This window comes from Prionailurus viverrinus, chromosome B2 (genome assembly GCF_022837055.1).
Source record: "Prionailurus viverrinus isolate Anna chromosome B2, UM_Priviv_1.0, whole genome shotgun sequence".
In the NCBI taxonomy this organism is placed as follows: Eukaryota; Metazoa; Chordata; class Mammalia; order Carnivora; family Felidae; genus Prionailurus; species Prionailurus viverrinus.
In genome coordinates, this window is record NC_062565.1 from 42,108,786 (window position 1) to 42,177,798 (window position 69,013).

Below are 69,013 nucleotides of genomic sequence, written 5' to 3' on the forward strand. Positions count from 1 at the left end.
AGTTCGAGCCCCACATCGGGCTCTGTGCTGATGGCTCGGAGCCTGGAGCCTGCTTCGGATTCTGTGTCTCCCTCTCTCTCTGCCCCTCCCCTGCTCTTGCTCTGTCTCTGTCTCAAAAATAAATGAACATTAAAAAAAATATTTTTTTTAATTCAATTTAGGGGTGCATGGGTGGCTCAGTCAGGTAAGTATCCAACTCTTGATTTCAACTCAGGTCATGAGCCCATGGTTTGTGAGTTTGAGCCCCACACCTGGCTCTGTGCTACCAGTGTTGAGCCTGCTTGGGATTCTCTCCCTCTCTCTCTGTGCCCCTCCCCTGCTCACCTGCTCTCTCTCTCAAAATAAGTAAACTTTTAAAAAAATTCAACTTTAGTAAGAAGCTCATTTACTCAATATCTTCCTGGGTGGGGACGGTGGAGGAACCAAGATGGAAGAAGGTGGAAAAGCTCTGTCAACAAGAAGCAACTAACAGCCTAGGCACTTAATGCTGAAACCAACTTCTGGTGGCACATTGTCACTCTGTCACATGCATCTCTTCCTTTCTTTTCCATTCTCTTTCTGTCCCCTAAGACTGAGGACTGCTGACTGCTTCCAAGGACATCATTTAAATCCGATGAACTTGAGGCAAAGGTTGAGCTATGTATGTTCATCTCACTCCTTCCATCCATCCCATAGACATTTGTCCAGCCTGAAGGGACTGCTGTCCTCTGAACCCTTGTACAAACAACTACCTCACAAGCCACCTTGTAACTCTCTTAATTGTTGCCTAAACATTTGAAGGTTACTAAAATTTTTGTATGAATGAAACCAAGTTTAGGAGGGGGGACGGTATTTTATTGTTTGGGAAAAAAAGAAAGCAAGTTCCAGTAAAGAGTTTCCTTTTTCATCCTGGCTAGTCCTGGAAAGAGGTATCAGAGGTATGGCCAGAAGCCCCACTCATCATGGGTTCTCTCGAAGAAAGCACATATTGATGGTTTGGACATGAACGTGAACTCCGGTGTCGCAGGGTTACCAGCATGGGCAGACATCCTATGAGCTGGAAACCCTGGGCATCCACTGTGTGGATGAAGTCCATGGGTAAGGATCTGCACGGAGACGTGCGACACTGTCCAGCACTCGTCCTTGGAAATACTCCGTAAATGTCTCAATTTTTGCCCATTCCTACACTAACCATCTAAACACAGACTCCTAAATTGAGAATCCAGATTTTAACCTTTGAGCTGTCAATACTCTTGTGTACCTACTGAGCACCCGGGAGACAGCAGAGAACAGGATGGACACTCCTGAGTAATTGGGCCTGCCCAATTACAAAGTGGTCTGAAAAGTGCCATGCTGAGGGGTACGAAGCACAGCGGAGGCCCCACAGATCATAAAAGGAACACTGGGCCCAACTCCCACTGCGTACTCAGTCAGTTTTCTATCTATGAAATAAAGACCTAGCACCCAGAGTTGTCACCGAGGCCGCAGTCACAGAGCGCAAGGCTGGGAGACGCTGTTGCAGTGGGTGCGAGGGAAGACCACTGAGAGGAGAGCTCCCCAGAGGCAGGGGTTTGCCAGTGGCGGTGTCCACAAACCAAGCGGACCCCTGGGAGGAAGTGCCCTGCTACTCAGGGGAAGGAAGAAAAGGCAGAGAGGTGGGTTCTGAAGCGCTGGGACCCCGGGGGCGGACGCAGGGTCCAGGGGAAAGGCTTCAGCCCACGGCAGTGAGAGCGCCCTGCCTCCTCCCCAACCAGCCCCACGGCACCCCCGCCCCACCCATCCCGGTCACCCCACACGCCTAGGAGTCTCCCAGCTCCTCACACCAATACTGCTTTCTGCCCCAACAGGCTGGGTGGGTGTGTGGCCCCTTCCAAAAATGGTTTTCAGAAAGTTCACCTATTTCTAAGCTCAGTGGTGACAGTGCTCAGTGATACTGTGAGGTGCAGCGAAAAGAACTGGACTGAGAACCAGAAAATCCTAGTTCTCATGCTGGAACTGCTTCTTTTGTGTGTGAAATGCTAGACGAACAGTACTTAGGAAGCACAAAATTCTCCTTTCCTTTTTTTTTTTTTTTAATGTTTATCTATTTTTGAGACAGAGAGAGAGAGAGAGAGAGAGAGAGAGGCATGAGCAGAGGAGGGACAGAGAGGGGGGGGGGGGACAGAGGATCCAAAGTGGGCTCTGCGCTGACAGCAGTGAGCCTGATGCAGGGCTCAAACTCACCAACTGTGAGATCATGACATGAGCTGAAGTCGGACACTCGACCAACTGAGCCACCCAGGTGCCCAAAGTTCTCCTTTCTTCTTTAAAAAAAAATTTTTTTTTTTAACATTTACTTATTTTTGACAGACAGAGCAAGACAGAGCACGAGTGTGGTAGGGGCAGAGCGAGGGGGGTACACAGAATCCAAAGCAGGCTCCAGGCTCTGAGCTGTCAGCACAGAGCCTGATGCGGGGCTCGAGCTCACGGACCGTGAGATTGTGACCTGAGCCGAAGTCAGCCGCCCAACCGACTGAGCCCCCCCAGGTGCCCCTCTCCTTTCTTTTTAAACGCTCACCACAAACTTGAACAGACGTGATTTATGAATCCAACACTTACTGCATGTCTACTGTGTGCCAGATGTTAGAACAGAGTTACAAACACTACAGCCACATTCCTGAACTGGAGGAAGGAAAGAATACAAACCAAGCCCAGGCCGTGGGGCCAGGGGAGGGACAGTGAGAAAGGCACAGCCAGAAGCAGGAGCGTGGGCAGCAGCGAGCAGACTGAACAGCTTCAGCTCCTGCCATCTGAACCGTCCGGTCCCCAGCCAGCTCAGAGCCACAGGCTCAGGGGACCCACAGTCTGGGCACTGACTAATGGGAGCACATTTCAAACACAGGTTTGATTTTATCATTAGAATTTTTTTTTTAAAAAGCAATAATTCCTTTTTCTTTTATCCCTATCATTATTTTGAAAATGTCAAACCTAAAATAAATTGAAAGAATAGTATAATCCCCATATACTCCTTTTAGATTCACCAATTGATAATTTTCTGCAGATATCAAGACACTTAGTTCCTAAGTACTTCAGCATCTGGCTTTTTAAAAACATAAATACATGACCTTCCAAAAAACAGAAATGGGAGGAAAACTCCCAAACTCATTCTATGAAGCCAGCATTACCTTGACTCCACAACCAGACAAAGACCCCACTAAAAAGGAGAACTACAGACCAATTTCTCTGATGAACATGGATGCAAAAATTCTGAACAAGATACCAGCCAACTGGATCCAACAATACATTAAAAAAATATTCACCACGAGCAAGTAGGATTTATACCTGGGGTACAGGACTGGTTCAGTATCTGCAAAACAATCCATGTGATACATCACATCAATAAAAGAAAGGACAAGAACCACATGATCCTCTCAATAGATGCAGAGAAAGCATTTGACAAAATACAACATCCTTTCTTGATAAAAACCCTCGAGAAGGTAGGGACAGAAGGATCATACCTCGAGATCATAAAAGCCATATACGAAAAACAAACTGCTAATATCATCCTCAATGGGGAAAAACTGAGAGCTTTCCCCCTAAGGTCAGGAACACAACAGGGATGTCTACTCTCACCACTGTTATTCAACATAGTATTGGAAGTCCTAGCCTCAGCAATCAGACAACACAAAGGAATAAAAGGTATCCAAATTGGCAAGGAGGAAGTCAAACTTTCACTCTTCACAGACATGATACTCTATGTGGAAAACCCAAAAGATTCCACCAAAAAAACTGATAGAACTGATCCACGAATTCAGCAAAGTCTCAGGATATAAAATCAATGCACAGAAATTGGTTGCATTTCTATACACCAACAATGAAGCAACAGAAAGAGAAATCAAGGAATCAATCCCATTTACAATTGCACCAATAACCATAATATACCTAGAAATAAATCTAACCAAAGAGGTGAAACATCTATACACTGAAAATAATAGAAAGCTTATGAAGAAAACTGAAGACATGAAAAAAGGAAAAATATTCCAGGCTTATGGATTGGAAGAACAAATATTCTTAAAGTATCGATACTACCCAAAGCAATCTACAAACTTAATGCAATCCCTATCAAAATAACACCAGCATTCTTCACAGAGCTAAAACAAACAATCCTAAAATTTGTATGGAACCAGAAAAGACCCTGAATAGCCAAAGAGATCTTGAAAAAGAAAACCAAAGCTGGAGGCATCACAATCCCGGACTTCAAGCTGTATTACAAAGCTGTAATCATCAAAACAGTATGGTACTGGCACAAAAACAGACACTCAGATCAATGGAACAGAGTAGAGAACCCAGAAATGGACCCACAAACGTATGGCCAACTAATCTTTGACTAAGCAGGAACGAATATCCAATGGAATAAAGGCAGTCTCTTCAGCAAATGGTGTTGGGAAAACTGGAGAGTGACATGCAGAAGAATGAACCTGGACCACTTTCTTACACCATACACAAAAATAAACACAAGATGGATGAAAGACCTAAATGTAAGACAGGAAGCCATCAAAATCCTAGAGGAGAAAGCAGGCAAAAACCTCTTTGACCTCGGCTGCAGCACCTTCTTTACTCAACATGTCTCCGGAGGCAAGGGAAACAAAAGCAAAACTGAACTATTGGGATGTCATCAAGATAAGAAGCTTCTGCACTGCAAAGGAAACAATCAGCAAAATTAAAAGGCAACCGACAGAAGGGGAGAAGATACTTGCAAATGACATATCAGATAAAGGGTTAGTATACAAAATCTATAAAAAAAAACTTATCAAATTCAACACCCAAAAAACAAATAATCCAGTGAAGAAATGGGCAAAAGACATGAATAGACACTTTTCCAAAGAAGACATCCAGATGGCCAACCGACACATTTTTCGAAAAAATGCTCAACACCACTCATCATCAGGGAAATACAAACTAAAAACACAATGAGATGCCACATCGCTCCAGTCAGAATGGCTAAAATTAACAACTCAGGAAACAACAGATGTTGGCGAGGATGCGGAGAAAGAGGATCTCTTTTGCACTGCTGGTAGGAATGCAAACCGGTGCAGCCACTCTGGAAAACAATATGGAGGTTCCTCAAAAAATTAAAAATAGAACTACCCTACGACCCAGCAATTGCACTACTAGGTATTTATCCAAGGGATACAGGTGTGCTGTTTCGAAGGGGCACATGCACCCCAACGTTTATAGCAGCGCTATCAACAATAGCCAAAATATAGAAAGAGCCCAAATGTCCATCGATGGATGAATGGATAAAGAAGATGTGGTATGTATTTACAAAGGATTGTTACTTGGCAATCAAAAAGAACGAAATCTTGCCATTTGCAACTACGTGAATGGAACTAGAGGGTATTATGCTAAGCGAAATAAGTCAGTCAGAGAAAGACAGATATCATATGACTTCACTTGTATGTGGAATTTAAGATACAAAACAGATGAACATAAGGGAAGGGAAACAAAAATAATATAAAAACAGGAAAGGAAAAAAATAGGGAGGGGGACAAAATATAAGAGACTCTTAAATATACAGAACAAACTGAGGGTTGTTGGAGGGGTTGTGGGTGGCGGGGATGGGCTAAATGGGTAAGGGGCATTAAGGAAGACACTTGTTGGGATGAACATTGGGTGTTATACATGGGGGATGAATCACTGGAATCTACTCCTGAAATCATTATCGTACTATATGCTAACTAACTTGGGTGTAAATTAAAAACTAATTTAAAAAAAAGAAAATAAAAACAAATACATGATCTTACAAATAAAAGGAGTAAAAAGTAAAGACTAAAATTAACTTTTATATGGAAAAGGGAGAAAAAAAAAAAGTGTATATATGGACTCTCTCTGCAAAAAGTCACCTACCAAAAATCAACTTAATTAAGTTCAAAGGGAAGCCTATGGGACAGGAGATCTGCGGCAAAGTCTCTTCCAAATACATGGAAAACTATGTAACTAATTCTCAATGTTTTGCATATTTTGGGGACAAACCAGGAGAAACAAAATCCACAGACAACCCTAAAACTTCATTTCAAGCAAGGCTTTCATTCTCCTTCACCAGCAAACCTTTAACCAGAGCTGGCAGCAAATCAGTACGTTCAGGTAGTTGGTTAAGGACAGGGACAACGAGGTCCACGGACTAAGGGAAGCTCCACCCCCTGGCCCTGTGTGCCAACCAGGAAGGGCACTGGCTTAGTCTGTGGGCATGGGGTGGCACAGCCACCTCCAGCCCGTGACATCCAGTACAGGCCAGGAGCAGCATCCCTTGAAAAAGCCAGCATGTGAGAGAGGCCTCTTTCTCTCTTCTTGCACTGGCACTGTGCCCTCCTGCCTTCCGGAGTGGTACAAATCAACAGGGAGCACAGAGCATGGAGTGGGGACCTGGGAGGGTGGCTCTGATCCCACATTGGATCATCAGTCCCGATTGACCAACAGTTGCCTCTATTTGGCAGGTAAACATTTGGCCTAAAAGCAATTTCAAAGGAAGGTTTCAAACTATCCAAGGGTATCCCGATTATTCAAGAGTTCTTGTGAAATTCCCAAAATGTTTAAGTTCACTTCCATTAAAAAAAAATAAAAACAAAAACAAAACCAGCTTATAGTATGTCTTGAGATAGTCTGTCATAATATCAAGCAAATGACAAGAGGCATTACTGTTCCTGAATCTGGCTGGAAACCACTGGTGTTAAAAAATCATAAAGGCAAAAAAAAAAATCATAAAGACACTAGCTTGATGCTGAAAACTGAGAAGCAAACTCATGACCACTGTGAACCTGGGAACTCCCAACAATTTGGAAAATGACTAATATTTGGGAAAACAATTCAGCAAATGTCCAAAATGCCAAGGGGTACTGAACTGTGATCTCTATCCATCCTCCAGGTGGGAAAGAATAAAACAAAATCCTGAAACTTTTTGTTAAAGATTGAATTACAAAATCAGAGGAAGGAAGAAATGCAGCTGCCAGGACAGATTTGAATTTCAGTTAATCATTTGATTCCAGTATCATGCAATTTTCATCAAAAACAAGAATTCTCAGCAGCTGAGAAAGAACCAGAGAGAACATGAGGAAGAGGCCAAGAAAGGCAATGAGGGGAGGGAGCAGGAAAGCTAAGGAGGCTGTGCCCAGGAGAGGCCAGAGCCTGTGGGCTCCAGAGGAGGCAGGCCCTGGGGCTTGCTACCCTGCTGAGGGAGGGGTTCCTCTCCTCCCATGAGTCCTGCCTCACAATGGTCTCTCTCTCTCTCTCTCTCTCTCTCTCTCTCTCTCTCTCTCTCTCACAGCCCGCCCTCGCTAAAGCAAGGCTGGGCTTAAGTCTCAAGAGGGAACTGCCCTTCACCCAGGAAGAGGCCACCCTGCCAGAGGTGCCTGGCTTCTGTTTGCCAGGAATGTTGGTGGCGACAGGATGATCTCTGCACATTCTTTGACCAGGTCCCTACCTGCAGCCAAAGACATACCCTTCAAAGTGGCTGGGGCAAGGGCTGCAGCCAGAAGCATGTCTGGACTACTCCAGAGGCACCCCACTGGCTGGGTCCCCTGAGCACCAGGCCCCTGTGCAACTCCGAGGCTGTGGCTTGCCCAAAGTCACAAAACTAGGAAGTAGCATAGGCCCAAGTGGAGTGCAGTTCTCCCAACCTACAGCCCTTCCATCACATTTCTTTGGTGGCGCTGTAGCAGAGGGAGTAAAACCACAGGTAGAGCCAAACACTGCAGGAGGCAGAGTGATGAAGCCTATGAACCAAGAGACATGAGGCTCTTTGACCTGTCAGGGGCAGCTTCTTAAGGGCGTGGAAGGGAAAAAAACAAAAGCAAGCTTATACTCATAGGGAAACATAATCTGTGATTATAAATATTTCATGAGCGAAGAAAGTGGTACTGGCTGAGAGACTGGGGCGGGGAGGGTGGACAGCAAATTAGATCCCAGTTTGCAAAGTGATAGGGCAGCTGGAAAAGCAGCAAAGCTGAGGCTATTCTGGGCTGTGCGCTGGGAAGGCCTGCGTCACAGGCGGAGAGCAGGGTCCGGCCACTCGGCTTTGTGGAAACCACAGCCTTCCAGTGGTCAGCACAGAACACCTTGGGGAAGAGTGAAGAGCAGAGGAAGGGACAGCGAGGACAGTCATTTGAATGACTTGGGTAGGCCCCAGCGGCAGAGGGAATGCGGCAGAGCGGCAGGACCCTGCAAACTCGTGAAAGGATCCACACCACAAGCTGGCTGCTGACTAAGGGCACAGGAAGGAGTGAGTCTGACCCCAGAAGGCAAGTGACCTGTGAAGAGAAAGGGCAGCTCAGGAAAGAGCAAAGGCCCAGCCCCCGAGCAGGTGGTACCCGGCTGAGAAGAACAGTTCTGCTTTTCCTTTGCCTCAGGACAGGGGTCTCTTTTCCCCCAAAGCCTTTGGGAAGCAGCAGCCCAGAAAGCAGAGAAATTAAGAGCTTGCTGAGTACCAGCTGCTACAGTAGGAGACACTCAACACTGACAAAGCAGGACCCAGGCTGCGTGTGATCCCTCCTCCTTGGCCACGGTCAGCCACTGCAGCAGAGCATGTCAGCCACAGACTCTATCAGTCCTTCCACAGGGCCAGATGGAAAAGGACGTTAGCTCCTCAAGTACCCAGGGGGACCCTGAATCAAGCTTTGTCGGAGGGGCCCTGGGGAGCGGTGCACGCCTCAACCAAGTAGACGGAAAACTACGAGCCCTCACCTCACTGCAGTCAAGACATAGCAGGCAACAGGCTCCAAGGTGTACCCACTGACTTCAGGAAACGCAAATTATCCTCTAGGCTCACAGCTAGAGAATCCATTCAAGGTGGGGAGGACTCATCAACCACAAAATTAAGACCCCATAATGCTGTGGGAAGACTCCACAGTTACAAGTCCCAGGATCTGACCTCCAGACCAGCTTTACTACCTAGGAGTTTTAAGACCCTGTGAAATCAAGTTACCTCTGAAACTCAGTGTCCTCATCTAAACCATGGACCAGTGCCTGCCAAACCTAAGGACTGTGAGGAATCCAAGGACAGACATACATATACTTTCAAAACAGATACTAAGTGCCATTCCAATTTAAGAGATCATTTATATCCAGCTACCTACCTGATATCTCTTGGATGTCTCAAAGGCATCCCCTTCCAGATGCCCCTAATTGCTCCCTCCCTGCTACCCAGACCTCTCCTAGGGTACTGCCCCCTCACACCATCCAGGCATGGAAGCCAGAAACCCATGACCCATTCTTGGCCATCCCCACCATCTTAATGCACCACCAAGCCTAGTCAACTGTACTTCCTAAAGGCTTCTCCTTCCCTCCTTTACTACCCTCCTCACCCAACACATCATCATTTTCACAGGGCCTGCTGCAGAGCCTATGCTACCCATTTTGGCTTCCCTCAGCCTCTGTCCACAGAGCAAATCTAAGCACATCTCCTCTCCCACCACCCCTACCCCACATGCTAAATACCCCACAACAGTACCCTCAACGTAAGCTGGAAAGGCAAGGAAAGCTGCCTGGGGCCTATGAGGCCTCGCACAGCCTGGCCCTGCTCTTCTCCTACTCTCAGCCAACACCACACTCCGTCTCTGCTGCTCTGCTCTGGCCACACCGGCTTTTTCAAGTCCCTGGTACTTATACCATTCACTCCTGCCACAGGGCTTTTGCACATGCTCTTCCCCCTGCCCGGAACATTTTTCCCTCCTCTCTAGCCTAACTAATGCCTACTCATTGATTTTTGCTAAGGTATAATAAAGCACATGATGTGCATAACTCAATAATTATTTATAGATCTATACCCATAATTCCTGCCTAGATAGGTTTCCCTCTTCCCCTTTCCTGTCCACACTCCTCCCCACCCCCATCACTATCCTGACTTCTATTCATTTCTGAGAAAGCAGCTGATGCAACCCTTTCTCAGAGAAGCTGCCTCCAATCCCTCAGAAAAGTCTAACCCCTCTATCACACGCTCTTTCACACCTGAGAATTTGCATTTGAATTATGTGATCTGTGTTGATTTCCCAAGGGACACCGTAGGCTCCATGAGGGCAAGGACCATCCCTACTTGCACTCACTGCTGTTTCTCAGTGCTGGCACATGCATAGAAATGACAACAAAAAACAGCTAGTACCTACTGAATGCTCATTATTGCCAGGTACTCAGAGGTACTACCTCACTGAACTCTCACATCAATCCTACCAAGTAGGTGCCATTGTTATATCCCCATTTTACAGGTGAAGAAACTGAGGACCAGAGAAGTTAAACAACTTGCCCAAAGTCATTAGGTGGTAAGTGGCGGAGTCAGGATTCAAACTCAGGCAGTCTGGCTACAGAGCCTGTGTTCTTTATTTTATTTGTATTTTAAATGTTTATATTGAGATAGAGCAAGCGCACCTGTGCCCACAAGCACAGGGAGGGGCAGAGAGAGGGAGAGAGAGAACCCCAAGCGGGCTTTGCACTCTCAGCACAGAGCCCAACACTGGGCTCAATCTCACAAACCGTGAGATCACGACCTGAAATCAAGAGTCGGACGTTTAATCGACTGAGCCACCCCGGCGCCCTGGAGCCTGTGTTCTTGATCATTGGGCTACTCTGCCTCTCAGAGGCCACTGGAATATACTACAAGCATGTGCTCAGGATAACTTGAGTGAACGGACTTACAAACGAGTTGATGAGATTTCGTTAAGGGAACTAAGGGAGTCCCCCCCAAATCTCCCTGAGAAGATCAACAAACAAATGGGACCCACCTACATGGGCCCAAGATTAGGTCATCTGCAAAACGTAAGGGCTCGTCCATTCCCCCCGGCAGTCAAGGGCAGAAGCTTTCTACTGAACACAGAGGAGTGCTTCTGCTCCCTAGCAGAGGGTACTCCATAGCAGAGAGAGGATTACCGTCTGGGTTCCATCGAAGCCTGAAGGCAATATTCCACTAGATTAAACAAGTCCCTCTGCTCTTTTTCATGCTAACCCTGTTATCTCCATAACCATTTAACATCTCAACCCCTCTGACACACAAAAAAATTGCTAGCTGGCAAAAAAATAAAACAAAATAAGATCTTGCCTGGTTAGAAAGTGACAGAGTCCAAGTACACGTATGAATTGGCATTTGGTTTGTACATCCATTCTCCAGAGCTTGACAATCCTGGATGGGCTCATAGGCTACTTCCTGCAAAGACCGCCATCTTGTGTGGCCAGACAAGGGTTGGCCACCTTTTAACTGCTTTGGTGCCATTTACCTCATGACTACATCCCAGAAAGCTCAGGAAGGAACACACAGGAAAAGGTTTATTTTTTCACAGGACACTGTTCCCTGGCATGAGGCCCCGAGTTCCCTCCCATGAGTCTCAGTGCAGCCAGTGGCCTGGCCACTGCTCACACAAAGTTCTGAGCAATGGCCAGCACTTTGGAAAATTCACCTTCCCTCTGGCGCAGGCTGGTGGGGATGGGTGTCTTAATTCGGGTCCCCACAGGGTTCCCGTTGTCCTCAATGAGGACCACATTGTTAGAGTCAAACCTGGGTGTCATCCGAGGACCAGGCATGCGATGCCCCACAATGAGTGCCTTTTTCTTCTGTCCCTTGATGGCCAGCAGTATCCGGTCACCCACCTTGCCCACCCCACTCTTGTTATAGACGTGGATGCAACGAGGAGGGCGATGGTATGGGGTGTTCCCCAGGGCACTGTTGTCCACCACACGTACGCGAGTCATCTTCTGAATTGCATCGAGGCTCCCAGTGGTGCTAGGGAAAGAGAAAAAATGTCTGAAGTCTATATCTTTCCTGGTCAGGGTGCAGAGGCCTCAGAGGGCAAGGCCTGGGAGAGATTAAACGTTAGCAACAACATGCTGAACAGAGCAAAACCCAGGGCCCTGACGGAAAGTCGGGTTCTTGTGAAGACTTCTCTGTGACCAAGACAGTTTCCTCACAGTCAAAAGCTTCTGCTGCCAGTTCAACATCTCAACTTGGAGGGGTTTTAAGGAGAACCCGATTCTCTGTTACAACGATCTTCATGGCAACCTAACTGAAAGCCTTTAGTATTCAAAAGAACTCTGAGGATTAAGGGAATATTTTACGGGCCAGGCCTCACCCATTACCTAGCCTGCAAAACCTGCTCCCCCACAATACACCGATTCCCAAACTTCCCATCTGTGTGTTGCTGGGAACTAGACAACATGACTAGGTTTGCTAAGGGGCTCCCCTGACATAATATAGGAGAAACCAGAAATAAGTCAAGGTAACAATCTTTTGTCTCAATGCATTTGCCCCACTAGACTGGAATTTGTTTTACAGAATACCTATTAAAGGCAGACAAACTATTATTAAGCAGTCTGATAACAGGTGAATTTCTATTTTCCTGAAGTGCTGGCATTGTCCCGGGTAATCCTAGGCTCTCCCCTCCAATTCCACATGCTTGCTCCAGGTAATCTCATTGGTTCCCTCTGCTTCCAACTAGTAAATTTCATCTCCAGCCCCACTTCTCGCCTGTACTCTAGCCCTGCATTCACTCCAAGCTCCCCGCAACGTGTCCTACTGATACTGCAGGCTCAATAGGTTCCACAATGACCTCATCGTCTCCCCTTGCAAACCTCCCCCTGCTGCCATATTTTCTTTCTAGAAAATGGCTTCTCCAGCCCCCAAGCCATAAACCTCTCTCTCCATCAACACCCTGGCTGCCAAGTCCTATTGCCACTACCTGCAAAGCCCCTCTGTCCCTTCCCTCCAACCCCACCAACACTCTGTCAGTTCCACAGCTTTCTCTCTTGCGCCAAGACTGTTACATTAGTGCCCCAAGTGGTTCTGTGTGCCTCACATTGCAGACCAAGGGCTCTCATCAGAACATTAAACTGAGGCCAACCCCCCCACCCCCACCCCCACTTAAAACTGTACAGTGGTCCACCACTGTCTACACTGTCGACAGTCTGGCCCCCCCTTACCTGCTGAGGTCCACAACCTCTTCCCATTGACCAGAGTGACCTGTGCCCTCCGGGCACACCATGCCTTTTAGCCCGCTCTGGAGGCCTGGACGGGCCTGCTCCCACTTCCCTTGTGGGAAGGCTGCCTCCGCTCTCCCTTCCCCCTCCTCGTCCATTAGCAGCTCCTCCTGTCTCAAGCCATCCAAAGCACCGTACAAACCTCTATTATTATACTGGTCACATTTCCTCAGTGATTTGTTTCCAAGTTTGCTCCTGTGGCCAACTGTGAAGACTCTTTCAGGACAGGAAGCAATTCTTATTCATCTATGACCAACCCTAGGCACAGTGCTCAGTAAACGCCAGGGAGTGAGTGCACGAATGGGGCCAGAAGGCACGTTTGCCAACAGGAACACACCCGGTGCTCTGCGTCCTGGCTTAGCTTCTATAAGGAGGGGAGGCTGTCATACTTCCACCGTGCCTGAGTTTTGGTAGTAAGCATGTAACTTTTTAAAAAGAGATTCCAGGGGCGCCTGGGTGGCTTGGTCGGTTAAGTGTCCAACTTCGGCTCAGGTCATGATCTCACAGTCCATGAGTTTGAGCCCCGCGTCGGGCTCTGTGCTGACCGCTCAGAGCCTGGAGTCTGTTTCAGATTCTGTGTCTCCCTCTCTCTCTGCCCCTCCCCTGTTCATGCTCTGTCTCTCTCTGTCTCAAAAATAAATAAACATTAAAAATAAAAATTAAAAAAATAAAAATAAAAATAAAAAGAGATTCCATTTTTAAAAGAAAAGGTTTTCATGCACTGGGGGAATGACAAGGTCAAGAAATGTCAGAGTCCAGCAAGGACCCAAGTTACATCTACCGTAGGCCACTCCCTACCCTACCTCCAACAGCAAAGTCACCTCCTTACCAATCCTCTTACCTGACCTGACCAAACCCCAGCCGCTCTGGCCCCTTAAGCTTTCCCAGATGCCAAGCCTACCTCTCTGGGTTCCCACTCCCTTTCGAGTCATGTGATGCCCAGCCCTGATGGGAGGTTTACTCAAAGACGCAGCTTTAAGAACCGAATGGGAAAGTTACCTGAAACTGCGCTGGCTGAGGGCTCTGCCTGCACGGGTGAAGGGGCACCAGAGCCCAGCAAAGAAAGCCATGGCAAATCCTGCAGGAAAAGAGGGGGAAAGGGGTTATTTCTAAGTCAGTGTCCTTACTCAGAGCCAACCTGCTGGGGACTCGTGTGGGAGGTGGTACTTCTAGCATAAGATCATTAGTCACTAAATATAAATCTTAGTGGTTAAAAGATACACGGATGATTAGGTGGAACTCTAGCTCCAGTTTTGCTGATTCATATTCTCACTGGGGTCAGAGAGCTGGCACGGCCCACAGCAGTTCTTGCTATAATACAATAGCACAGAGGATGCCTTCCTGGTTACAGACTTCCATCGGCAGGAAGAAAGCAGGAATCCTCTGGTACACAACCAGCCAGTGACCCCTTCCCAAGTCCTCCACAGAGGAGAGCCTATACACCAGTGCCTCTGACACTCCTCTGTCTCCTGAAACCAGAACTTTTACTCCCTGAAAGCAGACTACCTGACCAACTGCCAGCTTGTCTTGTCACCATATCACCTTTCCCCAGATATAAAAGCCAGAACACCTGGATAGCTCCAGGCTAGTCAAGTAGAGCCAAAGGATGCCCTCACCACGTCACCGACCAAAGCCTCTATCTGGGTCAGTCTCCCAAACAACAATATAACACAGAAAAATTACCTGCCCCACTCTACAGCTGAAAGCCGTGTTTGGGACAACAAGGTGGAGACAGAAGAACAAACACCAACCCCAAACCGACCTCTCCAACTTGCAGAACCCCAACCCCACAGCTCCCTAGCCCCAACAAATATGGCAGCCCCAGCTGCCTGCAAGACCTGGGCATCAGTTAGGGGTACGTTTAAGAAAATCCTATAGCCAGCCAGCAATTCTAGCTGCAAAACATGACTGTTCTTCTATCCAAATATTTGGCTACAGAAGGCCTCATCGAGAACTTTCTGCTGAGAAAGGCCTCTACCACTGGAGTATTTACACACAGCCTTCCCTCCTGTAACTTCAAAGCACCTCAGATAAGATTTTATTTAACAAGGGTGGGAGCGGGAGCCACTATTTACTTCCACAGAAACATCTAGACACTCCAGAAATGCTTATTAACTACAATTTAGCCTCAAATTACAAGCTTATTCTCCAGTGTTTTCCTTAAGACAACCCAGGAAGCATTGGCCAAAATGTAGTTATGACCAGAAAATTAAATGCAAAGAAAGGCAGCTAACTTCTAGAACTACTAACGTCTGACATACCGAATCAAAGACAATCAGAAGAGGCCAGCTTTACCTTTATAGCTAGGTGACCCTGGACAAGGAACTATGAGCTTCAATTTCCCCATCTGGAACACCTACACACAGCTGGTCATGAGATAAGCCATGCAAAGGACAGAGCATGGGGGAGCCTGGGTGGCTCAGCTGGTTAAGTGTTCCGATTCTTGACTCCGGCTCAAGTCACGACCTCACAGTTTGTGGGTTTGAGCCGCGCATCAGGCTCTTTACTGATGGCACGGGGCCTGCTTGGGATTCTCTATCTCCCTCTCTCTTTTCCCCTTCCCCACTTGTACTCTCTCAAAAATAAGCAAACATTAAAAAAAAAAAAAAGATGAAAACAACAAAGGACAGGGTGCCTGGGTGGCTCAGTTGGTTAAGCATCCAACTTCGGCTCAGGTCATGATCTCACAGTTCATGGGTTTGAGCCCCGTGTCGGGCTCTGTGCTGACAGCTCAGAGTCTGGAGCTTGCTTCGGATTCTGTGTGTGTGTGTGTGCGTGTGTGTGTGTGTGTGTCTCTCTCTCTCTCTCTCTCTCTCTCTCTCTCTCTCTGAAGCCCCACAGCTGGCCATGGGCAGAACCAGAACCAGAACCAGGCCCAGCTTCAGCCCAAGGGTCTTCCCACACACTGTACAGCTTCACTCTGCCATGCAAAGCTCACTTCTCAAAAGGGAGCTTAGGGCAAGAGCAGTTTTAAGGGTCATCTGGTCTTTCTCGGTTTTCTTTCTTTATGAAAATTTACCTAATAGTTATAAAGCATCAGGCGCTAGACTAAGTGCTTTACATTATCATCTTCTTTAAGCCTCACAAAACTATAAAATAGGTATTAGTATCAGCCTCATTTTACACATGAAGGAATGAGGCCCTGCGAGGTTAGATAATTTGCCCAAGGTCACACGGCCAGGAGAGACAAAATTGAAATCTGAACCCATGCTCTTACTCAACAGTTAACGTGGTTTAACTTTAATTTTACTATTAGTATTTTTCCAACTGTTAAATCCTCCCCATTCCATCACTGGTATCACATACACATTTTACTCATCCCCAACCCAATGCTTGCTGAAACAACCGAACTATATAAGCACCAGGTGAAAATTATTCACTTTAATCCAATTTAAGTTTTTGAGGACAATGTGTAGTGTAGGTGGCAAGAAGAGTTCCACACTCTGAGCAATAACTAAAAATTGGCCTAAAAAAAAAAAAAAAGGCTCTGAAAAGCAGTCCGTCTGGTCCAGGCGGCGGCTACCTCCGATCTCAGCCAAGCTTTCCCATCTGACGCTGGCGGGCCCTTGTTCTCACTCCCAGGGAGGAAAGAGGCTCCTCAGCTCCTCCACAGAACCCTCAAGATTAGCCCAGCACCACCCACCCACATTCCCTCTCCCGAGAACTGCAACACCCTGCCTCTTCACACCGCACCTCTTCCTCAGTGACACTTACGTTAGTCCCAGGGCTGCCGAAGTGCTGGGGGCTTCCCAGAACTTTCCCGACTTGGGTACAACAAACCCACGACTCAAGGCACCTCTCTAAAATCCGCAGGGCAGCCTGGGCACAAACCCAAAGCCAGACCTCCTCTCCGTGCCTTGCTCACAAGCCGCCCCCACAACCTATGCCCAGCTCTGCCCAGCTAAATCTGCCCTAGTGCCAATCGCATCTCCCCCAGGCAGCCTTGTGTAAAACCACAGCATCACTTGCTACCCCTCCTGCACACCGAGGACATCTGGGGATCCTGTGCCAGAGGAACTCTCACAGCGCCAACGTTCACTATCCAAACTCAGTCACCGCATAAATTTAGATACTTTTTTGAGATAAGGCTGATAACCCTTAACATTCCAGTCCTTGCTACTCTCCAAAACTCAGAGACTCTGCAGAGATCTTGATAACGTGGCATCTGAACTCACTACAGGAATTCAGGGGTCATATAGTCACGAGGATTATATGTACTGCCCTCAGACACAGGAGTAATACATTGACATCTCCAGCAGGTACTTCCATTTTCACAAGAAAAGGTCCAATTCAAAGACTTTTCACTAGCCCTTCAGTGGATCTGATAGTGACCTCCACACCCAAAGGACTTAAGACATCAAATGGACAGCAGTAAGCATTCCCATGAACTTGAAAGCACACGAGAACCAAATATATTCACTTACTGTACACGTGTCCCTTATTTCTCAAAAAAAAAAAAAAAAAAAAAAAATCTGTGGTCCCCTCTACTCCCACCCCAGCAGGTCTTGATAGAATAGGAGTGCAATGAATACCTGTTGAATAAAATAAATGAGGTGGCCAGGGCACCTGGGTGACTCAGTCAGTTAAACGTCTGACTTTGGCTCAGGTCATGATCTCGAAGTCCCTGAGTTCAAGCCCTGCATCCAGCTCTGTGCTAACAGTTCAAAACCTGGAGCCTGCTTCGGATTCTGTGTCTTCCCCTCTCTCTGCCCTTCCCCCGAGGGCAAATTTTTTAAAAATTTTAAAATGAGGTAGCCAACAGAAAGAGAGACTCCCCTCACCCACGGCTCCACACAGAAGGAAATCCAGACCCTATAAAGCTGTTATCTGTGTATCAGGAACCAGGACATCACATGCAAACATGCTTTGGGAGAACCATGGTGCTAGTCATGGGAGGATTAGCCCGTGCCATGTATACCAGCCCCTGGAATCATCTCCTGGGCCTAGTGCCTACAGTGCCCACTGTGGAAAGGTCCCTCATCCCACCACTAGATAACTGGTTCGGATCAGGCAAGAGTAATAATGGAAGCAGCAATTTACTTCAAAGCAACTCCAACTGACCCTGATGTTATTTCCTAGCATAAATCCATCATGCAGACACAGCCCTGATTCACTTCAGAGCGGTCTATATATAATGCTTTGTTTCACAAGCAATGTCACTCTGAGTCTTGTGTGCATGGGAAACTAACCCCAATGATATTTCCTCCTCTACAACACTCTCACTCAGAGGCCAGCTATTCGGAAGACTCCAGTGCCAGAGATGGCTTTTCATGCCACTTCCTGGTCAGCACCAAGTATTGCCCTCCAGGTTTAGAGTATGAATCACAACCTCTCCAGGGAGAGGGGGATGGGGGAGCAAGAGAAGGAGGGAGGGGAGGAATGAAAGAAAGAGAGAGATTACTTAACAAAATCCAAGAATTGTGCTCACTTTCCATCCTGGTTTAGCTTTAAGATCTCCCTTCGGTTTTGGAGGCCAGAGAGGGCCAAGCAGGTGAGTATTTTACTTAGCACGGTCCTATAGGTCCCATCAGAAAGACACTCAGTGAGGGCAGGGACCTGCACACTCAGAGGGCTCAGCACAATGTATCCAAATGGAGTTCGCTAAGTATCTGTTAAATGAATACAATTAATGTACAATTGCAATTCATTCGTGCTCCAGTCCCAGAGAGGCCCCATGCTGGGTGGGGGGGGGGGGGGGGGTCTTTCTTGTGCCCTTCACTCTGGCTCCTAGTGACTTGGGGAAGCCTCCCAGACACAATGAACATGTTTAGCTAATTGTAACACATAGAGACTAAGCTGGAAAAGCAGACAGAAAGAGCCTATACCTCTGGTGCTTTGTGGAAAGCAGGAATGTACCATTCCTTGAGCAAGGAGTAGCAAAATGGTATACTTAGTGTCACAGATACATGTTAAATATACATATATATTTATTTATTCATTGTTTCCACCTGAACAATTTCCATCTTTAAGTGCCTGGCATGTTAGGTACCATATAAAGCCGTCTAAAGAGGAACGGACTCTTAAGAAAAGAGACAAAAATTTAAAGTTCAGCACAATCACATAGGCATGTTCAAAGGACATGTCAGTAAATGAAAAGAAACACTATACAAATGCAAGGCCCAGCCATAAAAAGGAAATACACCTACCGTAAGGATAGAAATGTCCTTCTTAATTAAAGCAGGAAAAAGCAGAAGCTTGTCGGCTTCCAGGAATCGAAAAAAGGACTCCCTGACCTATCATACAGGAGTCCCTCCTATCTCCTGCAGATCTCACCCCAATCTTTCTGTACCAATAAGTACTCCTACTTGTTGCTTTAAAACTCATTACTGTTTTGTTGCCCAATTATTCTCTTTTAGGAAATTTTGTGGGTTTTTTTTTTAACTTCACACAAGTATAACATGCTACAATTCTCAAAGTACTTTCATAGATCATTTTGTTGGGTGGTTACTTTTTTTTTCTTTTGAGATTTTATTTTTAAGTAATCTCTACACCCAACATGGGGGGCTCAAATTTACAACCCCAAGATCAAGAGTTGCGTGCTCTACCGACTGAGCCAGCCAGGAGCCCCTGGATGATTCCCTTCTTGAGCACCGAACAGAAACATACAGACAAATGATAAAGAGCAACAGTCTGTAAGGGGTTGACTCTGTTAAGGGTTTTGAATAGTTCTGGGGGCTCAGTAAAGTACCATTTTGCAGATGAAGAAATGAAGTCCAAAATGCTAAGCAACTTGTCGACTGTCCAAGGTCAGAAAGCTGTTCCCACTGTACCCTACACAGCTAAGATGCTGCTTTAACCATTAATAAACTTCACAGAAACAAGCATGCCACACAGAGGGCAAGCGCTCTTTCTCCTCTGTCAAATCTTTTAAAACTCGGAAATTAAAAAGCTGTCTCTTCATAGGCACCTGGGTGGCTAAGTCAGTTAATGGTCTGACTCTTGATTTTGGCTCAGGTCATGATCTCACAGTTGTGAGATTGAGCCCTGTGTTGGGCTCCACGCTGCGCTAGGAGCCTGCCTAAGACTCTCTCTCTCTCTTTCCCTCTGCCCCCTCCCTACTTGTGCTCTCTAAAAAATAATAACATAACATAACATAACATAACATAACATAACATGAAATAATAAATAAAATAAAATAAAATAAAATAAAATAAAATAAAATAAAATAAAGCTGTCTTTTCAATAAATATCTACCCTACACCCAGCCCAGATTAGGACCGAAGCTGAGCTGATCTGATTCACCGGCCAAAGTGTCAGTTTTCCCAGCATCACTATCAATAAACAAAGCATCCCTCCAAGGCACAGTGGGCTGTTTCTACAAAGGCTAACAGTGAGGACCCCATTTCTCAATGTGATTCACAAAGATAAAATGTTTCCAGGGTCCTTGACCTAGGCTTGTTTATTTATTTACCTTATGTTCCACCCTGTTACAAAAGTATTTAAATAGTGGTTCTTGGGGCGCCTGGATGGCTCCGTAGTGGCTCAGTCCATTCAGCTTCCGACTCTTGATTTTGGTTCAGGTCAATTCACTGGATGGAGCCCCCTTGTCCTGCATCAGGCTCTGCGCTGACAGCACAGGCTCTCTCTCTGCCCCTCCCTCTTGTGTGTGCAGGAGCACACTCTCTCTCTCTCTCTCAAAATAAACACTAAAAAAAATAAAATAGTGGTTCTTTAATGTATATGACAATTCTCAATTATTCAAGTTGGTTTTTCAATATGTGGATTTTACCTACTCTAGACTTGCTCCCCCTCCTTCCTGACCTCACAGGTGTGCAAACACCTATAGTTCCAGAAGTAAGTTTGGAACAATCTTGGTTTGGTCAAAACTCAGAAAAACTGTAGAAGGCAAAGTTAAGTCCTACTTAATCAGTTACATACTTCCTTCCCATTAGTACCTCTACTGGGCCAGTGGCAAGGAGCCAGGTTTATGGAACTGTCAGTTGGGCAGGTGGGCAGTAGAGAAAAAGAAAAGCCTAGGGGAGCCCCTGGACTCAAAGAGAGGATGCTGCTGACAGAAAACATATCTCTTCCACCCTCACCCTCCCCTGGAATCAACCTCTCCAGGCCTCAGCAACTCTCTGTCAAGCAGGGGTCATAGTGAAGAGCGAAGAGGCATGGAAATGAAAATGCTTTAGCGGGCCTCATGAAGAGGGTCATCTTAAGCGGGGAATCCCTCTCTGGATTAACCAGTAAGGACCAGGTCTGCACTGTAAGCAGTTTGTTTCCCAGATGCTGACCAGGGAGAAGAGCCTTGCTCCCTGATTCTCAAGGCAGCACTATGGGTATGTCTTTTAATTAATTAATTGATTAACTTTAATGTTTATTTATTTTGAGAGAGAGAGACAGAGCACAAGCAGGGGAGGGGCAGAGAGAAGGAGAGAAAGAATCCCAAGCAGGTTCCACGCTGCCAGTGCAGAGCCTGATATGGGGCAAGAACCCACCAACCACGAGATCATGAGCTTAGCTGAAACCAAGATCTGGACACTCAATTGACTGAGCCACCCAGGTGCCCCTAAATTTTTTAACGTTTGTTTATTTTGAGAGAGAGAGAAAGAGAGACAACACAAGTAGGGGAGGAGCAGAAAGAGAGTGAGAGAGAAAATCCCAAGCAGGCTTCTCACTGTTAGCGCACAGCCAGACATGAGGCTTGATCTCACAAACAGAGATCATAACCTGACCCAAAATCAAGAGTTAGACCCTTAACCAACTGAGCCATCCAGGTGCCCCCCACTATGGGTCACTCACTCCTAAAAGTGTTTTTCAGCTAAAAGTAAACATGGAAAAGTGCTCCTTCCCTTTTCTAAAGACATAAATGATTTTTAGAAAGTTTTTGACAGGGGGACTTTCCCAGTCTGAGTTGTGTTTCAGGAATAAATAATGAGCTAACTGATGTGTTAATAAGAAAGCATATTACCAGGGCGCCAGGGTGGCTCAGTCGGTTGAGCGTCCAACTTCGGCTCAGGTCATGATCTCACAGCTCGTGAGTTTGAGCCCCACGTCAGGCTCTGTGCTGACAGTTCCGAGCCTGGAGCCTGCTTCAGATTCTGTACCTCCCTCTCTCTCTGCCTCAACCCACTCACATTCTGTCTCTGTCTCTCTCAAAAATAAATAAACATTAAAAAAAATAATAATTAAAAAAAAAAAAGAAAGCATATTACCTCACCCAGAGCAACATTTCTGGAATTCGAATCAGTTGTCTCTCCCAACCTGGTTGTCATTGCTAATACACATGTAAAATCGCACAACGGTGAGGTACAACCCAAAGAAAACCATCAGCCTCTAAAATGAGGGCTAACTCATAACCTCTAAAAGGAAGGCTAACTTGTAACCTGATTTTTGAGACCTTCAAAAAGAGACCTTTGGGGGCCCCAAGGCCCCCCGCCACACAGCCATAACTATCCAAGTAACAAAAACAAAAAGGAAAATCCATTTTCCCCAACACAAAACTGGGACAAAATAGGTTTTAAAGGACTTTTACATCATCTAAGATTCTAAATGTCGAGGAGAGCCTAAATAATCACGTCTAGTGCCCAACAGAGTACCACCCGAAAATGGACTCCATGCAAGGTTTTTATCCCTGACATTCAGGAGCAATAATAAAATGTTTTGGCCACCATTTCTTCATGGATTCCACAGCACATTTGATTCAATTATCATTTCAGGCTTTTTGAAAAGTTCCTTCTTCTCTCCAGTAATATGTGGTTTAAAAACCTTAATTAGGCACAGGCAGAAATAGACCGGGAATCCCCCACATGTTCAGATTAAGAAATAGTAATACATAGGGGTGTCTGGGTGGTTCAGTTGGTTAAGCATCCAATTCTTGGTTTCGGCTCAGGTCGTGATCTCACAGTTCATGGTATTGAGACCGGCATCAGGCTGTGCGCTGACAGCCCCAGGCCTGCTTGGGATTCTCTCTCCCTGTCTCTCTGCCCCCTTCCCCACTCATGCACACACACTCTCTCTCCCTCAAAATAAAGAACTAAACTTACAAAAAATAGTAATACATAAGAAACACCTTGTAGTGATCCTCAGAGATCCACTTCCATGACAAGTGCTATTTGGCAATGGATCACACCAGCTTTACAACCATAAAATCAACATCATATGCAAAAATGTCCATAGGAAACATACACCCAAGAAGCTCTAAGCGTTAAATGAACAACTCCATCCACGGAAAAACAAAAACCAGAGCAGACCCCTTTTCATCTAAACTCCTTGCTCCCTCTCAAAACAACTCCCGGAATCCAAACTTACAAAGACCACCAGGGAGTGTACCAAAGACAGGTTCATCCTCCTTTCTATCCTTCCTAAGTAAACCAACGTACTTCCTACTCCAACAAAATGCTTGTTCTTCAACTGCGTGTATCTCCGCGAGTGAAGAGTAAATTGTCCTTCTTCTTGGGCAGTACCTCTCTAAAGAGACACACTCTGCTCTTTACTGTACGTTCCCAGTGGGCTGAGTCCTTGTGTACATTTTCAAATGACTGAACAGTCAGGCTGAGGAAGGAAAGGCAGCCAACAGGAAGATAAGGGAGACCAATCCGTTTCGAAGTTTTCTGTGACACACGAGGAAACACATGGTATTAACACTTGACACATTCACATATGTATGAATGTATGTGTACCTGAAGCAACTGTCAAGAAACAATAACTTGGTCTTACTAAGTAAAATGCGCTCTGATGGCTTCTACCTTTTTTTTTTTTAATGATGGCTGTGATCCACTAAACTGGATTTCAACTAACCAATGGAACTCAGTTTGAATGGGAGTTCAGTTTGAAATGCAATCAATCAAACCTTACTGTTGCATTCCACAAGCTTTTAATGATCCCTTTAAAAAGCCAGCAGACAGCAGAGACAATGACCAATCACAAGAACCGGACACAACCAGGTAAGCAGTGCCCCTTCCTCTGTCCAGCAGCCCCGGTTTAAATATCTCCCAATCTCCCAGCTTTTCCCAGGTAACCCAACATGATGACCCCATCATATGCCCTTTTGTTACCCCGTTTATAAATTCAGTCCATTCAATCTCCCAGGATGGCAAAGTTTATTTACTGCCCAGTATGGAATGCAAAACTTCCTTTTTGTTCCCAAACCTCCCTCTTCAAGCCTGAAGGGAAGACAGAGCCTTCCAGGAACCCAAAACTCAATGAAAAAGTTGGTACTCTGCGTGCCTTTGTGATCTATTTGTGTAGGTGCTATAAAAGAGGATACACACGGCCTGTCTGTTCCCCCCTCTCTCCCCCTCTCTTCATCTTTCCAGTCTTAATCCCTGGCTGATGCAGCCTCTGGTGAAATGAGAAACCAGGGAACCCCCTGGAACAGGGGGGAGCCACTCATCGGCATGACAGTGAAGGCAGTGGACTCACTCTCCACACCACAGAAGCGCCTGGCAAACGAGTCACAAAGTCATCTCAAGACCCAAGCTGGAAAAGGGAAGGGAAGACAAGAGAAGCAGACAAACTCAAGGAGCCGGGGCTGGGTAACGGGCCGGAGGCCAACTCGCCAAGGCTGGACCGCAGCCCGCCCCTCACCAAGCCAGCCCCACATCCCTGGGAAGGGCAGGTGAGCGCAAGCGGGGGTCGCGGGGTGCAGAGACCCCGGGAGCCCCCGCGGCCCTCGGGGACCGGGGTCAGAGGCCTCCCCTCCCCACTCTGACCCCTCCCACTGGCCCTCTGCCCCCAAGGGGGCCCACTAACCTCCCACTCCGGCTTTTCCCCGTCCACCCCGGGGAGTGCGCCTTCCCTAGTGCAGGGGAGAAAGGAAGCGGGGAAGGAGGAGCGTGACGCCCATTCCCCCCGTCACAGGGTCGTACCGCTCTCGCCGCCCCGGAATATCCCGCGGCGGGCCCCTCTGGCCCAGCGCCGCCTTCCTCCCCCACGCGGCCTCTCCACTGCGCCTGCGCGCCCGACCCAGCCAGGCGAGCGCCGATCTGAGAGTGCGCGCGCGCCTTGCGTGTTCTGGCGTGGGGGGTGGGACCTGTGCGGCCCCGCCCCCTCCTCATCCCCCTCCCTCCTCCCGCTCCCCCTCCCCCAGACACTGCCGCGGCCGCCGCAGGAGCCCGGAGCTCGAGCCGCCCAGCGACTCCCCCTCCCCCTCCCCCAGCCCCGCCCCGCCCCAACCCGGGGCTCCAAGCCGGAGCCGAGTCTGCGCCTGGGGGTAAGTACGCGACCCTTCCCCAACCCCTTCTCTTTTCTTTGAGGCTCCTACCACCACCCAAAGAAAACCCCAGACTCAGCTACGTGTCCCCTCCCTTCAACCTCCTGCGGGACCCAGAGGTGCCCGGGCCCGCGGGACCCAGTGGTGCCGCGCGCTGCCCCCAACCTCGTACCATCCTGAGCCAAATGCGAGTCCTCTGACCCCTGCCGCGGGTCCAGATGTGCACCGCCGTCTGTCCCCACCCCTAGGGAGATCCCGAGGGGTGGGACCCCCGCCCCCGGCCCCCAAGCGCCACTCTTCTCCCACCTGCCGGGTCCAGGTGCGCGTCCCCCCGCATGCCCCTCCAGGGTTCCAGCTGCGCCCCCATCAGCTCGCCGCCGCTGTGGGGAACCTGCCGCCCCCGCCCCCGAGTTTTGGATTCCAGGGTCGCCAAGTCCAATGTCCTCGGTCTCATTTATCTTTTCTCCTGTTCCCGGGGCCGAGAACCACCCACCCCCCCAAGCCTGCCCGGGGCAGGGGTTCGGGCTCGGACAAGGGCAGGCAGGGTTCGCGGGTGCTGGCTGGAGGCCGGCCGCTGCCCCCAGCCCGTCTGGGGACTGGTCTCGGGCTGAAGAGGCGACTGGCCCCGGGAGCGTGTCCTCTCCTTGCGCCCCGCACAGTGCAGTTCATTCATGAGCCGCCCGGGCCTGCGTTGGAGGGTGCGGTGGGGAAAGGCTTCAGAGGCGGAACAAGGAGTGGGGCAAAGGCCCTGTTGGGGGGAGGGGGCGCGCTTTGTCCCTCCTGGCCTTCTTGACCGTCTAGCGAGGACAGTCCCAAAGATTTGGCGCCTTGCTCCTCAGAAGAGAAGGTCGCTTGGGAAGTGGAGAGGAGAGGTCAGAGGGGCCAGCTGCCCTTGGGGCTCTGTGCTGCCACCTGCCTGGGTCCCCTGGGGGGAGCTCTGGCCGCTCAGCACTCCACTTCCCTGCGGGGCAGGAGGGTCTGGGCTTCTGTACCCAATACCACTCTCTACCCTTTCCCTGGGTCTGCCCAGGAAAAATGAGGCTGTGCTCAACCCCTCTTGAGTAGGAACCCCCAGTCTTGCTTCCCAGGCCGTGAGAGGAGAGGAGTGGGAGTGTCTACCAGGCTTCCAGCCCTGGTTGTGCTGGCAGCGTGACTGTCCTCCAGGGCACCAGAGGGTCCAGGCCCTGGCTTGCTCCAGGTGGCACAAGCTGGGGCCTGCTGTTGGCTCATCCAACTCAGTCTTGGCCTCTGGTTGGGTGGTGGGTGGGGATGTGGCAAGGCAGAAGGCAGGTGGTGAGTAGCTAAAGGTAGTTAGGGAAGCTAACCCCCTTTTGGGCATCCTACAAGTTCCCTCCGATTATAACAGAGTCTTGGAGAGCTCAGTTCAAATTCCAGATCTGCCATTCTTTAGCTGTGTGACCTTGACAAGTTACTTAACCTGTCTGAACCTTGGTTTTAATTAAAAAGTGCATTTACTACCACCTCCTTACGAGATTTATCATGAGGATCAACTAGATAACACAGGGAAAGAGCCTGGCACCCTGCCTCGTTGTTGATCAATAATGGGTTCTCTTCTCTAAACTTCTGACCCATCTTGGCATAACATCACCCTCCTGGGCTCCCACCTTTCTGGTCTGCTACAGATGGATTGGATATGTTTGAAGAGTCTGGGAACACTCCCTGCCACTCAGCGGCAGAGTCCTGAAGGCCATATAAACCCTTTAGTCTAAACAAGAAGCCCATCCTGACTGAGGGGCTCTGTCACGTTAAAGTCTGTTTTCCTTTATTTTGATTTTTACCAGTTTTCCTTCACTAAACCAACCCCTTTTATGCCAACACTTTATTAATAACAGTACCTAATATTTTTAGAATCCGTCATGTGCCTTGAACTGTATTAAGAGCTTTACATAAGTCATCTTGTTTAGTTCTCAAAACAACCACACAACTGAATTATGATTCCCATTTACTGATGAGGGAACTGAGGCCCAGGGTGGTGAAGTAATTTGCCCAGGTCAGTAGCCAGATCTGTCTCATCCTAGATAGAGCCTGAAATCACAGTCCCACGGTCTGAGTGGGAGGGTCTGGCAGCCACAGGCAAGAAGGAGGGCAAACAGGTAGAAATAGGGTGTGGCATTTTTCCAGAGCTGGAGCTGGCAGCCCCCACCCCCACCAGGTCCCTGATGGAAGCTTCTCCTCCGGCCAGGGCAGCAGCATGCGGCAGTCAAGACCACACACTTAAGCCAGACTGCCTGGGTCCATATCTGGATCTGTGACAGACTGACTGTGTGACATGGGGCAAGTTCTGCACCCTCCCTGTACCTCAGTGTCTTCTCAGGGTTGTGATGGCTAGTAAATGAGCTAACATGTGTAAAGCACTTAGAACAGTGCCTGGCACAGAAGAAGAGGGAAATCAATATTTGATAAATGCATTCTTCCTACTACTTTTTTAAAAAATTTTTTAATGTTTATTTATTTTTGAGAGAGAGAGAGACAGAGCACGAGTGGGGGAGGGGCAGAGAGAGGGGGAAACAGAATCCGAAGCAGGCTCCAGGCTCTGAGCTGTCAGCACAGAGCCCGACTCCGGCTCCAACTCCGGAACGGTGAGATCATGACCTGAACTGAAGTCGGAAGCATAAGGGACTGAGCCTTCTGACATCCCTTTACCTGCTACTATTTATCCTCTTTTGCAGATACTTTTTAAAAAAAATTTTTTTTTTTAACATTTATTTATTTTTGAGACAGGGAGAGACAGCCTGAATAGGGGAGGGTCAGAGAGAGAGGGAGACACAGAATCTGAAACAGGCTCCAGGCTCTGAGCTGTCAGTACAGAGCCTGACGCAGGGCTCAAACTCACGGACCGTGAGATCATGACCTGAGCCGAAGTCGGATGCACAACCGACTGAGCCACCCAGGCGCCCCTGCAGATACTTTTTTTGCCCATCCCTGTGAAGCTTGGAGGGGTGGAGCAAGGATATTAATACCTCTTTGCTACAGTTTGGAAGACTGAGGCCCAGGTTACATAGTAGCAGAGCTGGCCTACATCATCATCCTCTCCCTTCAGAATACACAGCCTTCCTGATCCCAAGCCCTAAATGAAATCTTCCCAAGTAACTCTGGAAGAAAAAGCTTTTACCTTCTAACTCCCTCACCCTCACCATGCACACGCTTTTTAATGGTAACATAACAACCTTTATAGCTAGAACTAAAATCCTCCGCCATTTTTAGGGCGCCTGGGTGGCTCAGTCGGTTGAGCGTCCGACTTCGGCTCAGGTCAAGATCTCACGGTTCATGAGTTCGAGCCCCGCCTTGGGCTCTGTGCAGCCAGCTCAGGGCCTGGAGCCTGCCTCGGATCTGTGTCTCCCTCTCTCTCTGCTTCTCCCCTGCTCACACTCTGTCTCTCTCTCAAAAATAAATAAATATATTTTTTTAATTTAAATAAATAAATAAAATCCTCCTCCACTTTCTACATACTGCCAGCTAAAGTCTCAGTGTCAGACTAGAGAAATTCCAGGATACACCTGGCCCAGGGGATGAACTGCCCCCTCACTTAGTCCTCCCCCCAAATATTCTGCCTCAGTTTCTTCCACCCTCCCAGCTGCTCTCCCTAAAAGCTTTGAGCAGCTGCCCTAGGTGAAGTTCAGCCCCCCCGCAACCCGGCCTCCCACAATTAGGAGCACCAAGGACACCAGTGAGCCTGAAGAGCCACTGGCCCTGGCTCCACCCTTTACCTGCCCTGTGACCTCATGTGAGTCCTTCTCCTTCTCTCTCCCTGGGCCCCTGCTTCCTCCCCTGTAAAGAGGGGATAGTGATCTGATCCAGCAAGTACCTTGCCTTCCTTGGGGGTCAGGGGTAAGATCAATGCAGTTGTTGGGGGAGAGGGGGAGTGCTTTGTGACTGTAAAGAGGGAAGCAGCAGATAGACACCATAATTTCAGTTACTAAGCATCTACCTGGACTTTCACCCACCCTATGGGGCCCCCTTACTGCAGAAGCTCGCAGAACGTTCCACCTTCTTTCATTGTGGACAGGACTGGGGCGGGGGGGGGGGGTGCGTGATACTCCAGGGGTTTGTACCCATTGCATTCTGGTCTGATGGAGCCTTGGAGTTGGGGAGAGAGACAGGCAAAAACTAGGAATGGGCTGTCTTGATTGCTGGAGTATACTGGAGCGGGGGGCGGGGGCCACTAATTCAGAGGGCCGCCAACCATCACAGACCCAAGATCCAAGATACCTATACCTACCTTTAACCTCCACTTTAACCCTGGTACTGCAGGGTTCTACACACCTCACGTTTACATATCCAAGCTTCTAGGCACACCCACACACCCCCCAACTTACACACCAGGGCCTGGAGCCTGCCTCGGATTCTCCTACCTACCCCCCAACACACACACAGACACATCAACACATGTCTGCACACCTAAACATACACATTCCCACAATGCTCTGGTATTCTCTAGCTGGAGAATGAGCATTTATGAAACTTCTGTGTTGTGCGGAGTCCTGTTCTAAGGCACATCAGAAAAGCATGGTGCCCTGAACAGTGTTCTAGCTTTAGAAGGAAGTTGACCTAGGTATGAACTCCATCATTTTATGAGCAGTGTGACTTAGGGAAAGTTATTTAACCTCTCTGAGCCCCTGTGCCCTCATCTTAAAATGGCAATAAGATCCAACTCAGGATTGTCGAGGATTAAATGAAATTGTGTATGTATTATTCTTGAAACAGTGGGTACTAGATAAGTGACGCCTGTTGTAATTACTAAATTCATGGGGTTTTGGGTTTTTTTTAAGGCAATTTGGGCTGGAAGGGAAGAGGGAGGCATAAACACTGGGCAGTTACCACTTTAGCCTTCTTAATACAGGCTTTTCCGAGACTCCCTGGGACCAAGTATAACATATAAACAACCACAGCTTCCCCCTCCACTTGAGAGCTGGTGCCTCTTCCCCTGCAATTGAAGTGTCAGGAAGGGGAAAACCAGGGATCGGTGGGCAGGAGAAACCCTCTGAGTCCCCCCAAGGGGCTAGGGGATGCTTGCTGCCAGAGTTACAGTCACTGATTCTCGGTTTGTTGTTCTCTCTCTTTGTCTGGTTTCCTCTCTTCCCTGGGGACCTCCACCCCCACCCCAGGCAGAGTTTCAGTGTTGTCAGCAGAAGGGGCCCCCAGGGGCCCCCAGTAGGACGGGGTGGAGCAGCGTGCCTCGGCCACACTTCTCCACCGTAGGAGCCTCCCCAGAGCCCTGCTAGGTTCCGTCCCCAGACACTCCCAGAACCCAGGTATCCGGGCTGGCTGCCCCTTCCCTCCTCCTCCCTGCCCCACCCACCCAGCCCAAAGAGGGCCGGGCAGCCCGGCAGTGGGCAGTGGCGGGGAACCGGGCTGGAGGGCAGTACCCTGGCTGCCGGGGACTTGGGCAGGCTAAGAGGCCCCTGCCCACTCTCTCTTCCTTTGCCAATGGAAAAGCTCGCTGGAGGGCACAGCATTCCCAGCCTGCCCTACTCCGGAGGCAGGAACAGGGCACTCTGGGAGTTGTAGTTCTCACACCACTCAGGTGACCCCTGTGCTGAGATCGTTGGAGAGGTTGAGGAAGCTGGAGGGGAGGAGCTGCTTCCAAGGCAGGGAAAAAGGAATGAGGGTAAGCAGGAGTGACTGGGACCAGGCAGATAACACAAACCCAGAAGTCCTAACTTTTTAACTGACTTCCCACTCTGACCCCATCCTCGGGTCCCTACTCTGAGGACAGAGAGCCAGCTCTGAAGCTGAACGTCTTTTTTTTCTTTGTTGTTGTTTTTTTTAATGTTTTTATTTATTTTGGGGACAGAGAGAGAGCATGAGCAGGGGAGGGGCAGAGAGAGAGGGAGACACAGAATCCAAAGCAGGCTCCAGGCTCCCAGCTGTCGGCACAGAGCCCGACACGGGCTCGAACTCAGACTGTAAGATCATGACCTGAGCCAAAGCTGGACGCTCAACCGACTGAGCCACCCAGGCACCCCCCTTTTTTTCCTTTGTTTTGAAGCCAGTTATATCGAGAAAGTGATTAACAGTGCCGAAATCTCTAAGCAGATGAAATCATGCCATTTTTCTAATAGAGGTAGAAAGAGAAGATCAGGGTGAGGTAGCTGGTTCCTGACTCATCTTCCCCTGGCCTCCTGACCCCACCTTTTAGCCTTGAACCCTCAGACCTAAGACCTCTCCCCATCTTCCCTCATGTCTCTGCCTGAGACAGAGAGAGAGGGAGAGAGAGGGAGAAAGAGAAAGCAAGCATGAAAGTGAGTGTGTGTGTGTGTGTGTGTGTGTGTGTGTGTGTGTGTGTTTGGAAAGTGTGTGTGTGTGTGTGTGTGTGTGTGTGTGTGTGTGTGTGTATGGAGGTGGTGGGAGGTAGGCAGCAGAGACTCACAACTCCCAACTTAGAAAAACCAGTCTCCCCAGTGCAGATCTGGGCCAAGTTCCCCAGACCCTGGGTGGGGTCTCGGCCTCAGAGCCAATGAAGGTAAATCCATGTGACTCAACCCTCCCCTCCCCAGGCCCTTATCTCTGGAAGCCAGTGCTTCCCCCCACCCAGGCAGCCGGTGATCTGCCCTCACTCCCTCTCCCCGTGCTCATGCTGGGAGCCATGAGGGGGACAGGGGATGAGCCCAGCTGACCATGGTGCTCTCTGCTCAGGAGGACCATGCGGCAGTAGCAGCCATGCTGCCCTTCCTTCTGGCCACCCTGGGCACCACGGCCCTCAACAACAGCAACCCCAAGGACTACTGCTACAGTGCCCGAATCCGCAGCACCGTCCTGCAGGGCCTGCCCTTTGGGGGTGTCCCCACCGTGCTGGCTCTTGACTTCATGTGCTTCCTTGTGAGTGCCCACACATGCCCCCCCCCCGCCCCCCATGCCTGGCATCCACACCCTGTACCTAGCTAGCTAACACCTGCAGCTCTAACCACTCTTCCACCTGACCCTGACTCCCCAGGCTTAACTATGGGAGGGATCCGTATCACGCAGCCCAAGCCTAGCCTCTGACCATTCACCCAAGCCAGGGTCAGCCCTTTCTAAGGCCAGATCCCAGCCCCTCTGCCCCTGCCCTCCAGGCTAGTCCCGTGGGTGGACGGTCTCTCTACCTGCCAACCATTCCCTCTGCCCACAGGCACTGCTGTTTTTGTTCTCCATTCTCCGGAAGGTGGCTTGGGACTATGGGCGGCTGGCCTTGGTGACAGATGCAGACAGGTAAGGCTTGGGGACTCTCCCTCACTCCTGCACACATACACATGCACACTCACTGTCACTCACTCAACACACACCCATCACTCCTCGGGGATAGGAAAGAGCCAGCCCTCTCTCATCCCCCTTTGTCAGGGGGATGAAGAGGGACCAGTCCCAGAACAGCCATGGGGGACGTGAAGGCCTACAGTTGGATCTGTGTCCTTTGTCAGTCCCCCAGGACCCTCCCCCGCCTCCCCTGTTAACCCTGTCTGTTCTCTGTCCCCAGGCTTCGGCGGCGGCAGGAGAGGGAGCGAGTGGAACAGGAATAGTATGTGGGGCACCTGCCCCCTCATCCCCACTAAACCAGCTTTCTCTTTTCTTCTCTCATGCTTCTTTTCTCTTCCTGCCTCGTTACTGGTTTCTCTTTGCAGTTTTCTCCTCTGCAGGCTCATGTTTCGGACTAACGCAGGCGGTGCGCTTTGCAGAGCAGGGGACTCCCAACTTGTCTCTGCCTCGCTCCCCCATCTCTCCCTCTGGCTATCTGCCTGGGAAAAGCCCCTCCCCATATGTCTGGCTCTCTCCATGGTGGCCGGTGGCCAGGCTGGAGGGGCTGTCCTCCCGGAAACTTAGAGGATGCTCACCTGTTGGTCCCAGAGACAAGACTGGGTGTCCCCAGTGGCTTGCCATCCCCTAACAACTAGTTCTTCATATTTCAGGGTTCCCTGCTCACCCCTTCTGGAGGCCTGGGAGGGGGGCCTCCCACGGAGCCCCGAGTCTGGGCTTTTGTGTCACGTCATTGTCTCTGTCTATAGGACTGGCGTTGGAGTTGCAGCAGCTGCTGGGGTCAGGGAAGAGGGAGGGTAGGGTCCCACCTGGGAGGCATCCCCCAGCCCCTGATCCCTCCAGCCCTTCTGGGGCTCTCCTAGTCCCTCCTTTCCTTCAGCTCCCCATTGCCCTGTGCATAATACTGGCTCTGTCACCCCCCTATCCCGTCCCCTGCTGGTCAGCCCCAGAAATGCAGGGCCTCCTCACACTCTCGCTCCAGCCTCCAGGGAGTAAGATGAAGACACCCTCTCCCTTCACTCACTGCCCTGCACTGGTGTGCCCTCCAGGTGCCCTGAAGGAAGGAGGTGCAATTAAGGGAGGCAGGGAGAAGGCAGGCGTTCGTCCCCGCTTCAGCCTCTGCGCTTTCTGTGCTTTGTCTAGCCCCTGGAGCTCTGGAGGGGGAGCCCCCCACTTCAGTCCCGCTCCCCAGGAGCTCAGACTCACCAAGCTCTCTGATCTCTCACCTCCTCACCCCCAGTGTGGCCTCAGCTATGCACGGGGACAGTCATGACCGGTATGAGCGTCTCACGTCTGTCTCCAGCTCCGTCGACTTTGACCAAAGAGACAATGTGAGTGCCCTCCCCCAGACTTGTTAGCCACCCACTCCTTCTCCGGGGCAGGGGGCTTAGCAGCCTCTAGCCTCCAGTGATACAGAGTCAAGGACCTGGAATGTGGCCTTCTCCTCAGCAAAGGCAGTGCTCGTCTAAGAGCCACAGGATGGCCACCCAGACTCGCTCTGTACTCCACGCCAGCCTCCAAATCAGCACAGACCTAACATTGTGAATCCCACACTTTGCACCACGTAGAGCCCCGCGCCCGTCTCCACCTGTTAATCCCAAGGACCCCTTCTTCCTTAGGGTTTTAGAAGTAATAACAGGCCTTTCTGCCCCATGGAGCAAAAGCAGGAATTCATTGCGTTGCTCAGAGATTGCAGGCTGGTGGCCCTCGTCTAGATGGGGCCAGTTGTGGGTTGGGGCTGAGTGGCAGAGGTCCTTAAGGATAAGGCGATTCACAGCAGTCCCCGGACCCTCATGCACGCCAGACCCAGTACTCCAACATTACCTGCCTGGCCCCTGTCGTTCTGCCAGGGTGTGGGTCCTAGTCAGAACTCTAATCTTTAGGCCCTAGGCTGGCCCTGGGCAGTCCGGCTTGGGCTGGGTGGCCTGGGGGCAACAGCTCCTGTAGCAGCCATAGTAGAAGAAGCCTGTCAGCTTCCTGAGCTGGACTCACACCGGTAAGTGGCAAAGCAAAGCTATCACCCTTGCCCGCCAGAGGTGTCCACATGGTCCCCAGACTCAGGTGATGTTGGCAGCAGGCAGCACAGTCCTGCATCTTAACTGGAAGCACCTCTGTCCCCGATCCTGTGTTAAGCCTGGACCTTCCACTGGTAGGAAGGTGAGGGAGGGTTCTCTCTGCCCAGCCCTCCCCCCTGTATCCCGACCCTGCTCTCAGTGGGGTCTCTGCTGCAGGTAGGCCTGGGGGCTTGAGGGTGGGAGATTGAAGCTCACAGGGACCCGGGGGTTGGTCCCTCTGGGCTGTATTGGGAGAAAGGTGGCAGGAACTCGGGAGGCCTGGCCTGCTCCTCTGCTGTAGGCAGAGCCATGTGGCAAACTCTTCTTGTCTGGGTCTGGAGTCCCCACTGCCTCTCCTAGAACCCTGAATCCCACTCCTCCCTATGCTGACCCACACAGCTGCAGGCCTTCCTTTGGTTGCGCTGCCCCGTTGACTCTTGGCGGGGATATGTAGCTCTGGACATGAGCATCCACAGATAACTCAGTTTGGCCTTAGTCCCTTTCTCCTTTGAGGGCTGGCACCTTCCCTTTCCCTCTCTGGGATGAGCTGCTTTCTTTGGGGGGTTGTGGAAGTTGTTCCAAGGTGAGCCCAGCCTGGAGGTGATTATGAGAATGGGGCAGGTGGGATTTGAGGGGGAAGGGAGGCTGGGGATGGTGGGGTGGTGGGGGGCTCCAGCTGATAGCCCTCTGTCCCCCCCACTCCAGGGTTTCTGTTCCTGGCTGACAGCCATCTTCAGGATAAAGTAAGTGAACAGTCTTCAGGCTCTAAGGAAAGAGAGAAACAAAGAAAAACTTCAGAACCTGTTACCTCCCTACAAAATCCAGAAGCCAGCAGCTTTGAGGGCCTTAGTGCTCCTAGCCAGCCCAGCACCCTCCTCCCTCCTCCAGGAGGCCAAGCCCTGGGTCCTGGCCTCTGCTGTCCCCTGAGCTGGCCTCACTCTACCCCACGGTCTCCTGCATGCCCCCCTGCCTGGTGGGCCCGCTCTGCCCTCAGCTCTCCACACCCCTGCCACCCTGTGAGGGCAGAGGCCAGAGCCCCTCCATCTCAGAGCCTCCGTGTAGCCAGCGGGGCGGGGGGCAGCAGGCAGGCTGGGAGCAGCCAGCCAGCAACAGGCAGGAGCCAGTGTCCAGCAGGCAGAAGTCAGGAGATCGAGCCAGAGTGCGGCAGGCAGGCAGTGAGCGCTGAGAGAGGCAGGAGGCCCAGACAGGTCAGCACCGCCACTGCCCACGCCCCGGCCCCCAGGGCCCCTCCCCAGGTGCACCACATAATGTGTTTCTCCAGCACCCATAAGGCGCTGCTCTGTCCCCAGCCTCCGTCCTCCCTCCTGCTCCAACCTCTTCCATCAACCCACCCTCCCTTTCCTCACCGCCTCTACTCCCGGCCCTTTCTTACCCTTTCTGCCTCTCTGCAATCTTCCCCTTTCCCCTCTGTTTCCCTCCTCTCTCTCCTCTTCTCCTTTCCCTCCCTGCATCCTTCCTTTCCTCCCTCCCCTTCCCTCTCCCTTTCTCATCCCCCCTCCCAATAATCGGGGGCCCAAAGACCCAAGCCCACCCCCATACTGCTGCCAGACTGGCAGGGGCCAGGGTGGACTTGGGGGCGGGCAGGGCAGGCAAGCTGTGGCCCCTCTGCCACCCGGCCCTCACCTGATTCCTCTGCTGCCCTGGGCCTGCAGGGATGATGAGATCCGGGACAAATGTGGGGGCGATGCTGTGCACTACCTGTCCTTCCAGCGGCACATCATCGGGCTGCTGGTCGTCGTGGGCGTCCTCTCTGTGGGCATCGTGCTGCCTGTCAACTTCTCAGGGGACCTGCTGGGTCAGTGAAGGCTGGGATGGGTGGGGTGGGGAAGGGAGGAGAGGGGGCAGGAGGGCACGCGTCCTGACCCCAGCATCATCCTCTCCCTCTTCCTGCCCCCTCCCACCCCCAGAGAACAATGCCTACAGCTTCGGGAGAACCACCATTGCCAACCTGAAATCAGGGTAAGATTGGGAAGCCAGTCAGTGAGGTCAGAGTCCAGCTGTAATGAGGAGGGGTGCGAGGGGGAGCACCGTGGGGAGAGGTGGATGTGGGGCCCTGGGGACTCGGATTGGAGACAGAGTAGGTGGATGTCTGCTGGGAGTCCCCAGAGATGACCAGATAAAGAAGCTGCTGTGTGACCTCAGGCCAGGGAAAGATGGCAGGGGGTAGTTAGGGGACAGTGTAACCAGTGCACAGGGCAGGGAGAGATGACCTCTTGGGGACATTTCAACTGCAGTGGAATAATCTTGGGACCCGGACGGTGTGAAGTATGGGGCCTGCCCTGTGAGGGGGCCAGTGCCAGAAGACCACCGGCAGTAGAAGGGCCTCGAACCAGGGCTGAATTCACACCGGGAGGCTGGGGGCCGCCTGAGTGGGTTCCTGGCCCCAGTGGCTCCATGTACCCCTCTGCCCCACCCAGGAACAACCTGCTATGGCTGCACACCTCCTTCGCCTTCCTGTACCTGCTGCTCACCGTCTACAGCATGCGTAGACACACCTCTAAGATGCGCTACAAGGAGGACGACCTAGTGAGTAGAGCCCAGCCGGCCTGCCCCGCCCCCAGCCCCTTCCCTTCCCTCTGGGCCTCTCTCCCCTCAGCCCTCAGGGGTGTCAGTGCCGGGGTGAGGCCACCTGGGTTTCATTCCGGGCTCAGCAACTCAAGAGCCCCTATGCTGCAAGTTAAGTTACCTCCCCAAGCCTCGCTTCCTGATCTGTAAAATGAGACCACAGCAGAACCTTCCTAAGATGGGGGGGGGGGGGGGGGGGGGGGGAGGGGCGGGGTTAGGTGATAGGAGGCGTGGAAATCACCCGTGCTGTGCCTGGCCCTGGGGAAACAGCAGTGGTGATGCCATGCTTGGGATGCTCCCTCCCTCTCCGCATCCATCTACCAGCCCAGTACTGAATGCCCACCCCACAGCAGCCACGGGGTGCCCGGGCCTTGTGGCCTGAGGGTCAGAGAGTAGTACCCCCTCCCTCGCCCTGGACGACCCCTCAGGAGTGAGAGACCAAATGGCTCTTCCATTAAGCTCCTGCCTGATTTCAATTAGATGCACTCCCCTGCTTTCCCTGGAACCTGGTTTATCCCTAAGGCCTCCTCCCACCCAGCTGCTCCTCTCTGCTCACCATTCCCCACGCCCTCCTGGCATTCTCGAGCCTCCTCTGGAAGGTACATGCACTCCCCTCTCACCCCAGGTGAAGCGGACTCTCTTCATCAATGGAATCTCCAAATACGCAGAGTCAGAAAAGATCAAGAAGCATTTTGAGTGAGTGGCCACTCCTACCCCCAACCCCAGGTCCTGTGGGCCCTTCTTCCGTCTTTCAGCCCCTCAGACTTCTCACACCCTCTGGCTGAGGTCTGGGCTGCAGCGGGGTGGAGACCAGACCACTGAAGGATTACGTGACCCCAGGGCATTCTAGCAGCAGGGCTGGGTGATAGCCCCCAACAGCAGGGGAAATATAAGAAATACTTGCAAAGTGAGAGAAGGAAGTGTATGTCACATCCCCTCCCTCCTTTCTCTCACCACCCCCCCCCCCCCACTCCACCTCCCCTCTCAGCTTGAACTGGGTCATGGGTTGTTGGCCTGGGATCCAAGAGCCCTTCAAGGTGTGTGGCTTCAAAACCGTACGTGACATTCTGGGGTTTGTGTGCAGACTGGCAGGGAGGAGCTCTTGGCTTTCAGTGGATCCTCAGGGAGCCCGGGGGGACCTGAGCTGCATGTGTTCTCAGGCTCTTTTCAGCTCTGGAGTTATGTCTCAGAGGGGAAGGGGAATATATACCTCCAAGAGCTCCAGGCAGCCGGAATGGTCCACATCCGGGATTAAGGATCCTGTCATACATTCATCTGTGTGCTCAGCAGACTTTCTCATGATATTAAGCCTCGGGACCATAGAAACGAATGAAAGATCATTGAGCTCTCAGGAGGTTCACATGGTGGAGGTCAGCGTCAGGAGCTGGTCCAGGGTCTGATCAGAGATTGGTCTGAGGCCAGTCTGTGGCCAGAATTAGGAGTTGGCCAGTGGGGTCCTGATAAGGGACATTGGCAGTTTGGATCAGGGCTCAGTCTCTGCTCAGGATCGGGACTTAGTGAGGTCTGCATCCACAGCCAGTTGGCCTGGATCAGAAGCCAGTTGTTGTTCTGGATCAGAACAGGATTGGGAGTCAGCATCTGGCCAAGGTTAGATTGCAGACCCCTTTGTTGCAGGCAAATGAGCGGTTTGTGATCAGCATCAGCGGACGGATAATCATTCATTCAACATGCATTTATTATCACTTTCTGTACTCCAAGCATAAATAAATTAGAAACAGGCCCTGCCCACACAGAAGTTCGAGAACAGCGGTCAAAATTAGATCATCCTCGGTCAGTACGAGAGCGACTTGGGATCCTGTCTGGATTCCCAGCTGTGATCGGCATTAGGGGGCAGTCCGAGTCAGGATTAAGGACAGTGTGTGCTCAGAATTAGGTGGCATCTTAATATCACTGTCCTGTTGGGATCAGTTGTCAGCTTGTACTGGTTAGTCCTTTAATGACAAATCCTTCTTGAGCACCTGCCGGGCACCCGCCCTGGAGGGGGACCTAGGGTTACAGCAGTAAACAAAGAAAGAAAGCCCCTGGCCTTGTCTGCTGGCATTCTGGTGGGCGAGACAGGTAATAAACAAACGAACTAGTAACAGACATTGTGTTGAGTAGGGGTGGGTGCCAGGGGGAAAACCAAAGCAGGGAGAGGAACAGAGCGAGGGAGTCAGGAAGGGCTGCTGTTTCCAGTGGGGGGGGGAGCGGCAGGGCACATGCTGACAGGGCCCTGCACACAGTGAGGAAGTGAACCCCGCTAACCAAACATCCATTCAGCACACACTCATCGTACACCTACTGTGTGCTTCCTACCAGGGAGACAAAGGAGAACCAGGCCTGATGGGTGTCTGTGGGGAGCTCGTGGTTCAGGCTGTTTCAGGAGTCAATCTACGATTTTGTTTAGGAAGCAGACTGTGATTAAAATTTAGTGGTCAGCCTCTAAGCAGGGTGGGGGGGAGACTGTGGTCCTAATTGGAGTTTGGGGGGTCAAGGAGGTGAGCATCAGGGAACAGCCATCTCATGGATCTATTCATTCAGCGCATGTTTATTGAGTACCTAGTATGTCTAAGCTGCTGGCCCAGGCCCCGAGCACATGGTGATGAGTAGGGCTTGTGATCCAGGTCTGGGGTCTGTCTGAATTAGAGGACTGACCCAGCAGAATTAGGGAATATCCCGTGTGTAATATCAGAGAGCCTGCATGGCAGGGATTAAGGGGTTAGAGATTAGTCAGGTGAGAATGAGGGCTCAGCCTGCCACAGGGTTCCAGGCCCTTCCAAAGAGGAGCCCTAAAATGGTTAGAGTAACACCTTGTGGGGGGAAAAGTCTGTAGTGCATTTCAAGGACCGCATCCCAGATTTAAGTTTGCAAATTCTCGTGCTTTTGGGAACTAGATATTGTGCATCTGTTAACACTTGGTGGCTCTTCATTTAAAAAAAATTTTTTAAAGATGGGGCTCAGTCTAGATTGGGGAGCAGGGAGCAGTGTGCGATGAGAAGTGAGAAGGAGCCGCAGGCACCCCTTGAGTCCTGCCAGGTACCAGCACGGAGAGTCACATACAGTCTCTCTCTGCTCGGTTTCAGGGCAAGGTGAGGGTCAATCTCGGGTCAGGGTTAAAAGGTCAGTCTTGGGTCTGCAGACCGGGCCGTGGGTTGGTTGGGATCAGTTGGTTGGGATCAGTTGGTTGGGATCAGGCAAGGCTAAGTGTTGGACTGTAACCAAGTATTCTGGAAACAGGGTTGAGAGAACAACCTGAGTAGAAACCGTTTCTCTCAACTGAAAGGTCAGAGCTCTGAACAAGAGTCAGACCACGGCCGTGGCCTCCCCTAGCGCCATGCGGGGGTGCACTCACATCCACGGTCATCATCGGGGTATGCTCAAGGTCCCCGTGCCTCAAGGCTCCCCGCTGCTGCTCAGTTAAACACAGGGAGGAATTTCCAAGTTTCATTCTTACGGAGCTCCCATTTTTGTAGACCAGAAAGAGGGAGCTTGAATTGGGGGTGTATGTCTTCACGGTCGCGGCTGCAAGTCGGGGGCAGGTGGGCAGGGTCGCTGCAGAAGATGATGGTGGACTGTATTTCAGGGAGGCCTATCCCAACTGCACGGTTCTTGAAGCCCGCCCGTGTTACAACGTGGCTCGCCTCATGTTCCTCGATGCAGAGAGGTAATGGGGGGGATGACACGTGGGGGCCCCTGCCTATTATAGAGTGCATCTCAGCTGCCACAGGGGAACCTGGCTCCCCATCCAGGTGTTTCCCAGGGCATTTGATTTTAATTCAACCCCTGGGTTGCCTGTCCATCCAGCTCTGGAAAGAGCAAAGCCTGGAGGTTAGGGTTGTTGCAAGAAGAAAGGAGCCCACCATCCCCACCCCGTCCAAGGACATCCCCTTCTCCAGCTACAGTATGAAAACTTGAGGCCAGACTATAGGAAGAATTTCTGGCCCTCAAGGGATGGGCGGGAAGACCCTGGAATGGGGACATACCTGAACCATACATTCTAAGCAGATCCAAGAGTAAGATCGCCCCTGTCCTCAGGGAGTGGACTTAGGTGGCCCCTCAGCTGGGCTCCCTACTCACCCTCCCAGCCATTCCTGGCCCCAGCTGGGTGGTGGGTGACTGGACCCCTGGATCCCACAGGAAGAAGGCCGAGCGGGGAAAGCTCTACTTCACAAACCTTCAGAGCAAGGAGAATGTCCCCACCATGATCAACCCCAAGCCCTGTGGCCACCTCTGCTGCTGCGTGGTGCGAGGCTGTGAGCAGGTATGAGGTGACCTCAGGCCCCCAGAGCTCCTGCTGGATACGGGGAGGGGTTGGACAGATCTTGGGAAGACAGATCACAGTAGAGATGGGCACATTCCAGGTGCATGTCCCACGACCCCGGGAACACACACACATACACACACACACACACACACACACACACACACACACACAAATGGGTCTTAAACATAAACAGCCAAAGGTAAGGGACGCCTGGGTGGCTCAGTCAGTTAAGTGTCTGACTTAGGCTCAGGTTATGGTCTCACGGTTCGGTTCTTGAGTTCAAGCCCCGCATCAGGCTCACTGCTATCAATGCAGAGCCTGCTTCAGATCCTTTGTCCCCCCCGCCCCTCAAAAATAAATAAAAAACACCAACGGTAAACAGACTCCCTGAGGAGGCAAGGCCATGCGGCCCGGGGGCTGGAGGTAGGGTGCCAGGATGGGGAGCAGGGCGCAACCCTCCCTCAGTAGGTCCCCACCTGTTCCTACCTTGAAGCTCCAGTTCCACTACTGGGTTTGTACCCATCCTTCCAGTGACCAAGTTTTCAGGGCCCAAGTCAGAAGAGGTCAGCCAAGAGGACAGTGCTGTGGTGTATTTACTAGCTCTGTGGCTTTAGGCGAGTTTTCTGACTGCTCTGTGCCTCAGTTTCCTCATCTGTAGGATGGGGCTAATTGTATCTACCTCGGGCTTATGAGGATTACGAGTTAACACATAGCCTAAAGCAGTACCTGGCCCGTAGTAAGCCCTGGGGCAGTGCTGCTGAGCATGGTGGGGACCAGCCCGGCTCTCTGACCAGAACCTTCGCCTCACCCGCCCCCCCACCCCCACCCCCCCGGCAGGTGGAGGCCATCGAGTACTACACGAAGCTGGAGCAGAAGCTGAAAGAGGACTACAAGCGGGAGAAGGAGAAGGTGAACGAGAAGCCTCTTGGCATGGCCTTTGTCACCTTCCACAACGAGACCATCACCGCCATGTGAGCCCCTGCCCTGCCTGCCCAGCCCAGTCCTTGCCCCCCACCGACCAGCCGGGGCTCCCGGGTCCCCACGCTCACGGCCAGCTGTCGGCAGTGGGGTCCCCAGCGGCTGGCGCCCTGGTAACCGGTGCCCGTCCCCCAGCATCCTGAAGGACTTCAACGTGTGTAAGTGCCAGGGCTGCACCTGCCGCGGGGAGCCGCGCTCCTCGTCCTGCAGCGAGTCCCTGCACATCTCCAACTGGACCGTTTCGTACGCCCCCGACCCCCAGAACATCTACTGGTGAGCGCTGGGGTGGCAGGGGCACGTTCCGTGGGGCCTGCTGGCTCCAGTGGGTAGAGGGGAGGTGTCACCGGGAACCATCAGCATGCGGTCCCCAGGATAACCCTCTCCCCTGCCTTCCCAGGGAGCACCTGTCCATCCGAGGCTTCATCTGGTGGCTGCGCTGCCTGGTCATCAATGTCGTCCTCTTCATCCTCCTCTTCTTCCTCACCACCCCGGCCATCATCATCACCACCATGGACAAGTTCAATGTCACCAAGCCTGTGGAGTACCTCAATGTGAGGCCCTGCCCCGCCCCACCCCTCTATGCTGTGTCAGGAGACACAGATGCCGGGCCTCGAATCCCTCTTCGGGGGGAATCCAGAACACCCTCCTGCCCAGTCTGGCTCCTCTCCTGCTTTTCTAGCCCAGCCGCACCAAGCACTCCCACACGACCACGGGCTGTAAAGCCCTCTGTGAACTTCCCTGGGGCTCCCTGCCACCTTTTCCTAGCAGAGACCACCCTTGGGTTTGCACACATCTAGAGAGACACCGGGGAAGAGAGAGAGCCCAGGGCCAGTCCCTTCTCACCCCCCAGTCTCTCCGACAAACGAATGGAGGTTCAGACTACATCACTGGCTTCCAAACTCAGATTCTGGTGCCTTTATCAAAAAGACTCTTACGTGAAACCCAGTGTGGAAAGGCAAGGCTGCTCAGATGGCAATAGAGTGACGGTCACTTCCACCAGCTCTCCCCTCACCTCTCCTGCCACGCACACGGCATACCTCCTTGGGAGTCTCAAAGTCCAAAGGAAGATAAGTTTAAAAAATTACTGACTGATAAGAGCAAAAGACATAAGACCCGGTTTTTCTGGGTTCAGATTCCACCCCCCTTCACTCCTCACTAGCCGGGTAACCTACTGAATCTCTTTTTGCCTTAGTTTCCTCATCTGTAAAATGGGGTAATATTGTGAGGATCAATACACGTAAAGCATGTGATCAATGCTGGGTACTTAGTAGATACTCAGCAAGTGCTAACTACTGATGCTATTCATAAGACCCTGGCCCCCACAGGTTCTGGACGTCTGTCATGGGGCCCTGAGAGCTGCGGGGCCTGGGGCTCAGTGGGGGAGGGGGCTGATAAGCAGAGCAAGCCGGACCGGGGCCGCTGCCCCTGCCTGAAACGCAGCCCCGTGCCCCACTGCAGAACCCCATCATCACTCAGTTCTTCCCCACCCTGCTGCTGTGGTGCTTCTCGGCCCTGCTCCCCACCATTGTCTACTACTCGGCCTTCTTCGAAGCTCACTGGACACGGTGAGACCCTTCACACTCACTGCACTCTGGCCCTCCTAGGTGTGCACCCGTCCCCCCACCCCCACCCCGCCGCCCCCCAGGCAGCCCTTTCCCCTTCAGCCTCCCCGCCCCAGGCGGCCCCAGAGCTGCTGGGGAAGGGATGCCGGCCGGCATCCTCACCCTGGGCGGCCCCCGTCCCAGTGGGGCCTCCTGTGATACCATCCTGGCTAGGGGAGCAGGCGTGGGGGGCTGGTTCTCCTGACCTCTGCCCCCATGCCCCCTGCCCCAGCTCCGGGGAGAACAGGACCACCATGCACAAATGCTACACCTTCCTCATCTTCATGGTGCTGCTCCTGCCCTCACTGGGACTGAGCAGGTAGGTCGCAGACGATGGGATGGGAGATGGCGTGGGGGTGTTGCAGGGTGGGTGAGGGGAACGGTTCAGGCTCCTACCTCCCTCACAGAGCGGGGGGACCCAGGTCTGGGGGGGCATCCCCAGAGGCTCACGGACTAGACTCCTCCCCTGGTGTTCTGGGCCATTCCAGCCTCCCACCACACCTCTCCACTCCTCCTCTCCAGCCTGGACCTCTTCTTCCGCTGGCTCTTTGACAAGAAATTCTTGGCTGAGGCAGCTATTCGGTTTGAGTGAGTGACCTGGGCCCCCAGGGAAAGAGACCGGAGGGCGGGGGTGGGTATGCCTGGGACACACTACCTTTCCCCATGGGAGGGTGCCTCGAAGCTTCCCACCCCCCGCTGCAGGGAAGAGGAGGGGGCTTACAGGGTGTGGCAGGTTCATCCCAAAGCTTGCACACAGTGTCTCAGGTGTAGACGTGGGAGATATCCCTGGGGTCTGTGTTGGGGCTCATTCTCCGGGAACCCCTCTAGAGGTCACCTTCAAAGCGTATTTGGGGCTTTAGGACCCACACTGGGGCATTTCTCTGACCGTCTCTAGAGCTTGTATTCTAGGACTAACTGTGGGAGGCGAGTTTCACTCAGGAGGTTTGGAAAGGTGTCTGTAGTAGGATCTTGGCCATACTTTGGGAGTGATTTGGGTGTATCCCTGAAGGGCTCTGGAGCCCACACTTCTGAGTATTTATGGAAGGCTCTTGGGCTCCCAACTCTGGAGTATTTACGGGGAACTCTGGGGCTCATACTTTGGGATGTTTATGGGGCACAGGTTCTGGGAACGCCTCTGAAGTTTCAGGCTCTTATCCAGAGGTGTGACTGTGAAATTCTTTATGGAGCACCTTTTCTGGAAAGCCCTATGAAGCTGTTTGGGGGTGGGGGTGGGGGTGAGGGGCCACATGCCATGGCTGTATATGTGGACACAAGCTCCAGGGGTCTTGCTCTAGGCCATCTGTGATCATCTTGGGCTCACACTTGGGGTGTCACAGGCACTGACAAAAGTTCTTGGGCTCCCCCACTGAAGATCTTTGAGGAAGGGTCTCTGGAGCTTGTGTTCTGGAGGTGGCTGAGGCTCACGCTCTGGGGGTAATAACCATGGCTTAATTTAAGAGCTAAGGGGTAATTTCTGGGTATTCCTAGGGCTCACGCCCTTGGGGGTCTTTTAGGATCTCATGGGGGTTGTCTGGAGACCTCGGACAGTCATACCCTGAACTCCGGTGGCCTCAGGGCTATGGAGCACTCTCCATGGGTCTTTATAGTGCACAAGTTCTAGGTGCACTGTTGAGCTCACACTCCCAGGTTGCATCCACTCGCACTGAGGGTGTTGGAGGTGTCTGTTGATACTCTGGCATCTGCCCCTGGGGTTCACACTCTGGGGGGAAGCGGGGACACAGGTGCTTGAGAGCTGACCTGGGGTGTCCACATGGAGGAAGGCGCGTTGGGGGGCGAAGGTGTGGTATGCTCTCAGGCTGGCAGTGGGCAGGCCGCAGCCGGGTCTCCCAAGGGTGCAGTGCTGGAGCACTTGGTGCCTGCAGGTGCGTGTTCCTGCCCGACAACGGCGCCTTCTTCGTGAACTACGTCATTGCCTCAGCCTTTATCGGCAACGCCATGGACCTGCTGCGCATCCCAGGCCTGCTCATGTACATGATCCGGCTCTGCCTGGCGCGCTCTGCCGCGGAAAGGCGCAACGTGAAGCGGGTATGGCCGCCTGGGGCCGCAGTGGCCCGCACAGCGCCCCCTGGTGGGCCCAACCAGAAACCGTGACAGTTCAGCTAGGGTGTGGGGACACAGGGGTGCCGGAAGTTGCAGGACCCAGTTCCGAGGCCTTGGGCTTTCCCTTTCCTTTCTGGAGCCTCAGTTTACCCATATGTGCGACGCTGGATCAACATAGAGAACCCTGAAGGCACCTGCCAGTTCTGACAGTCTAGTGTTCCCATGGGAGTTGGGGGAGGTCCGGGTCCCTAGACCTAGGATCCCTGTGCCCTCACCCCACACGAGGTCTCTGGGCATCCCATTCCCAGGCCTACCAACCTGCCAGCCCCTGATTTCTCAAAGCCCCCCCCCCCCCCCACCCATGCCCCGTCACTGTACCCACCCTGACTCAGCCACAGCCCCTCTTTCCATCTGCTTTGCCCTGCCCCACCCTGGATATTGGGTTCCTTTTCCCCACAGCTTCGTTCCTGGCCCCCTGCCCCCTCCCACCTGCCCTGTGCCCTTCTAGTCTGTCCCTCCCTTCCCTGAGCCACCCTCCTGCCCATCTCCCCCCCAGCATCAGGCCTACGAGTTCCAGTTTGGCGCAGCCTACGCCTGGATGATGTGCGTCTTCACGGTGGTCATGACCTACAGTATCACCTGCCCCATCATCGTGCCCTTCGGTAGGCACCGCCGCGCCGGGACCTGGGCCCTGCTCGGGGGGACCCAGGACCTCACCCGCTTCACTCCAGTAAGGCAGGCCGCCCTGAGTGGACAGGGCCCCGGCTGGGAGGCCGGCCCCTCGGGCCTCCCGCCCGGTCCCTGCCTCAGTCTGGGGCCGGGCCTGGGGGGAGGAGGGGGAAAACCATCTCAGCTCAGGTTGGCTCCAGCTGGTGTGCTGAGCCCCCGGGCAAAGCCACCCAACATGGCCATACTCATCCACACCAAGTGCCTTCACTCAACTGACATGCTCGGACACACATCACATACCCACAGAGGTATTCACATGTGCACACACACACACACACACACACGCACACTGTCACTCCTACACAGCATCCGCGGGTACACGTGGACACAGTCCCATAAGCTCAGGAAAGACCTTTGGATTCCAGGGTGGGGTTGGACTCTTGCCACTCACAGAGACCCACTGTAGCTGAACTGTGCGCCTTGGACAAGTCCCTCTTCCTTCTGAAATTTAGCAAAGTTTCTCTTCACCTGTTGCCCTACTAGTGACCTCTCCTTTCCCCCTGGTAACATCCTAACCCCTTAACCACCCTCCCTGGTTATTGAAGGCTCCAAAATAACCCCCTTGTCCTCATTTGAAAGCTCCCATTCCCTCAGCCTCCAGGAAAACAGAACTTACCATCTAATTTATACCCATCTGTTTAGGGACAGGGTAGAAAAAAACCGAGAAGGGTTTCAAGAGGAAGCTCATTGACCCAAATGAATGGACTTCTAATAGTAGGGTTTTTAGCGAGGGGCAGCAGAACAAAGCAGGGAAGCTGAGGAAGCAGACAGTCTGTGATCCTGCGATGGGCTTGGGGCTGGGGCAGGAGGAGGGAGGCCAGCCCTTCAGCGATCTCGGTAGGACTGGGACAACCTGTGACGGACACACCGAGGTCCGGTGGCATTGGTTCCGAGGTCAGGGCCCGTGTGGCTTCCCCCAGGGCTCATGTACATGCTGCTGAAGCACCTGGTAGACAGGTACAATCTCTACTACGCCTACCTGCCGGCCAAGCTGGACAAGAAGATCCACTCAGGGGCCGTGAATCAGGTGGTGGCCGCACCCATCCTCTGCCTCTTCTGGCTGCTCTTCTTCTCCACCATGCGCACGGGTGAGGGCCACCCCCCCACATGCCTCAGGGAGCTGGGGGAGGGGGACCCCCATTCAGAGTCAAGGCAGAGCAAGCCATGGGAGGGTCCATGATGGCCAAGTGCCACAGGCAAGGAACCTGGGAGAAGCCACAGCACATGGAAATGTGGGGTTGCATTCAGAAGGTAGCGAAGGTGGGGGGGTGCCCAGAGGAAAGGTAGCAGCCCCATCCTCTGCCCCCCCCCACCAGGGTTCCTAGCCCCCACGTCCATGTTCACATTCGTGGTCCTGGTCATCACCATCGTCATCTGTCTCTGCCACGTCTGCTTCGGACACTTCAAATACCTCAGTGCCCACAACTACAAGGTGTGGGGCCAGGGGGGCAGGGGATGGCTAAGGGCAGAAGCTCACGGGGATGGGTGGGAGCTGAGGGCAGGGGTGCCAAGAGGGTGCAGGCTCATGATTGTGGCTGAGAGCCAAGGACATCTCCCCACTCCCTGACTCATTCTGGACCCCTCAAGATTGAGCACACGGAGACAGATACTGTGGACTCCAGAAGCAATGGACGGCCCCCCACTGCTGCCGCTGTCCCCAAATCTGCGGTGAGTGCCCCGATTCATGGCCAGAGGTGGGGAGGAGCCTCTGACTGAGGCTCAATCCAAAGTTGGGGGTTCCATTAGTCCTTCAGAAAGTGAAGCCCATTCCAGACCCCAGAGGCAGGGAAAGATCTGGCTTCACTGAGGGGTCTGCCCACCTCTCCCTGGGGGGGAAGATCACTGTCCCGCTTCCTGGAGACCCTGAGATTCCCCCAGTCAACCCCTCGCCACCAGGAGCAGCTGTCCACCCTCACCCTCTACTCCTCTCCCCCTTCAGAAATACATCGCTCAGGTGCTGCAGGACTCAGAGGTGGACGGGGAAGGGGACGGGGGTCCTGGAAGCTCAGGGGATGAGCCCCCATTGTCCTCGTCCCAAGATGAGGAGCTGCTGATGCCACCTGATGGCCTCACGGACACAGACTTCCCGTCTTATGAGGACAGCCTCATAGAGAATGAGATTCACCAGTAAGGGGAGGGAGGGGCCCTGGAGGCCACGCCCTGCCCCCACCCGACCCCCCCCCCCACGGACACTAAAAACGCTAATAATTTATTAGATCTAAAGCCCCTTCCTCCCCCCATCCCCTGCTTTCATTAAGGTATTTAAACCTGGGGATTCCACCACTCTCCCCCCACCATGGAGGGAGGGAGGGAACCCCCCCAACCTCAGTGAGGAGAGCCCCGAGCCGGACCCGGGGCAAAGAGGGGTGCGGACAGGGTTCCCCCAGATCAGTGCCCCCCAGGCTAGTAGTATGGTCAGGAAGAGTTATTGAGAGCCAAGAGGGGTACCTGGTGCCATGGCTGGAGACCTGGGGGGGGGGCAGGCATATCAGGGGCCACCCCCCCTCCAGTTCTTTCCTCCCCCCAAGGCCCCCTGGGACCTGGCACTCCAGGGAAATGGAGCCTCCAGCCCCTGTGGGTTGCATGAGAGGGGAGGGGCTGCTGAGTGGGAGGAAGAGTCAGGCCCCCAGCCAGGGAGGTGACCTAGGGGTGGGGGGTGGGTATGGCTGACACTGGAAAATGGGTTTTTGCACTGTTTTTTTTTTTTTTTTTTTCCTTTAAAATAAAAACAAAAAGAAAAGCTCTGAGGCACGTGTCTGATTTGTGCTGCCGCCCCGGACACGTGGGCTAGGGACCAACCACCCTCCTGTATCTGGAAGATCTGTTTGGACCCCGGGCAAGAGACTTCCTGTGCGGGACCTCAGTTTCCCCAGGGAGAGGAGAGAATGGGCCTGGGAGACTGCAGGGGAGTCTCAGGCAGGCGGAGCCTGCTGAGTTCACACCGCCACCCTGCTCTGGCATCTACTAGCTCTCAGCTCTGTCTTCACCCCCTGCCCGGAGGAAGCTGTAGGACCACTCAGTCTGAGGGACAGGGACACAAACCCACACACCCGAATCCCCAGGAGCCACACAGATGGGATGGAGATTCAGGGAGAAAGGCCATGCAAAACCACAGGTTCCCCACTGTCTTCTTGAAGACTTCCTGGAGGAGGAAGATCTCCAGAGGGCTGCTTCTAGAAAGGGGCTCAGCAGGTGGCTCTGGAGGCTGAGAGAGGCCAGAAAATGGGGACACAGTAGTCTCGCAAATAATGCTATTATTATTTGTTGTCATTGTTGCCATAACATATCGAGCAGTGATGTGCCTGGAATCCTGCTGAGTGACTATGTTACCTGTTTTAAAGCATTTACTCCCCAGAGAGCTCACTCCAGGGGTCAGGCATGGGTTCACTGCGAGGAGGATTACGTGAGGCAATATAGGCCAGATGCCCACTTGGCCCAGCGCCTAGCCGTAGGAAACACCCAATAAACGTCAACTAGAATTAATTCTGTGATCATTAATAGCACTTGCAACACAGGTGTCATTTTCCCTCTTCTTGTGGAGGCTCAGGGAGGCTGCGGGGTTTGTCCAAGGTTACCGGCCTGAGAGGAATCTTGGAAAGCCCTTCTGAGAATCTCAGTGAGCCAGGCCCCCAGCCCGTCTGTCCCTTCCCCCTCAGGAGTGCCTGAGGCCCTGCCCGACAAGTCTCCTGCCCAGTCAAATCTCCCACATCCCCAGACCCAACTGTAATTCCCTTTTTTTTTTAATGTTTATTTTTCTTTTTACATTTATTTATTTTTGAGAGACAGAGAGAGACAGAGCCCAAGTGAGGGAGGGGCAGAGAGAGGAGACACAATCTGAAGCAGGCTCCAGGCTCTGAGCTGCCAGCACAGAGCCCGACGTGGGCCTCGAACTCACACACCGCAAGACCATGACCTGAGCCGAAGTCGGACGCTTAACCGACCGAGCCACCCAGGCACCCCTTTTAATGTTTATTTTTGAAAGAGAGGAAGACAGGGCGTGAGCAGGGGAGGGGCAGAGAGAGCAGGAGACACAGAACTCGAAGCAGGCTCCAGGCTCTGTGTTGTCAGCACAGAGCCCAGCATGGGGCTCAAGCTCACAAACCATGAGATCGTGACCTGAGCCGAAGTCACTGCTTGACCAACTGAGCCACCCAGGCGCCCCAGTAATCCACTTTTTGTAAGAAATTTCCTATGGCCACTCCAGCCCACCCCCGAGAGGCCCACCCAGCCACATGGTCGCATGCAACGTATGTTGCGTGTGCAACGGGTCTCCTGGCTCCTGGAGAACCGAGAACTCCAGTCCTGGTTCTGTCACTAACGTGCTGCGCGACCCTCGGAAAGCCGCCTCTCCTCTCTGAACCTATTTGCTCATCGATAAAACCAAGGAGTATGACCAAGTGACCCCAATGGCCCTGAACATCCAACCCATCCATTACCCACCACCCATCAGCAGGACCCCGAAAAGAAAGTGAGTCAAGGAACTCCCAGAGGAGAGAAGAGGAGAGGCCCCAGGGGACCAGGCAGAGGAAGAGAAAAAGCAGATACCACAAAGGCTTACGGATAGTCGACCAGAAACGACCAACAGCAGGGATAGCAAAGCAAAAAGCCCGTGAAAGATTGCCCAGGCACTGGCAGGGGGCAGGAGGCACACGGTGTGGGGCCCACCCACTCCCAGGCTACAGACAGATGTCCCCTGCTTGGAAGGCCAGTGTTCCGTGGGGGGACCGCCGTGAGCAGCTCGGCCCAGGCCTCAGCCCTCACATGTACGGCAAATGCACAGTCTTGTGAAATGTGGACCTCCAGGTAGGGTCCCCAGAGTCCCAGGGCTGGGGAGCAGAGCGCCGGCCGCTAGGTGGGCTGAAACTGGCTGTGAATTTCAAGCAGGGAGCACGCGCAGCAGGCCTCTGAGGCCTCAGACAGCAGCCCCTGATCCCTCCATGAAACCCCCTCGAGTACTCCTGTGCTCCAGACCCTGAGCTGGGTGCTGGCGACATAGCAGCAAGGCTGATTGTAGAAGCCCACGGCCCGGCGGGCAGGCCAGAGACAGATCTGAGCACTCACTAGGTCCGGCACCCTTCTGACCAGCTTCTCTGCGTTGACTGAGTCCTCAGAGAAGCCCTATCCCAAATTCAGAGTTGAGGGGCCTGGGGCACACGGCGCTCATGTCCCTTGCTCCTGCCAACATGACTTTGGGTGCAGGGACAAGGGTGAAAAAAATCTTAGGGTGGTGTGAGAGCCCCAGATCAGGACTATCTTGCCTATTCAAACTTTTTACTGTTCAGCCAAGAAGGTTGACACCCAAAGAGGAGGAATGACAAGAACCCACAACTATTAAGGCCAAAATGGCCAGCGTGGTACCAGATGCCTTCCCCAGGGTCGTTGGATTAAACCAGAAACACTCCCAGCATGTGTTGGGAGGCTGGGAATGGCGGTGGGCAGTGGGGCGACCCTTCATCAGGTCAGACAGAAAAGTCCAGAAGGCGAAGGAAGGCTGGGGAACTGGGTAAAGGGGCAGCGAACAGACGGGGAGGGGTCGGGGTCCAGGTAAGGACTCACTGGCAGAGGCTGTAGGCAAGCAGGGAAGCATTCTGGGGCTGGACGCCTGGGGTCCTGTGAAGGTCCCACAGGTTCTGATCTGTTCTTTGGAACAAAACAGAGGAAGGAAGAAACCAGGTGTGTTTTGGGTCACGGGGGAAGGACCACTGGTGTTGATTGAGAGGGGGCCCTAGGGGGGTGCTTTAAGTAGCCAAGAGAGGTTTTGAACCAAGCACCTTGGTTCACGAAGGCCCCTCAGCTCCCCCGAAGCGTGTTCTCTGTACAGGTGGGCAGGCACAGCACCACTTTGCCTGGAAAACCCCGTTAGCTGCGCAGTGTGGCCTGGGACAGACCTCAGCCTAGACCCCCAAATTCCTCACCTGCCTGGCTTCCCTCGAGGCGGAGTCTCCCCTAACCCCACCTTACAGGGTCTTCTCCCCTAACCCCACCTCACGAAGCCCAAAGCCAGGTTCAAGTGTTGCCAGTTGTGAAACTCCAGATGATGCCGAAACAGCAAACTGAACACAGGTCCTGGGGCGAGCACGGCCCCGAGGTGGGAGACTGTAATACAGGAAGATGCCCGCAACCACCCAGCCCCTGCCTCTGGTGCCCCCAGGCAGGGGGCAGAACCCAGGTCAGAGAGGGAAATCACAATATGCTCATTTGACAAACAATTCCTGAACCGGGGTTGAGGGTCCGGCTTCGCCCTGGGTGCCGCAAAGGATCCTCGAGGTGCGACGGTGGAGTCACGGAAGGAGGCCGCAGGGAGCCCCAAAGTCCGCCTCTCCTCCCTCCCTTTCCAGCTGGGGCCGGCAGAAGACAATGGGCAAGAGCTGAGGATTTAGGTTCAAGTCCCAGCTCAGCCACTTACCAGCTGAGTGACGCTGGGCGAGTTGTATCGTGCCTCTTGAACAGGAAAGCTCCTGTTGTCCTCACACACGAAATGCTCTGACACCAAAAGAAGGAAGGGGGCTTTTCCCACATCAACCGACTCTCCAACTATCCAGGCACCAGCTGGGTGTCCCACAATTCCGTTCAGTTCTGACGCCGTCTACCTGGAGCTAGCATCAGATGCCCAGGTTGTCACCTGCGCTTCCACCCGACTGCCTATACATCAGGATTTATAGCCCTTCCTCAGGTTTTATCATTTGCTATGACAGGGGCGCCTGGGTGGCTCAGTTGGCTAAGTGTCCGGCTTCAGGTCATGATCTCACCATATGTGAGTTCAAGCCCCACACAGGGCTCCAGGCTGACAGGGCGGAGCCTGCTTGGGATTCTAAGAGCTTCTGTCCCTGTGGAGTTGGGGTGCCCCACCCTCCCAGCACGTAAATGTGGTCACCAACCCAGAAGCTCTCTAAACCCCATATTTGGGAATGTTTCTGGAGGCTTCCTCCAGATTGGGCCTGATTGATGATTAAGTCAATCTCCAGCCCCTCTCCCCTCCCTGGAGAATGAGGAGTAGGGCTGAAAGTTTCAGGTTTCTAATCACGGCTTGGTTTTTCTGGCCATCAGCCCCCATCCTGAGGCTATCCAGGAGATCTCCAGGAGTGACCTCATTAGAACAAAAGACGCTGTTTTCACTCACAGAACTCCAGGGGATTCAGGAGTCCTGTCCCAGGAACCAGGGGCAGAGACCAAGTGTGTATTTCTTATTATGTCACCTCTGGCCCTCACTTTCCTCATCTGTAATGTGAGGATGATGATAACGTCCTTGAGCTGTTTTAAGGATTAAACAAGCGGAAAGTTCTTAGCCCAGCATTTGGCACATAATAAGAACTTAATTAACTGTAATTAATGTTCTTATAGATGAGGAAGTTGAGAGATCCAGAAAGGGGGGTGGGGAAGACTTGTCCGAGGTCGGCTTGGAACAGGACTCTAGGATTCCATTCAGCGGCCTGAGCACCTGCTCTGTAGTCAGCACTCCACCAGGCAGGGCGGGGGGGACACAGGGACGACTGGACAGTCCCCGTCCTCAACGGTCATACGCTCTTGGAAAGACTATACTATAGGGAAGGTTTCTCATGTCAAAGAGTTCACTCTTTCCCCTGGATAGACATGACAGCCAGGCCAGTGGCCTAACCATGCCAAGGAGAGTGTTATGGGTTGAATTGCGTCCCCCCAAAGACGTGTTCAAATCCTAACCCCCCCCCCCGAGTCAGTACCTCAGCATGTGATCTTATTTGGAAATATGGTCATTGCAGAAGTAAACAGTTAAGATGAAGTCACGCTAGAATAGGGTAGGTCCCTAATCCACTGCAACCGGTGCCCGTGTGAGAAGGAGACACAGAATGCCTTGTGAAGACCCAAAGACACACAGGGAGAGTGCCATGTCAGTGGGAAGTTGCCTTTCGGAAATGAAGAGGTTTCCAGGATACAAAGGTCAAGTTGGGGTGTCAGGGCCAACCCCTTCCTGGAAGGCTTGGGCTGGAGGAGAGGGACTCAGACTTGTCCTGATTGGACAGTACAGTGAGGACAGCCAACGTGGTGAAGGTGCCCCCGGGGTAGGGGTGCTGGGACTCCTGTCTCCACAGGAAGATGACCCTCTGGGCGGCGGGTAGGGCCCAGGCAGATGGAAAGTGGCTAGGTTACTGACCATGCCAGCTATGAGGGACAGTGGGAAGGAGGACAGAAGAGGAAGGCAGCTATTAAAACGTGCCACTGCCCCGGGACTCCCACTGCAATTGGAGAGTTCTAGGTGGGGGTGGGGGTTCCCCTCCCCCTCCCCACCCAGAACCTTCAACTGTCAAGCACCATGATAGCCACCAGCATGCCGTACTCCCCAGGTAGGCGCTCATGGGCTTGTACCATTCCTGTACCTCTACAGACCAGGGCCTCCCCGCCCCCCACCAGGGAAGAGGCCATGTCCCCTCGAGGGTGACTCTCCCATCGGACTGGAGGCTCCCTAGGAGCAGATGAGCCTCTTCCCCAGACGGTCCACTGATGGCCAGACCCACAGGCCCCCTTCTTCCTGTCTCCACTGAAAGGTTGGAGTCGAGGAGCCGAGAGGGACCAGACACCCCACTGTCACAGCTATCTATGAGAAAGGCTTGTATGAGGGAAGCCCCAGAGGCCATTAGAAAAATAAACCTCAGGGAACAGAGAGAACCCCTCCCCATCCCAGAAAACCTGGCCTCTTGATCCAGAAAGACCAGACCGTGAGAAGGCTACAGGAGCAGGACTCCGTAGGCAGGCCTGGGAACCTGACCTCAGGGCCTGAGGGAGACAGCACTGGGGAGAGGGGTGCTGGGCAGAGCTAGACTGTTCTGCAGGGTGGAAGGCAGCCAATCCCAGCCGGCAGAAGGGCTCAGCGCTGCACCTCACCCAGCCTAGGAGGGTAGCTGGCTTCTGCTATACAGGGCACCCTAGATCCTGGCTTCTCCGGCCCTCACCGTCTGCCTGACCCCTGGAGGCGTAGGGCTAGCCAGAGGAGAAGACCAAACCCAGTCCTCACTCTTCCAAAGTGCCCTGAGAAGTCTAGACACCCCTGGGCCAGAGAGCTTCCTATTCCTTCATGCCTTGTTTTACTGCGTTGCTCTGGCCATCTGCCTGTCTTTCCCACCGCCAGGCTTATCTGTCTGTCTGTGTCTCAGCTTGCCCACGCCCCTAGCCCACCTGTCAGGGCTCGAGTCTGTCACCCGCTCTGGAGACGTTTTTGGTGACGACTGTGGTAGAGTGTGTGTCTGTGTAAGTCTCCATGCCAGCCAGCTGAGTAACACGCTCAGACCGGGGAGACTTGGTACACAGGAAGTGAAGCCGGCGACAGAATGGTGGGAAGTGACTTCTCAGGCTGGGTGATGATCGGAGGGCATGATCACAGCCTTGGTCTGCCCCCTGGGGTTCTCCAGTGTTCTTGGACACCAGCACCTCCTGTGGTCCTTCTAGACCCGCATGGGAGCCCAGTACATTCACTGCGGGGGGGCAGCCAAGTCAGAGTCGACCTAAGGCGACCTCCTAGTGGAAGGGCACAGAGCGGTTCACCTCACTGTCTGAATGACCTCGGGCCATTCGCTCACCCCCGGTCTCTCACCCTGAGCACTATAGGACGCTTAGCAGCATCGCCGGCCTCTCCCCTCTGGATGCCTGTAGCACCCACCTGGTCCCCAGTTATGACAGCCAAAAATGTCTCTAGACATTGCTAAGTGGTCCCTGGGGCACTATCTCGCAGGTTGAGGACCACTGCCCTAAGGCTTCCAGGCAGGCTCTAAGTTAGATGTAGGTCAGATGGGCCTAGTCGTTCCTGCCCTGCTGACGACACTGGGTAAGGGCCAGGTGATGAGACAAAACCAGTCTTCAGGGATGCCACTGCCCTGGGACTCCCACTGCAATTGGAAGAGTTCTGGGTGGGGGTGGGGTTCCCCTCCCCCTCCCCCTCCCCACCTAGAACCTTCAACTGTCAAGCATCACGCTAGCCACCAGCATGCTGTACTCCCCAGGTAGGCGCTGATGGGCTCATACCATTCCTGTACCTCTGCGGACCAGGGCCGCCCCCAGGGAAGGGGCGTGTCCCCTTGAGGGTCCCCCTCAGGGATATTCTGCCGCCTGCCTCTTTGGACCCTCTTCATCTGGACCCCTTCTTCACCCCCCAAGATTTGTCCCCCCACCACAGGCCTCCTTCTAAGTCTTTCCCCTGCTCTTTGAGCAAAGAAATTAGCCACTTCTTCCCCTGCGTCCCCAACACACCCCTTTATTCACCCTACCTTAGGGGAGTGGAGTGAGCTTAGAGGAGGGAAAAGGGGGCAGTCACTCTCCCCAAGAACCTCCCAATTATCCCACCCGACCTGGTGGCCTCTCTCCCTGGCACCTTCTCCCTGCCTCTGTGGCCCATGAAGCTGAACCTGAAGGAGGATAGTCGGAGGAGGGTCCTCTCAGAGCTCCATGCAGGGGTGGGTTCGCTTCTGACTCCTCGGTGCCCGGGACAGAATACATGCTCCAAAAATGTGGCTGAGATGAGCTACAGTTTGCTTCAAGGAGCGCAAACGGAGCAGCAGAGACAGGCTCACAGAAGATCCCAACATGTAGAGTACAAGTGTTCCTGCATCCTTATGATCACTGAGTCCTGGGAGGGAGGAGGGGTGCTATATGATCCCAGGAGGAACTCCATAAATACTAGCTACCCAGCCGGGTCAGCGAGAAGGCAACCAACAATTTCTGAGCGCCTCGTGAACGCCAGCCTTTTTCATGTCTGTTGCACCATGTAATCCTGAAACACCCTGCAAGGTAGGATATGACGGCCTCTTTAGAGAGATGAGAAAACCAAGGCTCAGAGACATAAAGCAGCGTGCCCGAGGTCACACAGCTATCCACTCTGGTATGGGGCAGCCCAGGGCTGCAAGAGAGGAATCAGCTGCCTAAAGGGAGGTGACTTCACAAAGACCGCCTAGAGGCTGTGGGAAAGTGGAGGAAGCCTAAGCCTCGAGTGATGGGTAGGAGCATGGACCAGCCTGCCTAGGTGTGACCCTCACTGGCTCTGCTGCCCACCAGGTATCCAGCCTTGAGGAAGTTCAACCTCTCTGGGCCTCGGTTCTCCCCCCTGTAGCAGGGAGACATAATAATAATAAACCCAGCCAACAGCGTTGTGAGGATTCCCTAAAGTAATGCAGGTAAAGCATTTAGAACCATGCCAGGTACACACTGAGTCCTCAAACACTGTTAACTATTATTTTTATAACTGCTCTGTAAGTGCTAGTTACTTTTTTTTTTAAGTAGGCTCTGGGGCCCAGTGCGGGGCTTGAACTCACGACCCCGAGGTCAAGACCCAAGCCGATATCAAGAGTCGGACGCTCAGCCAACTGAGCCACCCAGGCGCCCTGGTGCTAGTTACTTTTACACCTGGGGGAGAATCCTAGTATCTTCTCGTCACAAATCATAGGCTCTGTGGAAGAAGCAAAAGACAGGGTCCCAAGTCTCTATTCAGCAAACTCATTCTAATCCTTACAGCCAATGGACTTTTCTCAGTGGGGGCCAGGAAACTCCAGGCCCCAGGGACCCCAAAGGGGGACCCCAGAGAAGCCTTTATGCTGTGGTCAGGGACTTTGCTCATCGCCTGCACCAACGCTCTGTCTTCCCTAGGCTGGGGTGAGCTCTTTTTTGTCCCCAGCCCAGGCATGGCCCGTGGCAGTGGTGGGTGGGAGTCTGCAGGTCCCTCCATTTACCAGGCACCTGCTCTGGGGTCAGCTCTTTGGGGGGATTCTCCCTAATGGAGTGGAGGCTCCCAGGGACGAGCCACATGACCATCTATCCCTTCACAGGGAGAAACTAAGATGCTCCTCCCTTCTAGGAGCACTGGGGAACATCATTCAAAACATCTATCGAGCACCTACTATGTGCCCAATGCAGCAGCAAACAAATGACAAAAACCTCTGCTCTCCTAAGCTTTCATTCTAGTGAGGGAGACAAATAATAAATAAAGTGTATAGTATGTCAGGGACCAAAGAGGGACAGGGAGCTGGGGGTCAGAGCAGGAGAGAGAAAACATAGATTTGCAAACATAGATTAAAAATCACTACAGTGCAATGCAAGGCATTCATTCATTCATTCATTCATTCATCCACTGAAAGCATTTCTGAGCCCCTGCTGGGGCCAGGTGCTCTATGAGACAGATGGAGTTCATTGTATTTTATTTTTTAAGTTTATTCACTTAGTTTGAGAGAGGAGAGAGAGTGAGTGCACGGGGGGGGGGGGGTGCAGAGAGAGAGGGAGAGAAAGAATCCCAAGTAGGCTCCAGCACAGAGCCCAGTATGGGGCTCGAACCCATGAACCGCGAGATCATCACCTGAGACGATGTCAAGAGTCGGATGCTTACCTGCCTGAGCCATGCAGGCGCCCCAAGAGACAGATGTAACCTAATAGTGGACAGAGGAGCCCCCATGTCCACCCTTGAGAGCTCACAGACAAGTCAACTCAGCAGGCAGGCAGTGACGGGTGTCACAACAAAGGAAAGCGTTAGACGTGACGGCGGCCCCACACTCTGCCTGGGCACGTTAGGGGAGGGCTTCCCCAAGGAGATGGCATTGAGCAGGGACTGGAAGACTGAGCAGGACTGTCCCCAGTGGACCAGGTGTGTGCGTGGGATCAGGAATGACCCCGGGCGGAGGCACAGAGGCAAGAACCATCTGGTACAGCTGAGAAACAGGGGCTGCCTGTGCAGGAAGGCTCTGGGCCTCTAGGTGGCAGCCTGGTTTGGGTTTGTCAGGCTCCGGGGGGAGACAACAGGAGCGTTACCGGACCTAGAGAAGTCCCAAGGAGACGCTGATGTGGGACAGGGGAATGGGTTGGCTTGGTTGGGGTAGTGTGAAGAGTTAAGAGGCCTCAGATAAATTTAGCCACAAGTGGCCCGTGATCCCCTTAGTTGGTGACGATGGGAAGATCATGCTAATTCCACAGGACTTCCCTCTGAGGAGAGGCACCTCCCTCTAGGAGGTAGCATCAGGAAAAGGTCACGGTCATGGGTCAGGGCGCCTGGGTGGCTTAGTCGGTTAAGCATCTGACTTTGGTTCAGGTCATGATCTCACAGCTCATGGATTCAAGCTCAGCTCAGAGCTTGGAGCCTGCTTTGGATTCTGTGCCTCTGTCTCTCTCTGCCCCTCTCCTACTTGGGCTCTGTCTCTCTCTCTCAAAAATATACAAACGTTAAAAAAAGATTTTTTATTAAAAAAAAAAAAAGGAGGGGCGCCTGGGTGGCGCAGTCGGTTGGGCGTCCGACTTCAGCCAGGTCACGATCTAGCGGTCTGTGAGTTCGAGCCCCGCATCGGGCTCTGGGCTGATGGCTCGGAGCCTGGAGCCTGTTTCCGATTCTGTGTCTCCCTCTCTCTCTGCCCCTCCCCCGTTCATGCTCTGTCTCTCTCTGTCCCAAAAATAAATTAAAACGTTGAAAAAAAAATTTAAAAATAAAAAAAATAAAAATAAAAAAATAATAAAAAAAAAAAAAAAGGAAAAGGTCACGGGCCTCGTTTGGGATCTGCAGTCAGACTTAGACCCATGCCCAGCCCTCACCCCGTGACCTTGGGCAAATTCCTTGACCTCCACGTCCCTGCTTCCTCTTCCAGTAATTAAGGGTATTGCATGGATCTTTCTCAGGGCTGGTGTGCCTGGCACAGAGCAGGCACTCGGCACTGTTAGCTCTGCAATTGTAACTCTTCTCCTTGTCTGTCAACAAGGGAGGACGAATAGCTAAGACCCCCTGCTCTTGCCTCTGTGCAACTCAGCCCTCTGTGTGCTCAATCTGGGTCTCACCTCTAGACACCCCAGAACCCTCCTGCCCTTCCCTATAGCTGCCCCTTCTTTTCCTCACTATGCATTCCTCCCCTGCCCTGGCACCAACTGGGCTCTGTTTGACTCAGACCACATCCATCTACTACTCTCTATCTCTATGTAGATTGGCCTATTTGGGGCATTTTATATAAATCAATCATACAATAGGTGGCCCTTTGTGACTGCCTTCTTTCTCCTACATCCATGTCGTAGCATGGATGAGAACTTCATTTCTTTTTGAATGATACCCTTGTACCAATGATATTCCGTTGGATGTCTGTTTCTCATTTTTTGTGCCCATTGATCAGCTGCTGGACATTTGGGGTCTCCTCCCACTTGTTGGCTATTGTGAATAATGCAATGAACATTTGTGTCCAACTTTTTGTACGGACATATATCTTCCTTTCTCTCAGGTGTATGCCTAGAGGTGGAACTGCTGGGCCATACGGTAATAACTCTATGTTTAACTGTTAGAGGGAGAGCCAGGCCATTTTCCAAAGTGGCAGCACCCTTTCATATTTCCACCAGCAAAGTATGAAGGTTCCAACTTCTCCACATCTTTGCCGACACTTGTTATTATCAGTCTTCTTTATTATAGTCATCCTAGCTGGTGCAAAGGGGTGTATCACTGTGGCCTTGATTTGCATTTGTCATTGACGACCAGTGGTGTTGAGCAATTTTTCATATGAGTGTTGGTCATATCTTCAAAAAGAAATCTGTCCAGATCCCTTGTCCATTTTTTAATTGGGTTGTTTGTCTTTTCATTATTAAGCGGAGGCGGTTTTCACCAATCAGGGAATGGCGGCTCACATCACCCACTGCCGACTCAAAGCCAAGGGCATGGGCCAACACCACAACGCCCAGAACTTCCATAACCAGAGCTTTGAGGACCTGCAAGCAACCTGTCTGAGGAAGGGGGAGCTGTTCGAGGACTCCTTTTTCCCTGCCGAACCCAGGTCCCTGGGCTTCAAGGATCTGGGTCCCAACTCCAAAAGCGTGCAGAACATCTCCTGGCAGAGGCCCGGTGTGGGTACTGGGAGGGAAGGCATGACTCATCTTCGGGGTGGAGGGCTGTTTGTAACAATGTCCCAGTCACTTTGAAATTTCCAATCTCCCAACCTCCCCAATCCTGGCCCTGGGACTAGTCTCCACCTCCATCAGGGCTGGAGACAGTTCTGGACATGCTTAAGCAAAACCTCTCAGATAACCCCTGGGAAAGTCACTCACTGACCTTTGCTATCACATCCGACAACTACGTCAAACTGGTCTTGTGCCCTCCTGCACCCTGTTTTCCCCTAGAACTTGGAGGTGGGCATCATGCCCCGGGAATGGCGAGATGGAGGTTCCGGAGAGGGGGGCGGGGCACGTCCTGGACCCCCTAAGACCTTTATTCCTTTACTGCAGGAAATCACAAGCAATCCTCATTTCATTATGAATGGGATCAGTCCAACAGACATCTGCCAGGGTGTACTTGGTGAGTGAGGAGCAAAAAAGCCAGTCGGGGGGAGGGGGTGAATCGGGGAAGAAGGCTGAGGTGGGGGGAGTGCCAGAGTGTCTTTTGAGGATGGGAAGCTGGGACTCCTAGATTCAGACAACCTCTCCTGCTTCCCTGCCCCTCTGTTTCTGTGGAGAGGATGAGACTGTCAAGTATGTTCTTCCTGTTACCCGCCCCCCCTCCCCGGGTCTGATCCCAGACCCTCCCGCTGCTAGCTGGGTCTGGGAGTAAGCTGGGTGGTATACTAGTGGCCCATTGCTACACAATAAACTGCCCCGGGCAATGACAAATATCTATCATCTCCGTGTTTGTGGGTTAGTGATTTGGAAGAAGCATAGGTGGGTGGGTCTGGCTCAGAGTCTCTCCTGAGGCTGCAGTCAAGATGTCAGGCAGAGCTGTGCTCACCTGAAGCTTTCACGCGAGCTGAAGGATCCACTTCCAAGATGGCGCACTCACGGGCCAGGAGGCCTCAGTTCCCTTCCACGTAGGCTTCTCCATAGGGCCGCTTGAGGGTCCACACAACATGGTAACGGATTTCCCCAGACGGAATGATATGAGGGAGAGAACAAAGAGGAAGCCATCATGCCTTTTCCCGCCTAGTCTCAGGAGAACACACGCGGTCACCTCCACCACATTCCATTTGTTAGAAGCAAGCACAAAATCTGGCCCACACTCAAGGGAAGGGAATTAGACTCCACCTCCTGAGAGGATTGTCAAAGAGCTTGTGGACATATTTTTAAGCCAGTGCCAGTTCCAGAACTTCCTTAGTCTGACGTATTAAGTAAAGGAGCACCAGGCTCTTCAGCCCCCTCTCCCATGGGCTTCCATGACAACCCCAAGGGATATCTTCCTCCTTAAGGAAGGATTCCTCCAAACCCTTCATCGCATTTTCAGGGATCAGACCAGCATGGGCTTCCTCTGGGGCTGAGTTCTGTCGTATTTGTGGCAGAGAAAAGGGCAAGTTGTAGGCAGGGCAGAAACCAAGGAGACCTCAGGCCCCGTGTCTGTCACCGTGGCTTACTGGGCCACAGGAAGTGACCTGGCTTCTCCCTATTTAGGTGTCCTTTTGGCAATGGAGGATTGGAGTGTCCTTACCCCTCCTTTTCCCACCCTCTGCCTCCCACTAACGGTACCCCAGGCAACTAGGAAGCCATTGGTAATCACAGTAGCTTTCCTAGAGCCCCTCAGCCTCAGCCTGGCCCAGGACACTCACTCAGGCTACCACCCTGCCCCACGGCCACCCCAGGACATCTGAGATACCCAGGAGAGAGAACTCGATGGGGGACCTCAAACCAGAGTTACTGCCCCTGTGCCCCATCAATGCCTAGCCCCGGGGACCTAGCTGGGCTACAGACTAAGCCCCTTGGGTGTCTGGTGTTACGTGACTGGTATCAGGGAGAGATGTCTTGATTGCTACACTAATGTAATCATGGCGTAGAAGGGTGCAGGGCATGGGGAAAGGTGACTGGATTTGTTCGGGAGCAGGGGGGGAAGGGGGTAGAAAACTGGCTCTTTCCCAAAGAAAGTAGATCCCAGAGTGAGAAGCAAGACGAAAGCCAAATACCTCCTCCCCAAATCTGAAAACAAAAGCATCCAGCTCTAATTTGTGAATCTCTTCTGTAATGCAGAAGGTAAAGAGGCTCACCTCCCCCCAGAGCCTGTTCTTTCAGCCCTGTTTCTCCCTACTAGATTCCTTCCTGAACACTTCTTAGTGACAAGGCTAAGGGAGGGGGCCACGGAGTCAGTTCCTGGGAGTACAGGAGAGGCAACCCCCTTCCTGTCTTTCCAGGGGACTGCTGGCTGCTGGCTGCCATTGGCTCCCTCACCACCTGCCCCAAACTGCTGTACCGTGTGGTACCCAAGGGGCAGAGCTTCAAGAAAAACTATGCAGGCATTTTCCATTTTCAGGTGAAGGATGATTTGAAAGCCAGAGTTGTTTTGTGGTGTGTGTGTGTGTGTGTGTGTGTGTGTGTGTATGTGTGGCGGAGACAGAGACAAAGCGGGTAGGGAGGAAGAAGAAGAATTATATTTGCTTTGAAGTTACATTTTTTCTTTTTGAGAAATGACATGTATTAGGGTGGATTTTGTCTAATTATCAGAGAAATATCTGGTCACTAAAGAAATCACGTAAGCTAATTTTTTAAAGCCCTCAAAGAAAATAATAATAATAATAATGATCTGTTGTTGGTGGCCCTCCTTCTCCTGCTTCTCTCCCTCTCCCTGTCTCTTCCTGTTGGTAGAAACACGCGTGTGTGTGAATGTGTGTGCGTGTGTATGACATTGGGAGTCGCTGTCGCATAGTTTTGGTAATCTCTTTAAATTTAGCGACATGTGGACACATTGCCCGTGTCGCAAAATATTTCTGAGAATCACAAGAATTTTTTTAATTCCAAATTTAAAATCCTAAAGCCCGGCCAAGGTCAAAATGTGGGTCGGGTCCCTCTGGGGCCCAAGGCAGAAACTGGAGATGAGGCTTGGGGTGACCTTCAGGCTTTTCATAGCTTTTCACTCACTTTTCAGCCCTTCTGGGGAGTGGGCTCTCTGACACTGGCCTGTCACTGATCCTGGCCACCAGGAGGTGCTCGTGTAACACAGTTCTCATATACAGCAGCGGGGGTGGGGTGGGTGTGAGGGTGTGTGCCTGTATGCACGCATGTGCTTGTAGGATGGCCGGGGGCACACACGTGTCTTAAGCCCCACTGAGGTCCACCTTGCTGCCCACAGATTTGGCAGTTTGGACAATGGATGGACGTGGTGGTGGATGACCGGCTGCCCACAAAGAATGGCAAGCTGGTGTTCGTGCACTCGGCTGAGCGCGCTGAGTTCTGGAGTGCCCTGCTGGAGAAGGCATATGCCAAGTGAGTGCCCCAAGCCTGGGCTTGCCTCCAAGCCTGCCCGACAACTGGCAGCTATGGGGGCAGCTGACTCAGGGGAAAAGGCAGATGGAGGTCAGGGCATCCCTTCCTGCCCTCACCACACCCTCTCGTGTCCAAGCTGGCATCTCTAAACCAGAGCATAAAAGTGCCCTCTCTGTGCCCACAGGCTGAATGGGTCCTATGAAGCACTGTCGGGGGGCAACACAGTAGAGGGCTTTGAAGACTTCACAGGGGGCGTGACCTATAGCCTCCAACTCCAGAAGCCCCCTCGGAACCTGCTGAGGATTCTTAGGAAGGCCATAGAGCGATCCTCCCTCATGGGCTGCTGCATCGAAGTAAGCCATACTGGGTCCTGCCTCAGGGCCTTTGTACCTGCGGTTGCTTTCACCCAGATGGTTCTTTCCCCCAGGTAGCTGCGCGACTAGCCTCTTCTCATTCACATTTCAGTTCAAATGCCCCTTCCTCAGGCCTCTCTTCCCTACCTCCCACTCTAAATCAGCTGCTCCTACCTCCCTTTGCTTTCTACTTTGTTTTTATTCTCCCCCCAGCATGTATTGTGATCTGAAATGGTCTTACTTATCAATATAGTTGTTCCCAGCCTATCTTCTCCCGACAGTTTCGTATTCCATGGGGGCAGTCACCTGTCTCATTGACTGCCGGATCCTGGGACTTAGGATGCTGCCTGGCATATGCAAGAGACACCCAGCAAATATTTATTCAAAGAAATAAATGAGCCCGGGGTGGAACCGTACGACCCTGCCTTTGCACTCTGGGCATGTAACCCCGAGAAATGAAGACTTACAAGCACATGAAAGCCGGCACACAAATGTTCATAGAGGCTTTGTTCATAGTAGCCAGGAACTGGGAACAGTCTAGACGTCCTTCACGGAGTGAATAGTTAAACTGCAGTGCACAGAGGCCGTGGGATATAACTCGGCGATAAGAGGAAATGAACTACCAATACATGCAACTACTTGGGTGAATCCCAAGGGAATTATGCTGCGTGAGGAAAACCAAGAGAGTTCCATACTGTACGAATCCATTCACATGGCAGGCTTGAAATGACAAGACTTTTTAAATGTTTATTTATATTTGAGAGACAGACAGAGACAGAAACAGAGTGCAAGCAAGGGAGGGGCAGAGAGAGGGAGACACAGAATCGGAAGCAGGCTCCAGGCTCTGAGCTGTCAGCACAGAGCCCGACGCAGGGCTCGAACTCAGGAACCGCGAGATCATGACCTGAGCCGAAGTTGGACGCTTAACCCACTGCACCATCCAGGGGGCACCTAGGTGGCTCAGTCGGTTAAGCGTCTGTCTCTGGATTTTGGCTCAGGTCGTGATCTCACGGTTCATGGGATGGAGTTTTGAGTCCGGCTTTGCACTGACAGCATGGAGTCTGCTTGGGATTCTCTCTCTCCTTCCCTCTGCCTGCCTCTCTCTCTCTCTCTCTCTCTCTCTCTCTGTCTCTCTCTCTCAAAATAAATAAACTTAAAAAAAAAACCCTGGACCCCAAGAGTGCTCACATTTCTTCGGGTGCCCTGGTGCATCTGACCGGATCCTGAATTCCTTTCTTTCCTCTCTGTTCTGTAGGTCACCAGCGACAGTGAGTTGGAGGCCATGACCCAGAGGATGCTAGTGAAAGGGCACGCCTACTCCGTGACCGGCCTCCATGATGTGAGTCTGCCAAGCGCACCCTACCTGGAGACACAGAACAAGGAGGACAGTCCCTCCTGCCCCGGGACCTTCAGCCACACCCCTGCCACCACACCCTTTCCACCAGGTCTTCTACAAAGGCAGGACGGAAACCCTGATTCGGGTCCGGAATCCCTGGGGCCGGATCGAGTGGAATGGAGCCTGGAGTGACAAGTAGGTGCCCCTGAGCAGCACTGTCAGGTGAGGGGCAGAGCGCACGGCCGGCCCACGAGCCAGGCAGTGTCACAGATGGAACCGCTGGCGTCCCAGGACCAGCCCCTCCCCACTAGTGTTTTCCCCTCTAACTCCGGACCCCCAGCAGCCGGAGTTCAGCGGGGAGGGAATCCCTTGGGGAGGAACAAAATACCTTCTGAGCCCTGCCTTTCTCCTTCCACCTCCTGTCTCTGATCCAGTGCCAGCGAGTGGGACAAAGTGGCCCCAGAAACCCAGAAACAGCTGCTTCAGAAGAGGGAGGATGGGGAGTTCTGGTCAGTGCAGCTTGGGTGGGCTTCCTTCTGCCCCCACGCCCCGTCCCTTCATCTCCTCTGCCGCCCTCCCACCCTTGCCTTTGATGGGGAGGCTCTGAGGGGGAGCTTCCGGGTGTGACGGTGCCACAGGCTCTCGCCGTCGCGCCCTCCACCACAGGATGTCCTACCAAGACTTCCTGGACAACTTCACGCTCCTGGAGATCTGCAACCTGACGCCTGACACGCTCTCCTGGGACGACAGGGGCTATTGGCACACCACCTTCTGCGAGGGCAGCTGGCGGCGGGGCAGCACTGCGGGGGGCTGCAGGAACCACCCCGGTGGGTGAGGGGATTCGGGGTCCGCGAAGGGGTCAGGGGACCGGCAGATCCCACGAGGCCCCACCAAGGAGGCAGGCGTGTGGCCGGGAAGCCGGTCCACCCTGGGAAGGGCAGAGCCATGCTGACCTGCTTCTTCCACAGACACATTCTGGACCAACCCCCAGTTCAGGATCTCTCTCCCGGAGGGGGACGACGACCCAGAGGACGACGAAGTTGTCTGCACCTGCCTGGTGGCCCTGATGCAGAAGAACTGGCGACGGGCACGGCCCCACGGAGCCCAGCTGCAGACCATTGGATTTGTCATCTACTCGGTGGGTGCTCCAACACCTCCCCCAGCCACTCTTGCTCCCTCTCCTGGCCTCACCCCCTTCAAGACCCTGCCAAAAGCCTTAATGAATAGTAACGCCTTCCAAGAAGAGGAAGGAGACAGAGCGCCAGGGAGGTGAGGTTACTTGCCCAAGCTCACACACCCAAGGCTCAGAAGCAGATTATGTCCTGATTCCCAGATGTTCTGAGACTTCACATTGTCCCCAGGTGTCCCCCACACACACACCCGCCCAGACACACCACCCAGAGCGTTGACTCCAGCAGCCAAGAGATATCCCTGACCACATTTCTGAAATTGTGCTTTGCGAAATCCTATAAATGACAATTTGTTCGAATAGTTACGGAGCACCTACTGTATGCCAGCCACCAGTCCAATCTCCACTGGTCCAATAGTGAACAAAAAGAGACACAAGGGGCGCCTGGGTGGCTCAGTCGGTTGGGCGTCCGACTTCGGCTCAGGTCATGATCTCACAGTTCACGAGTTCGAGCCCCGCATTGGGCTCTGTGCTGACAGCTCAGAGCCTGGAGCCTCCTTTGGATTCTGTGTGTCCCTCTCCTGCTTATGCTCTGTCTCTTTCTGTCTCAAAAATAAATAAAAACATTTTTAAAATTATAAGATACTTCATCTTAAAAAAAAAAAAAAGAGAGAGACACAGCCTTGCCCTCCTCCTAGGCTGGGAGCCCACCAGGTTAACAGACACCAGACATGCCTGAAGATATTTCCAAGGTTAGGGGTGCCTGGTGGTTCGGTTGGTTAAGCGTCTGAATTGAGCTCAGGTCATGATCTTGTAGTTCATGAGTTTGAGCCCTGCATCGGGCTCTGTGCTGATGGCTCAGAACCTGGAGCCTGCTTCAGATTCTGTGTCTCCTTCTCTCTCTGCCCCTTCCCCGTTCACTCTCTCTCTCTCTCTCTCTCTAAAGAATAAAGAAACACTCAAGACATTTAAAATATATATATATTTCCAAGGTTAGCTGTGGTCCTTCAGGAAAGGTATATACCTCCCACCTGGGACTCTACAGGGCATCAGCTATGGGTTTTTGTCATCCCTACGGGGCAACAACCCACTTAATCTTTTTTGTTTATTTTATTTATTTTTGAGACAGAGAGAGAGACAGCAGGGGAGAGACAGAGAGAGAGAAAGAGAGAGACAGGAGACAGAGAATCCCAAGCAAGCCCCGTGCTGCCAGCGCAGAGCCCAATGTGGGGCTCGAACTCACGAACCGTGAGATCGTGACCTCAGCCAAAATCAGGAGCCGGGCATTCAACTGACTGAGCTACCCAGGATCCCTTACAACCTACTTATCTTGGTTTAACTCACCTTTTTACAAACATATTTGTGTTCAATGGCCAGTTTCAATAATCGCCTGTTAACTACTGCAGGATACAA

At 52.5% G+C, this 69,013-nt stretch overlaps 3 protein-coding genes across 5 annotated transcripts in view; 2 read left to right on the top strand and 1 right to left on the bottom strand.

Moving 5' to 3' along the window:
* Positions 1–11,244: 11,244 nt before the first annotated feature.
* MRPL14 (mitochondrial ribosomal protein L14) lies at positions 11,245–24,932 on the bottom strand. 2 transcript variants are annotated; one of them, XM_047859119.1, is made up of 3 exons: positions 24,780–24,932; positions 13,966–14,044; positions 11,245–11,716 (listed from the first exon to the last, which is right to left on the bottom strand). In XM_047859119.1, exons 2-3 carry the CDS (start codon positions 14,034–14,036, stop codon positions 11,350–11,352), a joined length of 438 nt encoding a protein of 145 aa, XP_047715075.1. In that variant the 5' UTR covers positions 14,037–14,044; positions 24,780–24,932; the 3' UTR covers positions 11,245–11,349. The 2 variants fall into 2 exon arrangements, with proteins under 2 accessions (XP_047715075.1, XP_047715076.1); XM_047859120.1 differs by having other exon boundaries at positions 24,664–24,813.
* A 68-nt stretch (positions 24,933–25,000) lies between these two features.
* On the top strand, positions 25,001–49,330 carry TMEM63B (transmembrane protein 63B). The gene is made up of 24 exons (XM_047859118.1): positions 25,001–25,123; positions 31,781–31,963; positions 32,253–32,332; positions 32,595–32,636; positions 33,612–33,702; positions 35,131–35,168; positions 36,099–36,241; positions 36,354–36,405; positions 36,864–36,972; positions 37,637–37,707; positions 40,595–40,675; positions 41,149–41,272; positions 42,113–42,246; positions 42,389–42,526; positions 42,651–42,804; positions 43,712–43,818; positions 44,087–44,173; positions 44,377–44,442; positions 45,738–45,900; positions 46,472–46,577; positions 47,565–47,732; positions 47,961–48,076; positions 48,232–48,312; positions 48,584–49,330. Exons 2-24 carry the CDS (start codon positions 31,805–31,807, stop codon positions 48,773–48,775), a joined length of 2,502 nt encoding a protein of 833 aa, XP_047715074.1. The 5' UTR covers positions 25,001–25,123; positions 31,781–31,804; the 3' UTR covers positions 48,776–49,330.
* Positions 49,331–54,901: 5,571 nt separating this feature from the next.
* CAPN11 (calpain 11) overlaps positions 54,902–69,013 on the top strand; it is a 17,711-nt gene continuing 3,599 nt past the window's right edge. Inside the window, exons 1-11 of one of the 2 annotated variants that reach the window (XM_047858652.1) lie at positions 54,902–54,962; positions 61,202–61,455; positions 61,834–61,903; positions 63,714–63,832; positions 64,649–64,782; positions 64,967–65,135; positions 66,391–66,474; positions 66,581–66,666; positions 66,906–66,980; positions 67,138–67,298; positions 67,440–67,609. In XM_047858652.1, coding sequence (XP_047714608.1) covers positions 54,932–54,962; positions 61,202–61,455; positions 61,834–61,903; positions 63,714–63,832; positions 64,649–64,782; positions 64,967–65,135; positions 66,391–66,474; positions 66,581–66,666; positions 66,906–66,980; positions 67,138–67,298; positions 67,440–67,609 — 1,353 coding nt within the window. In that variant the 5' untranslated portion in view covers positions 54,902–54,931. Of the gene's footprint in view, positions 54,963–56,583; positions 56,613–61,201; positions 61,456–61,833; positions 61,904–63,713; positions 63,833–64,648; positions 64,783–64,966; positions 65,136–66,390; positions 66,475–66,580; positions 66,667–66,905; positions 66,981–67,137; positions 67,299–67,439; positions 67,610–69,013 lie in introns of those variants that run through there. The other variant, XM_047858653.1, reaches the window with a different exon arrangement.

What these genes read in the sequence shown, in the direction of transcription:
- MRPL14 (XM_047859119.1), bottom strand. Translation starts at nt 14,036, where the DNA reads ATGGCTTTCTTTGCTGGGCTCTGGTGCCCCTTCACCCGTGCAGGCAGA. An exon ending in CTCAGCCAGCGCAGTTTCAG is followed by an intron (nt 11,717 to 13,965) that starts GTAACTTTCCCA and finishes CTCTTTCCCTAG; the next exon opens with CACCACTGGGAGCCTCGATG.
- TMEM63B (XM_047859118.1), top strand. Translation starts at nt 31,805, where the DNA reads ATGCTGCCCTTCCTTCTGGCCACCCTGGGCACCACGGCCCTCAACAAC. An exon ending in ATTGCCAACCTGAAATCAGG is followed by an intron (nt 36,406 to 36,863) that starts GTAAGATTGGGA and finishes TGCCCCACCCAG; the next exon opens with GAACAACCTGCTATGGCTGC. An exon ending in CCCCATCATCGTGCCCTTCG is followed by an intron (nt 46,578 to 47,564) that starts GTAGGCACCGCC and finishes GGCTTCCCCCAG; the next exon opens with GGCTCATGTACATGCTGCTG.